The 72,089-nt window shown below is 39.0% G+C and overlaps 3 protein-coding genes across 3 annotated transcripts; 1 reads left to right on the top strand and 2 right to left on the bottom strand.

Moving 5' to 3' along the window:
* Nucleotides 1–18,392: 18,392 nt before the first annotated feature.
* On the bottom strand, nucleotides 18,393–22,475 carry LOC135154183 (uncharacterized protein K02A2.6-like). The gene is made up of 2 exons (XM_064099492.1): nucleotides 19,697–22,475; nucleotides 18,393–19,105 (listed from the first exon to the last, which is right to left on the bottom strand). Exons 1-2 carry the CDS (start codon nucleotides 22,473–22,475, stop codon nucleotides 18,393–18,395), a joined length of 3,492 nt encoding a protein of 1,163 aa, XP_063955562.1.
* Nucleotides 22,476–47,374: 24,899 nt separating this feature from the next.
* On the top strand, nucleotides 47,375–50,904 carry LOC135154182 (uncharacterized protein K02A2.6-like). The gene is made up of 2 exons (XM_064099491.1): nucleotides 47,375–48,281; nucleotides 48,653–50,904. Exons 1-2 carry the CDS (start codon nucleotides 47,375–47,377, stop codon nucleotides 50,902–50,904), a joined length of 3,159 nt encoding a protein of 1,052 aa, XP_063955561.1.
* Nucleotides 50,905–55,525: 4,621 nt separating this feature from the next.
* Nucleotides 55,526–56,950, bottom strand: LOC135154181 (uncharacterized protein K02A2.6-like). The gene has a single exon (XM_064099490.1). It carries the CDS (start codon nucleotides 56,948–56,950, stop codon nucleotides 55,526–55,528), a length of 1,425 nt encoding a protein of 474 aa, XP_063955560.1.
* Nucleotides 56,951–72,089: the final 15,139 nt, after the last annotated feature.

Genomic DNA, 72,089 nt, shown 5'->3' with positions numbered 1-72,089 from the left:
TTCGTTCCGAAGGGTGTTATAGCATGCAAATGGGTCAATATACGGGAAATTACGAAGATCCACCCCGAGCGGATATTAACCCTTACCCTAACCCTAACCCCAACCCCAACCCCAACCCCAAACCCCAACCCAAAACCCCAACCCCATCCCTAACCCCACCCCTAACCCCACCCCTAACCCTACCCCTAACCCACCCCGACCGGATATTAGGCTCTTTCGCAACCTCGCCGAGAAAAAAAGGAATTTACCAAATTGAGCCCGAAAACCCCCCAAACCAGCCCTCTTCTTTCAGAGGGGTGTATTGGCATCCAAATGGGTCAATATACGGGAAGTAAAGAAGATCATCCCCGAGCGGATATTAGGCTCTTCGCGACCTGGCCTAAATGGCCAAAATTGAGCAAAATAGGAATTTACCAAATTGAGCCATAAAACCCCCCAAAGCAGCCCTCTTCGCTCCGAGGGGTGTTCTAGCATCCAAATACGGGAAGTAAAGAAGATCCTCCACGAACGGATATTAGACCTGGCCTAATTGGCCAAAATAGGAATTTACCAAATTGAGCCATAAAACCCCCAAAACCAGCCCTCTCAGCCCCAAATGGGTCAATATATGGGAAATAAAGAAGATCCTCCCCGAGTGGATATTAGGCTCTTCGCGACCTGGCCTAATTGGCCAAAATTTAGCAAAAAAGGAATTCACCAAATTGAGCCATAAAACTTCCCAAACCAGCCCTCTTCGCTCCGAGGGGTGTTCTAGCATCCAAATGGGTCAATATACGGGAAATTACGAAGATCCACCCCGAGCGGATATTAACCCTAACCCTAACCCTAACCCTAACCCTAACCTAACCCTAACCCTAACCCTAACCCTAACCCTAACCCTAACCCTAACCCTAACCCTAACCCTAACCCTTTACCCTAACCCCAACCCCAACCCCAACCCCAACCCCAAACCCCAACCCCATCCCTAAACCCCACCCCTAACCCTACCCCTAACCCTACCCCTAACCCATCCCGAACGGATATTAGGCTCTTCTGCGACCTGGCCGAGCAAAAAAAGGAATTTACCAAATTGAGCCTGAAAACCCCCCAAACCAGCCCTCTTCGTTCCGAGAGGTGTTCTGGCATGCAAATGGGTCAATACACGGGAAATAATGAAGATCCTCCCCGAGCGGATATTAGGCTCTTAGCGACCTGGCCGAATTGGCCAAAATTAAGCAAAAAAGGAATTTACCAAATTGAGCCCGAAAACCGCCCAAACCAGCCCTCTTCGCTCCGAGTGGTGTTCTAGCATCCAAATGGGTCAATATACGGGAAATAAAGAAGATCCTTCCCGAGTGGATATTAGGCTCTTCGCGGCCTGGCCGGATTGGCCAAAATTGGAATTTAATAAATTGAGCCCGAAAACCCCTCAAACCATCCCTCTTCGTTCCGAAGGGTGTTATAGCATGCAAATGGGTCAATATACGGGAAATTACGAAGATCCACCCCGAGCGGATATTAACCCTTACCCTAACCCTAACCCCAACCCCAACCCCATACCCCAACCCAAAACCCCAACCCCATCCCTAACCCCACCCCTAACCCTACCCCTAACCCTACCCCTAACCCACCCCGACCGGATATTAGGCTCTTTCGCAACCTCGCCGAGAAAAAAAGGAATTTACCAAATTGAGCCCGAAAACCCCCCAAACCAGCCCTCTTCTTTCAGAGGGGTGTATTGGCATCCAAATGGGTCAATATACGGGAAATAAAGAAGATCATCCCCGAGCGGATATTAGGCTCTTCGCGACCTGGCCTAAATGGCCAAAATTGAGCAAAATAGGAATTTACCAAATTGAGCCATAAAACCCCCAAAACCAGCCCTCTTCGCTCCAAGGGGTGTTCTAGCATCCAAATGGGTCAATATACGGGAAATAAAGAAGATCCTCCCCGAACGGATATTAGGCTCTTCGCGACCTGGCCTAATTGGCCAAACTTTAGCAAACTAGGAATTTTCCAAATTGAGCCCGAAAACCCCCAAAACGAACCCTCTTTGCTCCCAGGGGTGTTCTAGCATCCAAATGGGTCAATATACGGGAAATAAAGAAGATCCTCCCCGAGTGTATATTTGGCTCTTCGCGACCTGGCCTAATTGGCCAAAATTTAGCAAAAAAGGAATTCACCAAATTGAGCCATAAAACTTCCCAAACCAGCCCTCTTCGCTCCGAGGGGTGTTCTAGCATCCAAATGGGTCAATATACGGGAAATTACGAAGATCCACCCCGAGCGGATATTAACCCTAACCCTAACCCTAACTCTTTACCCTAACCCCAACCCCAACCCCAACCCCAAACCCCAACCCCAACCCCATCCCTAACCCCACCCCTAACCCTACCCCTAACCCTACCCCTAACCCATCCCGAACGGATATTAGGCTCTTCTGCGACCTGGCCGAGCAAAAAAGGAATTTACCAAATTGAGCCCGAAAATACCCCCAAACCAGCCCTCTTCGTTCCGAGGGGTGTTCTGACATGCAAATGGGTCAATACACGGGAAATAATGAAGATCCTCCCCGAGCGGATATTAGGCTCTTCGCGACCTGGCCTAATTGGCCAAAATTAAGCAAAAAAGGAATTTACCAAATTGAGCCCGAAAACCGCCCAAACCAGCCCTCTTCGCTCCGAGTGGTGTTCTAGCATCCAAATGGGTCAATATACGGGAAATAAAGAAGATCCTTCCCGAGTGGATATTAGGCTCTTCGCGGCCTGGCCGGATTGGCCAAAATTGGAATTTAATAAATTGAGCCCGAAAACCCCTCAAACCATCCCTCTTCGTTCCGAAGGGTGTTATAGCATGCAAATGGGTCAATATACGGGAAATTACGAAGATCCACCCCGAGCGGATATTAACCCTTACCCTAACCCTAACCCCAACCCCAACCCCATACCCCAACCCAAAACCCCAACCCCATCCCTAACCCCACCCCTAACCCTACCCCTAACCCTACCCCTAACCCACCCCGACCGGATATTAGGCTCTTTCGCAACCTCGCCGAGAAAAAAAGGAATTTACCAAATTGAGCCCGAAAACCCCCCAAACCAGCCCTCTTCTTTCAGAGGGGTGTATTGGCATCCAAATGGGTCAATATACGGGAAATAAAGAAGATCATCCCCGAGCGGATATTAGGCTCTTCGCGACCTGGCCTAAATGGCCAAAATTGAGCAAAATAGGAATTTACCAAATTGAGCCATAAAACCCCCAAAACCAGCCCTCTTCGCTCCAAGGGGTGTTCTAGCATCCAAATGGGTCAATATACGGGAAATAAAGAAGATCCTCCCCGAGTGGATATTAGGCTCTTCGCGACCTGGCCTAATTGGCCAAAATTTAGCAAAAAAGGAATTCACCAAATTGAGCCATAAAACTTCCCAAACCAGCCCTCTTCGCTCCGAGGGGTGTTCTAGCATCCAAATGGGTCAATATACGGGAAATTACGAAGATCCACCCCGAGCGGATATTAACCCTAACCCTAACCCTTTACCCTAACCCCAACCCCAACCCCAAACCCCAACCCCAACCCCATCCCTAACCCCACCCCTAACCCTACCCCTAACCCTACCCCTAACCCATCCCGAACGGATATTAGGCTCTTCTGCGACCTGGCCGAGCAAAAAAGGAATTTACCAAATTGAGCCCGAAAATACCCCCAAACCAGCCCTCTTCGTTCCGAGGGGTGTTCTGACATGCAAATGGGTCAATACACGGGAAATAATGAAGATCCTCCCCGAGCGGATATTAGGCTCTTCGCGACCTGGCCTAATTGGCCAAAATTTAGCAAAATCGGAATTTACCAAATTGAGCCATAAAACCCCCCAAACCAGCCCTCTTCGCTTCGAGGGGTGTTGTAGCATCCAAATGGGTCAATATACGGGAAATAAAGAAGATCCTCCCCGAACGTATATTAGGCTCTTCGCGACCTGGCCTAATTGGCCAAAATTGAGCAAAATAGGAATTTACCAAATTGAGCCCGAAAACCGCCCAAACCAGCCCTCTTCGCTCCTAGTGGTGTTCTAGCATCCAAATACGGGAAGTAAAGAAGATCCTCCACGAACGGATATTAGACCTGGCCTAATTTTCCAAAATCTAGCAAACTAGGAATTTACCAAATTGAGCCCGAAAACCCCCAAAACGAACCCTCTTTGCTCCCAGGGGTGTTGTAGCATCCAAATGGGTAAATATACGGGAAATAAAGAAGATCCACCACGAACGGATATTAGGCTCTTCGCGACCTGGCCTAATTGGCCAAAATTGAGCAAAAAAGGAATTTACCAAATTGAGCCCGAAATACCCCCAAACCAGCCCTTTTCGTTCAGAGGCGTGTTCTGGCATGCAAATGGGTCAATTCACGGGAAATAAAGAAGATCCTCCCCGAGCGGATATTAGGCTCTTCGCGACCTGGCCTAATTGGCCAAAATTTAGCAAACTAGGAATTTACCGAATTGAGCCCGAAAACCCCCAAAACGAACCCTCTTTGCTCCCAGGGGTGTTCTAGCATCCAAATGGGTCAATATACGGGAAATAAAGAAGATCCTCCCCGAGTGGATATTAGGCTCTTCGCGACCTGGCCTAATTGGCCAAAATTTAGCAAAATAGGAATTTACCAAATTGAGCCATAAAACCCCCCAAACCAGCCCTCTTCTCTCCGAGGGGTGTTCTAGCATCCAAATGGGTCAATATACAGGAAATTACGAAGATCCACCCCGAGCGGATATTAACCCTAACCCTAACCCTAACCCTTTACCCTAACCCCAACCCCAACCCCAACCCCAAACCCCAACCCCAACCCCATCCCTAACCCCACCCCTAACCCTACCCCTAACCCTACCCCTAACCCATCCCGAACGGATATTAGGCTCTTCGCGACCTGGCCGAATTGGCCAAAATTGAGCAAAAAAGGAATTTACCAAATTGAGCCCGAAAACCGCCCAAACCAGCCCTCTTCGCTCCTAGTGGTGTTCTAGCATCCAAATGGGTCAATATACGGGAAAAAAAGAAGATCCACCCGAGCAGATATTAGGCTCTTTGTTGACCTGGCCGAATTGGCCAAAATTGAGTAAAATAAGAACTTACCATATTGAACCCGAAAACCCCAAAAAAGAACTCTCTTTGCTCCCAGGGGTGTTCTAGCATCCAAATGGGTCAATATACGGGAAATAAAGAAGATCCACCCCAAGCAGATATTACGCTCTTCGCGACCTGGCCTAAATGGCAAAAATTGAGCGAAAACGGAATTTACCAAATTGAGCCATAAAACCCCCTAAACCAGCCCTCTTCGCTCCGAGTGGTGTTCTAGCATCCAAATGGGTCAATATACGGGAAATAAAGAAGATCCTTCCCGAGTGGATATTAGGCTCTTCGCGGCTTGGCCGGATTGGCCAAAATTGAGCAAAATAGGAATTTAATAAATTGAGCCCGAAAACCCCTCAAACCATCCCTCTTCGTTCCGAAGGGTGTTCTAGCATGCAAATGGGTCAATATACGGGAAATTACGAAGATCCACCCCGAGCGGATATTAACCCTAACCCTAACCCTAACCCTTTACCCTTACCCCAACCCCAACCCCAAACCCCAACCCAACCCCATCCCTAACCCCACCCCTAACCCTACCCCTAACCCTACCCCTAACCCACCCCGACCGGATATTAGGCTCTTCAGCGACCTGGCCGAGAAAAAAAGGAATTTACCAAATTGAGCCCGAAAACCCCCCAAACCAGCCCTCTTCTTTCAGAGGGGTGTATTGGCATCCAAATGGGTCAATATACGGGAAATAAAGAAGATCATCCCCGAGCGGATATTAGGCTCTTCGCGACCTGGCCTAAATGGCCAAAATTGAGCAAAATAGGAATTTACCAAATTGAGCCATAAAACCCCCCAAACCAGCCCTCTTCGCTCCGAGGGGTGTTCTAGCATCCAAATACGGGAAGTAAAGAAGATCCTCCACGAACGGATATTAGACCTGGCCTAATTGGCCAAAATAGGAATTTACCAAATTGAGCCATAAAACCCCCAAAACCAGCCCTCTTCGCTCCAAGGGGTGTTCTAGCATCCAAATGGGTCAATATACGGGAAATAAAGAAGATCCTCCCCGAACGGATATTAGGCTCTTCGCGACCTGGCCTAATTGGCCAAACTTTAGCAAACTAGGAATTTACCAAATTGAGCCCAAAAACCCCCAAAACGAACCCTCTTTGCTCCCAGGGGTGTTCTAGCATCCAAATGGGTCAATATACGGGAAATAAAGAAGATCCTCCCCGAGTGGATATTAGGCTTTTCGCGACCTGGCCTAATTGGCCAAAATTTAGCAAAAAAGGAATTCACCAAATTGAGCCATAAAACTTCCCAAACCAGCCCTCTTCGCTCCGAGGGGTGTTCTAGCATCCAAATGGGTCAATATACGGGAAATTACGAAGATCCACCCCGGAGCGGATATTAACCCTAACCCTAACCCTAACCCTAACCCTAACCCTAACCCTTACCCTAACCCCAACCCCAACCCCAAACCCCAACCCTAACCCTACCCCTAACCCACCCCGACCGGATATTAGGCTCTTTCGCGACCTGGCCGAGCAAAAAAGGAATTTACCAAATTGAGCCCGAAAACCCCCCAAACCAGCCCTCTTCGTTCAGAGGGGTGTTCTAGCATGCAAATGGGTCAATATACAGGAAATAACAAAGATCCATCCCGAGCGGATATTAACCCTAACCCTAACCCCAACCCCAACCCCAAACCCCAACCCCAACCCCGAACCCCAACCCTACCCCTAACCCCACCCCTAACCCTACCCTACCCCTAACCCACCCCGACCGGATATTAGGCTCTTTCGCGACCTGGCCGAGCAAAAAAGGAATTTAACAAATTGAGCCCGAAAACCCCCCAAACCAGCCCTCTTCGCTCCGAGTGGTGTTCTTGCATCCAAATGGGTCAATATACGGGAAATAAAGAAGATCCACCCCGAGTGGATATTAGGCTTTTTGTTGTCCTGGCCGAATTGGCCAAAATTGAGTAAAATAAGAATTTACCATATTGAGCCCGAAAACCCCCAAAACGAACCCTCTTTGCTCCCAGGGGTGTTCTAGCATCCAAATGGGTCAATATACGGGAAATAAAGAAGATCCTCCCCGAGCAGATATTAGGCTCTTCGCGACCTGGCCGAATTGGCCAAAATTGAGCAAAAAAGGAATTTACCAAATTGAGCCATAAAACCCCCCAAACCAGCCCTCTTCGCTCTGAGGGGTGTTCTAGCATCCAAATGGGTCAATATACGGGAAATAAAGAAGATCCTCCCCAAACGGATATTAGGCTCTTCGCGAAATGGCCTAATTGGCCAAAATTTAGCAAAATGGGAATTTACCAAATTGAGCCATAAAACCACCCAAACCAGCCCTCTTCGCTTCAAGGGGTGTTCTAGCATCCAAATGGGTCAATATACGGGAAATGAAGAAGATCCTCCCCGAGCGGATATTAGGCTCTTCGCGACCTGGCCTAATTGGCCAAAATTTAGCAAAATAGGAATTTACCAAATTGAGCCATAAAACCCCCAAAACCAGCCCTCTTCGCTCCGAGGGGTGTTCTAGCATCCAAATGGGTCAATATACGGGAAATAAAGAAGATCCTCCCAGAGCGGATATTAGGCTCTTCGCGACCTGGCCTAATTGGCCAAAATTTAGCAAAATAGAAATTTACCAAATTGAGCCATAAAACCCCCGAAACCAGCCCTCTTCGCTCCAAGTGGTGTTCTTGCATCCAAATGGGTCAATATACGGGAAATAAAGAAGATCCTCCCCGAGCGGATATTAGGCTCTTCGCGACCTGGCCGGATTGGCCAAAATTGAGCAAAATAGGAATTTAATAAATTGAGCCCGAAAACCCCTCAAACCATCCCTCTTCGTTCCGAGGGCTGTTCTAGCATGCAAAAGGGTCAATATACGGGAAATTACGAAGATCCACCCCGAGCGGATATTAACCCTAACCCTTTTTGTTGATTACCACATTAAGCCCCTTGTCTCGCGTGCACCCTCTTACATCCACGACACTCCAGATTTTCTCAGGAAACTAAATGACATCAAGGACCAGATACCCGAGACTGCGATCATCGGCACTTTCGATGTTTCTTCACTGTACACCAGCATTCCCCACGACGAAGGTATCCAAGCATCATGTGAAGCCTTGGCCGCCAGTGGCCATTCCAGTCCCCCCATATCCGATATCAAATCTCCGATGTCTCATGTACTAACAAAAAAAAACTTCACATTCATGGGCAAGCACTACCTACAGATATTCGGTACAGCAATGGGCACCCGGATGGCTCCTTCATTCGCCTGTCTCTTCATGACCAAGCTGGAACAGCAGATGTTAGATTCAGCCCCCCGTCGCCCATGGATTTGGTGGCGTTACATAGACGACATTTTCTTCATCTGGACCAGGGATGAAGATAGCCTCCATACATTCATTGACCACATCAATTCCTTCCACAGGACCATCAAATTCACTTCTGATTTCTCCCAACAGGAAACCCACTTCCTTGATGTCACAGTCCAGAAAAAGTCTAACGGTATCACCACTACCCTATACTCTAAACCCACAGATACCCACCAGTACCTCCACTCATCCAGCTGCCACCCCCGTCACTGCCTCAGACTTCGCCGTATCTGCTCCGAGGACCCAGATTTTTCCTTCCATGCCAGGAATTTGCAGAAACATCTCTGTGCCAGGGGCCAGGGCAGTCCAACTGGCAATTAACAAAGTTCGTTCTCTCCCCAGATCTGAAGTTCTCAAACCAAAAAGTGACAAGGAGACTACCGACAGAATACCGCTTGTGACCACCTTCCATCCCAATCTACCCCCTCTCCGCAAAATCCTGTGTGATAACCATCACATTTTATACACTTCTGATCGTCTCCAACAGGCCGTTCCCGATACTCCCCTTCTAGCATACCGACGCCCACCGAATCTCAGGGACCTCATTGTTCGTGCTGAAGTGCCCTCCCTCACTAACCATTCTTCTCCCATACGGCATGGCACCTTCACATGCACCAGCAACAGGTGCATCATATGTGAAATACACTTTCACGAGGGCGACACTTTCACCAACAACTCTACCAGCCTGTCTCACCAAATCAAGGGCAACATAACATGCACTACCACTAATGTTGTATATCTCATCACTTGCAGAGTTTGTAGGGTACAATACATAGGGGAAACCAAGACCACACTCAAGAGACGATTCTATGGGCACAGATCCACCGTCAACACAGCAAAGCTGGACACTCCAGTTGGCCGCCATTTTAACCTCCCCAACCACTCCATCACTGACACAGGGCATCGAATCTTTAGGTACCCGTCCTGACTCAGTCCGTACTAGCAGAGAGAAGCTCTGGATGAGACGACTTCGCACCACCCAACCTCATGGCCTGAACATCCAAGAGGGGAACGACTGATTATTCTTTCCTATCCACTTTCAATTTATATATACATATCATTTTTCCCCTCAGCTCTTTTGAATAGTTACATTATAGTTTCTTCCTCTACTTTCCTCCCATGTCTCATACAAGCTCAGCTCCAATTTGTCCTTCCTTATTCCGGCGATATAATAATTATTATATATATATTTTTTTTTTCTCCACTCACCTCTTTTAGATTTACCACATTTGCTTATTTACATGTATACTATGGTTTCTTCATAATACACCCCCTCTCTTCTATATTTGCTTTTACCTTTTTAGGCAATTTGCTTCCTCTTTTTCACATATACAGGTTTTTTTTTTCCTACTGTATAGTCCTATGTTTTTTTCCCGTCACACCTAGCGGATTACAATATCAGTTACACCATATGTGTATTTGTATTTTTTCATATACATTTCTTTTTTGGATATATTTATATACATATCACTTATAGATACATATTTACACTTACCTTCTTCTCTTAGTTTGTTTAATGCTTTATCATATATACTTATATGACTTTTGCACATTATCAGTTGTTCCCCATTCTTTCCCCCCCCCACTCTTATGCACCAGTTTATTATGCCCTTCTTTGTAACCTGTTTGACCCACCTCTCACTAATTCTCTAGTTATTCATCCCTCTATCACTGTTTTGTTCCAGATCCTGTTTGATGTTGCCTGCCTCATTATCTTAATCCCTCTTGGCCTTACTTACACTAACTTCCCTTTGTGTCTGCCTAATCCTTTTCTTTCATCCCCTTCACTAACCTGATTGGTCTTCTCTACTCACTAATGCCCCTTTTGTCTCCTTGTTTCTAGTGTTGCTGTAGCTTGTTTGTGGTCTATATTATGGTTGTTCCACTTTATATGTTTGTCATTTTGCCTCCGACGAAGACTCTGCTAGGATCGAAAGCTTAGGCCCCTTTTTGACTTTCTAATTTACTCCATTGGCTCTCTTTTATTAGATAAGCAGTTTTCAGCAGCTTCTTTTTGCCAAAAATTCTAACACAAAGTTAACTGAAGAACGAAGAGGACTTTTATTCCTGCCTTCACAAAATTTTGTCCATTTTGTCCAATATACTTTGTACTGACGTTGAGTAGACTTCCTCAATGATGCTGTCAACATGTCGGTGATCCCCTCAGCTAAGCCTATGTTCTCGAATGGTCCCCTGTTACCCTGCAACACAAAAGATCAAGGCGATCATAAAGTGGGTGAGATAAATTTGTTACAGGTTGTCTAAGGAGGTTAATGTCTCTCCTAAGGAGTAACGGTTCCTCCACAAGGATGCTATCATGGACCTGGCCACAGAGGATTAACTATTGTTACTGGGGGTGCTGTAACAATGCTCAGCACCCCCAGTAACAATAGACTAATCCTCCGTGGATAGGTCCCTGGATGCTATTAAAGCATGGGAACCATGATTGTGTTTGCCAGTTTGGAACGACCAAAATGCCTGATGCCCTATCAGATTTGATCTTGATGCCCTATCAGATTTGATCTTTTGAATGCATTTAGCCAATAAGCAGAAAGGAGGGAAGGCATACAAATCTAGCTTTCCCCAGTCTAGTGTGAATGCATCAACTGATTCTGCATTCGGATCTGGCAACCATGAAACATATCTTTGTGTTTGTGCATTCAACATGGAGGCAAAAATATCAATTTTTGGGCTGCTAAATCTTTGGATGACTTTTCTGTATGCTCTTTTGCTGAGCATCCATTCAGTTCTATCATTGAAATTGCGCGATTCATAATCTGCTTCAATATTCTGGCTGCCTGGAAGGTGTGCAGCACTAAGCCAGATATTTCGTTCCATGCACCATTTCCAAATTTTTATGGAAAGCTTGTTACAACTTGGTGATTTAATGCCTCCCATGTTATTCACATAGCACACTGCTGTTGTGTTATCAGATCTAATTAAGATATGGGCATCGGATGTACTACTATGAAAAGATCTCAGCCCTAGATCGATGGCCAAGATTTCTAGATAATTAATTTCATTATTTTGTGCATTTTCATATTCAGACTGATTCCACCTTCCCCCTGTATGAACTTGCATATTTGTGGCACCCCATCCATAGCCACTAGCATCTGTGCGTATTTCAAATTTAGGGTTTTCCCTTTTGATAGGAGCAAATGAACTATCTACATGACTTATCCACCATTCTAGTTCCTGCTTCGACTCACATGATAGCTCCATAATCCTGTCATAATGCCCTTTATTCTTTTTCAAGGCTTCTATTTTTTCTTTCTCCATATTCCTATAAAACAATGGTTCATGCTGCACATCAGGGAATGTGGAGATTATCTTTCCGATAACATGTGCGACATGTCGAATTGTGGGTTTTGGTTGCGTGAGTAACTTTTCACATTCTTCCTTGACATTCTGAGCTCTCTCTACTTGGAGTTTAATGGTCATGTCTACTGTATTAAGGGTAAAGCCCAAGAACTCCTGCACTGGTTTTAGTACTGATTTTCCTGGGTGAACTTTAAACCTGAAAATACTTGCAAAGTGGCATTAATTGCAGACTCAACTTTTTCTTTTGTTTCCCCAATAAGGATTGTATCATCAAGATAACCAAGTACAATATGACCTTTTTCACGTAGTGAAGAGAATACTGGTTTTAACATATTAGTGAATAACCTGGGTGCAGAGGTTAACCCATTTGGCAGTGCCTTATATTGCCACTGTTGTCCTTGCCAATTAAATTGCAAGTATTTCCGGAATTCAGAATAAATTGGAATGGAGTAGTATGCATCTTGGAGGTCTACTGAAGCCATATAACAATTTTCTGCCAAGAGACAAATCACAGAATGGATATTATCCATCTTAAAGTGTTGTTTAACCACAAATTCATTTAGGTCTGAAAGATCCAAGATCAATCTTAGACTGCCATTTTTCTTTGGCCTTGTAAATATGTTGGAAAAATAACCACCCTTGATAAAGGGTGAGCTTCTTTCTATCACATTCTTTCCTTCAAGGTTTCTCAGTTCAGCTGATATCTCATCTGCTTCTGATCTGTTACGTTTAAATTGATGACAAATCAATCTTTCTGGATGTGGTAAACTTGTATCAAATTCTATCTTAAAACCCCTTACAGCTTCCAGTATTGTAAGATCGGATGTGATTTTCTTCCAATTATTATAATATTGTTTCAGTCGACCTCCAACAGGGGATGCTTGGTCAGAATTATTTGTGCATGCAATTACATGATCATTTGTACAAAACAAAGAATTATTGCTACCTACCTCTTGGGGTAGAATGGTAGCTACTTCCGCTGGGGATTCTCTCGATATCTGCCCTGAGATGCTGGCGGTTTTTTCACCACGGGGGCTTGTGGCTGTCTGCGGCCCCTGATAGGGGCCTTTCTGTCCAAAAAAGGCCTGTAGGCCTAAGGAGCACCTGATTGTGGTCGATAGTTAGTAGACCACCCTGCAGCTCTGTAACCTTGGCGGGAGTAATCTCCAGCTCTGTAAGGGTGGTGATTGGCGTGAGCTCGATAACGGCCACGGCCTGGTTCTGAAGTTCTTACAACTCGTCCAGTAGCTTTCTGCTCTTCGGTCATGTCCTTAACTCACTTTCCCAAATCGTCCCCAAAAAGGAACTTTGTGACAGGAATAGTTGGTTTGCAAAGGTGGCTGTATACATATACAGCATTCATGTCAGGCTTTATTTGTTCCTTGCGTAGAGCATTCATTTCATAATTTGCATTAAACAGCAAGGCCAGTGCATCTTGTTGAGATGGAGAAAGGTTGCCCTACGAGATTGAGCGAGTGAAGGCTGTCAAGACCCTAGTGAGGGACTTCTGTACCCTAGCTAGCTTGAGGTCTCTGCTTCTTGTTGAAGGAGACAGATTCTCCCAGATTACAGGATTTACTTTAGGTACGTCCAAGTAGGGGCAGTTGCTTGGTGGCAAATATTTTATTCCAGTCTCTTCGAGGACTTTCTCCTCCAATTTATTGTTCATCATGAACATTGTTGAGCTAGCTATTTCTTCTTCAAGAGGAGGCCCCTCATCAGATTGGGCAGCAAACTTAGCTGCGAATGTGGGAATCATTTTCGGAAATGTCGATTCCTCTTGGGAAGTACATGTGATGTCATCGTAATCAACATCAACTGGTTGCGTGTACGGCCTTTGGCATGATTGGTACGGATTAATGTCATCATGATCATCAGCTGAGTCCTCATTATGAGCATGTTCAGCGTAATGTTGGTCATAATCTTCCTCCGGTGGCAATGGGAGAGCACCAATGACACGGTTAAGCATGGATTCCAGTTTTGTTAAACGACTGTCAACATCAGTTTTTATTTTCATCCCGTGAATGGGACGACTGCTCCTTTTTTGAAGTTGAAACTGAAGCTGGAGATCCGTTATTGCCGTCTTTAACATTGCTTTGCTTCTTCTTATCTTTCTCTGGTTTCTTAATACCCCTTTTCCACTATGGCCAGGACAGCGTCAGGACAAGGCGCGGAATGTAATAATTGCAATCCGTGACCCTTCCGCAACCTGTCCGGACATTCCTGGGAGTATCCGCACGCTGTCCTAAACCCTTCCTGGTGTTCGGGAAATCAAAATTTGTCCGCATCCAATTTTACCCCTTTTCCACTATGGCCAGGACAGCGTCAGGACAAGGCGCAGAATGTAAAAATTGTAATCCGCGACCCTTCTGCAACCTGTCCGGACATTCCTCGGGGTGTCCGCACATTGTCCTAAACCCTTCCTGGTGTTCGGGAAATAAAAATTTCTCAGCATCCAAATTTTGGTCGAGACCAAAGTTTGGACGCGGATTTTGAATTCCTGACACCTTCGGGACTTTGTCCTGATGATGTCCAGACCTTCCTAAACCCTTCCGCGTGTTCCGGAAACCATCCGCGATCAGGTCAGCTTCACGAAGCAAAGAATGATGACATGCGGAATGTGTCAGGAACATGCGGACTAGAATAAGAAGGCAAGAGGAATGTGTTAGGAATGCGCGGACAGGAGTAAGAAGGCAAATGGAATGTTTCAGGAATGTGCGGATATGCAGTGAGCGAGTTGACGAAAACAGCCAGCAGTGGTCATTGTAAAAAGAAAAGAAAAAGAAAGAGGCAGCGTATCAAAATTTAAGACGACAAAAGGGCAAAAGGGAAGAAGAAGAAATGGGCACTTCTTGGTTAGATAGGGGACTTAATCGTGATTTTTTTTCACACCATAAACTTTGAAGAGGGTGCTCGCTACGGTTGATAGTTTGATATTATGATGTTTAAACAAGTAAACAAATTCAGCAAGTAATGGCCAAATGCTGATATTATTATGGCACCTTTTGAAATGTCAACGCTGGTACATTTTTAATAACATTTTTTTTTTTTTTTTTTTCATTCGATGGACTATATTAAAATCATGAACAATACGGTAGATGCATTATCCTGCTAATTAGATGATATGATAAGATGACATATGTGATACATCATGGGGCGCGTTTCCATATAAGAATATAACACTGTTCTGACATGTCAGGCGAAAAGATATATTTTCCCTCGTATGATTTATGCATTCGTATGAAGGCATAAAATATGGACATGATGGATGAATTTCGATTTGAAAAAAAAGGAAATATTGTAGCCTATGTAATAGGAATAACTACTTTGAAAATTGTATTTTGATGACGAAACACTTTTATATTCTCGCCAGCTCTCGAATGGGTCAAAATCAAGGTTGTTTTGGAAACAAGTGCTTTCTCATTTAATAACTTGACGATAACTTCTTTGTATATCGGGGGGTTGTCCGTATATTATTCTGATTATCCGAGTCCTTGATTTTACCTCTCGGGACGTTGTCCTAAGTTTGTCCGGCTTTGTTCTAATATGATCTGCATGCTGTCCGCGCCAAACGCCGAAAAAAATATTCAGACATTGCTGTCCTAAAACACTCCAAAGACAGGAATGTCCTAGGACAAAACGCAGACAGTCCTGGTTATGTCCTCGGACAAGTTCATTTGCATAATCTTTTTCGGGATTTGGTGCGGACAGCATGCCGAAATTACAAAAGTTGCTTCCGCAAGCCTTCCTGGTCTTGTCCGCGCCCTAGTGGAAAACCGCCTTAACAGACCGTTTATCGATCTTCTTCCCGCTCACGGAGCTCTTGACTTATGAGGCTTTTGGAGGTGGATGTGCTCGCGGGGTGCTTAGACCCATGGTGGAGCATCGCCGCCGGAGTTTCGGGGGCCGAGGAGGCTCTCGGTCCGGTCGCAGACGGACTGAAATCCGCCGACTCCTGATCACGAGCGTTGCTCGAACTCATGATAGAAAACGTAAAAATACGATTCCAAAGTGCAAGATATTATCACCTTGCCTTGAATAACTTCTGAAAATAGGTATGAATAGTCCTTTGAGTAAAAATATGTCGTATTTCCGAAGAAAAATCCTTTTTTCTGTAAGAGTGCGGCAGGTGTTTGAACCTGCTATTTTGCGATAATGAGTGCGCACGTGCGAGGTGTGTGTGTGTGTATTTGAGTTTTGTCAGACGTGTATCAATCAGATATGATTATTTACGTCTGGGACCGACCTTTAACGTCACCATCCGAAAGACGTGACCAGGGCTCGAACCTCTGCATCAATTTGTAACTTCCCCACATAGCTTGGATTACAGGTGCACGCCACAACGCCCAGTTGTGGCGGGATCTCTCAATTAGTCTCCTCTCGAGACGAACGAAATAAAATTTCAGTCGAATAAAATGTCGCTTTGAATAATATTTTTTCGAATTAAATTTTGTCAAATATATAATTATCAAATGAAACATTGTCGAAAAAAATATTGTCGAATGTGTTGAATTAATTTTTTTTTGTGGAATGAAATTTTAACGAATATATTTTTGACATCGCACGTATGGTACGCCAAATGTGTAGGTCAAATGAAATTGTGTCGAATGAGTTTTTGTCAAATGAAATTGTGTTTTCAAATAAAATTGTGTCGAATATAATTTTTTCAAATATTTTTTGTCAAATATATGTTTTGTCGAATATATGTTTTGTCGAATATATTTTGTGTCAAATATATTTTTTATCAAATATATGTTTTGTTGAATATATGTTTTGTCGAATATACGTTTTGTCGAATATATTTTTGTCAAATATATTTTTTGTCGAACATATTTTTGTCAAATTTACTTTGTGTCAAATATATATATATATATATATTTTTTTCAATTTGTTTCCCCTCCACAGGGATTTTATTATTATTCAAACATAACAAGATATCTTTTCAATGACAAATCAAATTAATAACAACGAAATACAGTACAACAGTAATTGCAACAAATATATAAATTGAACTGTCAGGTTCACATAATAGTAAACAATTTAAGGAACAAGCAAGGAGTAAATGAACAATAATATTCATATGTATCATTGTACATGGAAAGGGAACTGAACAGATCACTTCATGTAAACATGGCACGTAATTGAAACCATTTCTCTGTAAACTTTACCATTTTACAATTTGACTCTGCGATATATTTTTCATTCTTGAAATAATTCTGAAGTGCAAATTTGATATTATCAAAAATATATATTTTTGTCAAATATATTTTTTATCAAATATATTTTGTGTCGAATATATTTTTGTCAAATATATTTTTTATCGAATATATTTTTTTTCAAATACATTTTTTGTCAAATATATTTTGTGTCAAATAGAATTTTGCCGCGTCAAATAGTTTTTTGGTTGGTGTCGAATATAAATATTTGATTCCCTTTTGGCGTTCCATAGGCGAAGAAGTAGAACCAAAAACAGAGTGAGAAGATATATAAGATTAATGACTACTGTGGTGATAACTGATAAAGGTCTGCAAGCATACTATGTTATTACACGTCAGAATGAGTCATGGCTGCCACCAAGATGGTCGCCGTGATGTTGTCGCAGCTAACCCAATAAACCTGTAAAGTGTTATCAAACTGTATCTAACTGGTCTGTTATTTGCCTCCAAACTTACTATTGAAATAACTAAACAAAATATTCATAACAAAATTACATGATCTAATGGCTTTCTAACTTTTGGATTCCCCAAACTGCATAACTATTGCTTATTTTCCATCAAGTTCAAGTATTGTCCGTAACGGTGCATAACAATGATTTAAAAGAGGCATAAACATGTTTACCAGATACGTATCCACACAATTATCGTTTTGTTCCTTTCTTACCGGTGTAATGCTTAATGCGCAATGCGACTTCGCTAACGCTACACAGTAAATTCAATCATGCGGACACCTGTTGGTGCTATGTCGGTAACCATGACAATCACATACCTTACACTGCTTCCCCTTTTAACAAGTGGATTCCCTGGCACTGTATAAATTCGCAATGTTTTGAAAATAACATAATATACCAGCAAGTAATCTCAACAGTAAATTTCACAATTCAATATCATGTTTCCTTTTTTGTTAAGTAGGCTATGCATCTTATAGCTATTTGTTTTAGAAAATGTTTAACATGAAAAGCAATAGTTTCGTTTGGTTATTGAGGGTAATATGACTCAAAAGTAGCAAATACGATTCGTCTGATAAAGTAGTTTTACAGATCCAAAAGGGTTTTTCAATTTCTCTATTATTTTAAAGTCTATAATATCCGCAATCTGACATTTCTTTATTAATGCTCATGAGTATCAAATAAATCATAATTTCATGTATAAATGCAATGTACTTCACGGTTAATTCTTTATTGTAATAATATACTGAATAAAACTTTTAACTTTTCAAACTCTCTATCCTTCCTTCTAATAGATCAATACATTTTAACAGAGATATAAGTCTGTGTATGTATTAGAAAATAATCATACTGTTGTATATGCTTGAAATTAAATATTCCACATATGATTATCTCACCTTGCTTGCATGTCGTGTTATAAATTACACGTGTTAACACTTGTTAACTCATGCTTTATTTTGAATAAATTAACCTGTCAATTGGTTTACGGAGTCTATGTGATCTTCGAGGTGGATGTGGTGAAAGTTTTTGAGTAGCCCCGGGTGTAGCCCCTGGCTGTACATCTGTACTTGGGCCGCTTGTACTTTTGACTGGGGATTTTTCTATTCCCACTTCAGAATTTAACTGCCGAGACTGTGCGGAGTCTGGCAATGAAATTAAATCAAAACTATCATCCAAATCTGCATGATCACTAGACTCTGGCAAACACTCTTGGTTATCACTTGCCTTTAACATGTGATCTACATGAACACTTCGAACTCTACCACTTATATCAACTAGATACCTTCTACTTCCACAAACAGTAACAACTTCTCCCAACTCCCATTTACCTTCTTTGTGTGGGGGAGCAAGGATACGAACGTTCTCACCAACATCAAATGAACGATACCTACGACTACCCTTGAAATATCTCTTTTGACTAGATTGTTTGTTTTCTACTTTTTGAGATAGATCTGGTAAAATCAAACTTAGTCTTGTTCTAAGCCTTCTCTTCATCAAAAGCTCAGCTGGTGTAAAACCAGTAGTTGATTGAGGAGTAGTACGATACTTCAACAGAAAATTGGCTAGTCTTCGCTTCATACTAAACTTAGAACTTCCATCAAACACTTGCTTTTTCAAAGCTTCTTTCACGACTCTTACTGTTCTTTCTGCAGCTCCGTTAGATGCTGGATGGTAAGTGGGAACTAAAATATGCCTAATTCCATTTTGTTTCATGAAAGTTTGAAATGCTGCAGAACGAAATTGAGGCCCATTGTCTGAAACTAACTGTTCGGGTAAACCATGACAAGCAAAAATGGACCTGAGTTCATTCATTGTTTTCTCAGTTGTTGTATTAGTACCCATATGAATTACTTCTATCCACTTAGAGTGACTATCTATGAGAACAAGAAAATGCTCACTATCAAACTCACAAAAATCTACATGGACTCTCTGAAATGGTCTAGCTGGCCAACGCCATGTTTCTAACGGTACTCTTGGTGGTTTGCTTCTGACATTTTGACAAACAGAACATCTACTAGAAATTTGCTCAATTTCTTTGACAATACCAGGCCAAAACATAAATCCTCTAGCAACAGCTTTCATCGCTACAACACCTGAGTGCTGAGAATGAAGTTCATCAAGTAACTTATGTCTCAATGACTTGGGTATTATCACTCTATGTCTCCATTTGACACAACCCTGATCACATGACAACTCAAACCTTCTACTGTGATATGGTTTCAACTCATCATTCATTGGTTCTGTTTCTGACCAACCATATAAAGTTTGTTCATACACTTGTTTCAAAACAGAGTCTTTCTGAGTTTCTGCAGCAATCTCTGTTGCTGTTACTGGAAAGTTACTGTCTACAATATCAGTAACATAGATACTACCTTCTGTACCATCTTCAGAATCTTCGTGAGGCAAACGAGATAACGCATCTGCGACAGCGTTCTCCTTAGAACTGAGATACTCTATGTTGTAGTCATACTGCGAAAGAAGTATTGCCCACCGCTGCATTCTTGATGCTGCCATTGTCGGAATCGATGACTTAGGACCCAACAAATGAAGTAGCGGCTTGTGATCAGTGATGAGCGTAAAGTTTCTACCTAGCAGATACTGATGAAACTTCTTGATACCGAAAATGATACCTAACGCTTCTTTCTCAATCTGAGCGTAATTACGCTCACTCTTCGTCAAGGTGCGTGATGCAAATGCGATTGGCTTTGTTTCTCCATTATCCATTACATGACTTATCACTGCTCCGACACCATAGCTAGATGCATCACAAGACATCTTCAATTCACGCCTGTTATCATAGTGAACGAGAAGTGCATCACTGGTTAACATTCGCTTGCATTTCTCATATGCTTCCTGTTGGGCTTTCGACCATTCCCATTTCTGTTCCTTCTGTAGTAACTTATGGAGCGGTGCTAACACTGACGCAAGATCCGGTAGAAATCGCGAATAGAACTGAACCATCCCCCAAAATGATCTTAGCTCGGTCACATTCTTTGGCTTAGGAGCATTGATGATTGGCTCAATTTTCTCTTTGACTGGTTGAAGCCCCTGTAAGCTTAGTTTCAACCCTAGGTACACCACTTCACTTTCCACAAAGGCACATTTGCTCCTTTTTAGCTTCACATTATGATCATTCAAACGCTTCAACACTTGCGCGAGCACATCAAGATTTTCATCCACTGTGGTTGTAGCTATCAATACATCATCTTGATTACACAAGCAATTGGGGATACCTTGAAGAATCTTATCCATTGTCGCTTGGAAGATCTTCGGTGAGGACTTAATTCCATATGGTAGTTTTGTGTAGGAATACAATCCCATATGCGTGTTGATAGTAAGATACTGCTGACTTTGCTGATCCAAGTTGAGTTGTGCATACGCGTGAGAAAGATCCAACTTCGAGAAAACTTTGGTACCTCCCAACTCTGCATACAAATCCTGCGATGTGGGAAGAGGATAACACTCGTCATCAACTGCTCGATTGACTGTGGTCTTATAATCTCCGCAAAGACGAACACTTCCATCGGCTTTCGGCACCACTACGATCGGAGTTGCCCAGTCGCTGTAGTCTGTCTTTACGATGACTTTGTTTTTCTCAAGGTTTCTTAACTCTTTCTCAACTTCTTCTTTCAGTGCGTACGGTACTGGTCGCGGTCTACAGTAGACTGGAGTTGAATTCTCCTTGATTCTTACGTGCGCTTCCACACCAGAAATCCCTTCATAGCTGTCTTCAAACATTCCGCTATACTGTCGGAGTAGACTCTGCAATTTTGAAGACTCAACATGGAACACGTTATTCCAATCTAACTTCAACTTAGTCAGCCAGTTCTTACCCATCAGTGTAGGACGATTCGTGTAGCTTGTTACCATCATGGGCAACAACAATGTATTCCCTTCATAGGTGACTTCACATTCATATTCACCACACAAGTCCAACTGCTGACCAGAATATGTTCTGAGTTCTAATGAATTTGGTCTCAAAGGTACATCACTAAAGTTTCTCTCATATGTGTCCTTACTCATAATAGAACAATCTGCCTGGGTATCAATCCTCATAGTCAAGGATTTATTGTTGATTACAACTTCTGTTTCAAACTTATTGATCGAATCTGTAGCATACACACAATACAAATTCAAATTATGTTGCATAGATTTCTCTAGATCATCAGTTTCATCCAACGCATGAACTTCAACATTACCGCCAGTTCGACGCGATTTACCTTTACTCGGTACACTAGTCTTTCCTCTATTTGACTTACAAGCTTTAGCTATATGTCCCTTCATCTCGCACTTGAAACATTGTGAACCTTTAAATGGACATTCTTGAGGTGGATGATTTCTGGAATTACAGCGATAACAGTTTCCATGCTTTTTACTTTCAGCATTAGAGGGTTTGGGTTTACCTCCACGACTAGTTGGTTTAGCTTTACGGGTGTAACTTTTCTGACTATTCACACTTCCAGCATTATGAACAGAACGAAGTTCACGAGCATTTATTGATGCCATCTCCATCAACAACGCAATTTGGCAGGCTTTATCAAAATCTAAATCTTGAGTATTCAACAGTTTGTTCTGAATTCGTTCATCAGCCAACCCGCAAACAAATCTGTCTCGCAAAGCTCTATTCAAGAAAGATCCATAATTACAATGTAAGGATAAATTCTTTAAGGCAATGATGAACTCACCAACTGTTTCACCTTGTTTCTGATTTCTTGTTCCAAACTTGTAACTTTCAGCTATCTCTAACGGCTTAGGATCGAAATGATTCTTCAACTTATCGATGATGTCGTCAAATGTTGCATCTTTCGGCTTGCTGGGCGCTAACAAATTTGCGAGAGTTACGTAGATTTCTGTTCCAATTTCAGTTAGTAAAATTGCCTTTTTCCGTTCCTTCACGAATTCAGCATTCTGGGAAGTTTCAACGATGTTATTGGCCATGAAAAACAGTTCCATACGTTCGACATATGAAGTAAAAGGTTCGCGAGCCTTCTCAAAGCTCCCTAACCGTCCGATATAGCCACTGGGCGTCGCCATGTTGTATCACGCATTGACTGAATACACGTGCGAATACCATGTGCGAATACACGAAGACTTCCTTCCTAGTTCCATCAACAATACGACGGTAACTTTAACCAGAAAATGTCCCTTTATGACCTCAAAATTAGGATCAAACTTTCGTCTCACAGATTAGCAGTCCCTTAACCAGCAAAATTAAGACTTAAAGGCTTTCGTAGACTCTTTTCTGAGCATCCTCGTCGCCAATTTGTAACATACTCAGAAGAACACGTCATGACACAAGCTCTGCCAGTTCAAGTGTGTTTAATGCGCAATGCGACTTCGCTAAAGAATGTGACCGAGCCAAGATCATTTTTGGGGATGGTTCAGTTTTATTCACGATTTCTACCGGATCTTGCGTCAGTGTTAAGTTACTACAGAAGGAACAGAAATGGGAAACAGAAATACCGGTGTGTTGGCTCAGTTGGTAGAGCGTCCGTCTCACAACCGGGAGGTCGGGGGTTCAAACCCCGACCGCGTCAGACCAAAAGACGTTAAAAGATGGGAGTTGCTGCTACCCTGTTTGGCGTTCAACGATTAAAGGGATAGAGCCTCGTCGATCTGGCGCTGCACAGTGGCTGCCGGGCCCACGATCAATTGGGCAAAGCAAATTTTCGGAGTATTTCATTTCATGTCTATTTCGAACAATAAATTATGGATTTATCATTTTATTTATCATTTATCATTCTTCATGTTATTCTGATAAAACCCTGCCATTTGACGTACCATTATAAGCTACAAGGTCCCCAACTTATTTTTCTGCAAATGTGCATGCAATGACGTAATGATGAGTATGATATAGTTTTTATCATCATCTATTATCGATATATAGGCCTAATTATAAGAATTATATTTGATTAGAATAATTCATTTGATGAGCAACTATCTCGTCATCGATAGTCCGTCACGGTGAAGTTTTGCGCCCAGCAGCCCTACCCCAGCTCTACCCCTCCGGATCCTGGCGACATGTATTAACTAATCCATGGTATTTATCCATTACGTACCATATTTGTTAATTCTAGATCAAATAAATAATAATGAATTATGTTATATTAGAATAAAGGGACATTAGACCAAGTGTGAATTAGACCAAATGAAAATTAGACCAAGTGCCGATTAGCCCAACTGAGCATTAGACCAATTGGCGATTAGACCGAGTGGTCATTAGACCATTTGGCTATTAGACCAAGTGGTCATTAGACGAATTGGATATTAGACCAAGTGAGAATTAGCCCAAATGGAAATTAGACGAATTGGATATTAGACCAAGTGGGAATTAGACGAATTGGATATTAGCCAAACTGGTGGTAGACGAAATGAGTTTAGACTATGTGAAGTTGGACAAACTGATAAGTAGACCAAGTGGTATTAGACCATCCGATGCATATGGTAGTTAACTTAAATATTAATAAAAGACAGAACCCCGTCCCCAAAAAGGTCTGCATTATAATTATCATTATTTGTTTTGGCGTCACTGTGCATTGGAGGTGAAAAGCGAACTGAATCACTATGACCCGGGGTTTCCTTCTACTCTTATAGTATACGAATAGTGCAGTGGGTTCTTAACGTGCAAAGGACGAACTGATAATATTTAAGTAAACTGATAATATTTAAGTTAACTGATAATATTTAAGTTAACTGATAATATTTAAGTTAACTACCATATGCATAGGCGGATCGGTGAACTATCGGATGGTCTAATACCACTTGGTCTACTTATCAGTTCGTCCTATACACGGGGCCTCCATTTTACATCCTATCCAAGGGACAGGGTGATTTAAAAAAAAAAAATTTGTTACAAAAGTCTCACCATCAAAACTGATAGAACTGTACTTATTGACGAGAAAGTCCACTTCAATAAAGAGTTACTGGTAATTGTAAGAAACAGTTTTATTTAAATGAACTGTCTGGGCGGGTAGACTTCCCCTTCATGTGCCTAAGGGTGTACACGAAGTATGGAATAAACAGGTAGAGAATGTGACATCAAAATTTGTAAAGAGTTTATATGTCCAAGATTCAGATGAGCAAAACTACCACATTTTGTAAAGTCATACTTCTTTGACTAAATTGTGCTTCAGTATCACAAAATATCACATTAAAAATTGATTGTACACATTTACAAACCATACAAAACAGGTAAAATATTGTAAATATTGACAAAACAGAATTAATTGGGCAAAACGAGGAGTGTGAAAAAAAATGAACTGAATTTCCTACTAACTTTCAGTTATTTCAACTTGCAATATTCAAATACTGCGCTGATTTCAGTTTAAATAAGTTTGTATGACCAAAATTTATTTACTTTAATATTTAAATAGGACATAACTATTCAGAGTAACTGAATGAAATTGAACTTGAATGAGTCAAATTATTATAATGCCACTTTTTTCACAAACGTTTAATTAAAATCAATTGTATTCAGATTCATTCCAGATTGATATATACAATAGGTCAACCTCAAAACTATTAGGCCCGTATTCTGATAGCGTGGTTTAACTTAACCCTGGTCTAAGTGTGGTAATAAACTGCCATATTTAAACCTAGGTTTAAGTTTCGTATTCCGATAGCAAGGTTTAAGTTAACCCTGGTCTAAGTGTGGTAATAAATCCTCAAAAAGTTAAACTCGCGCAGGGGGTAGTTTAAGCCTGGTTTAAATCCAACAAATCATGGCCAACAATTTTTTAGAATTTATGCCTATATTGCATTACAAGCTACTTTCTCAGTTTTTAACCGATTTTCATGAAATTTGGAACACACATTGTTCTCAAGGTAAGGAGGTGTAAGAAGTTTTTTTCTTTCCTTTTTTGGAGATTGTGTTGCCATGGTAACAGTATATTATGGCCAAATTTTTGCCGTTTAAAATACTTTCATCAGTTTTCTACCAATTCTCAAGAAAGTTGGCTCACACATTGATTTTGAGGTGAAGATGTGCAAGACACATTTTTTAATGTGTCGGAAATTGTGTTGCCATGGTAACAGTATATTATGGCAAAAGTTATGTATAAATCTTGCTGTTCCAACTTCTTCCCCAGTTTTAACCAATTCTCATGAAATTTGACACATACATTAGTCTTATTGTGAAGATGTGCAAAACGTATTCTATGCCTAAAGTATATAATTGCGTTGCCATGGTAACAACATATTAAATATCGAAAATTAGGTGAAAAACTTGTGGTTTTTAATTCTTTAGAATTTTTAAACCATTTCTCATGATATTTGGCACAGACTTTACTGCATATGTCATAAATTGTGTTGCCATGGTAACGGTATATTATGGCAAAACTTATGTAAAAATCTTGCAATTCCAACTTCTTCCCCAGTTTTAACCAATTCTCATGAAATGTGGCACAAACATTAATTAGTCTTGATGTGAAGATGTGCAAAATATATTTATGACTTTATAAAAAAATCATGTTGCCATGGTAACAAATCAAATATCAAAGTTAGATGAAAATTTAGTGATATGACCTATTTTATCAGTTTCCAAGTGGTCAATTCTATAAAAAAATTTGGCACATACATTTACGTTGAGGTGAAGATGTCTAAGATATATTTTTGTCTGTATCAGAAATCGTGTTGCCATGGTAACAACATATTAGATAACAAAAATAAGGTGAAAATTTGGTAGTTCGAACTCCTTCATCTTTTTTTAACCAATGCTCATAAAATTTGGCACACTAATTAGTCTTGAGTTGAAGATGTGCAAGACATATTTTTGTATGTATCAGAAATCGTGTTGCCATGGTAACAACATATTACATAATGAATTAGGTGAAAATCTGAACTCCTTCATTAGTTTTCAACCAGTTCTTATAAAAGTTGGCTCACACATTGGTTTTGAGGTTTAGTTCTGCAAGACATATATTTGTATACATGTGTTGGAAACTGTGTTGCCATGGTGACAGCATATTAAATCAATAAATGTGTAAGCACATCTAATGGATTGAACCACTTCTTCATTTTATGACATAGGCCTATGCTCATGAAATTTAGAACACTAGGTTTTGACTTGAGGTAAAATAATCTGCAAGGCACATTTTCTCATTCATCAAAATATGTGTTTGTATGGTAACTACACACACCAAAATAAGATTAAGACAATGCTAACTGTTGTTTGGCTACAAAGAGAACTGCATAGTACATGTAGCTGTAGGCTTAGTACTAGTTTTAAGGGGGTGCTAGACCTCTAGATCTCGAACTACAGTCCATAGCTTTAGATCTAGGCCTAGATCTAGATCCTTTAGATCTAGTAATATAAATAATCCAACAGATCTGTAGCCTACTTCCTTTAAAGGCCTAAAGTTAGATGAGTAGATCTACTGTAGACTAGCCTACATTTCCTTTTTTTTTTAGAATCTACATTGAGCATGTTGAGAGTCTACAAACCTCTAGATCTAGACCTATTACATGTAGACCTAGATTGATATAGATCTAGTTCTAGGTCTAGATAGGGTCTAACTTTTAGTCTAAGTTATTTAGTCTACTAGATGTAGGCCAGCGTTAGACATTCTAGATCATACAGTAGACTAGATCAGCCAGTCCTAATGTTAGGGCTACCGGCTAGGCTAGAAATAGAATCTAGAAAGAATAGATAGCACAGACAAACGTTAGGCCAAGATCTAAATTTTTACATAAATCTAGGCCAGGCCTAGTCTAGTCAAGAATGAGCTGTTGGTCTAGGTTTAGGCCTGTTTTCTAGTCCTGGATCTGGAAACCTAAACGAGTCCCAAAAAATGTTTAAAATTAAATAAAAAACTCTTCAAAGAAACAGATATGGACCTAAAACCGGAGTAGGCCCTAGAGAGATGTCTAGGACTAATTCTAAATTTAGCCAGGCCTAGTTACTTGGCAAGCAATGCAGCGATAGTTGGATCTAACACTTAAGTTAGTGTAGACAGGAATAACCGTTGTTTCTGGGGATTTATTTTTAAAATTCTGACATTTTACTGTCGTATCACATTGCCTTGGTGAGAGAGGCCAACATAGACTGTCATAGTTCAGCGAGCAACCAATACAGAGACTGTTCAAAGCTTTTTGGGTTAGGTTAGAATAATCTATAGGCCTACCTAGTATGATCCCTGTCCCAGACCCGGTCCCAGAGACTGTTCAAAGCTTTTTGTCTAAGACAAATCAGATCTATTCGTATTCCACTAACTTTGTTAGATCTAAGCCTAGGTTAGAATAATAATCTATATCTATCCCTGTCCCTAAGCTAAGCCAGCCTAAGTCCTGAATGTTGTTCTAGGCCTAGAGGCTAGACCAATATGTATCTTCAGTCTCGGTTGCTCCACTAACTCACTAGACTACGTATCGTAGACACGTTTTGCTTTGAACAGGAAAGTAAAAGTAAAAAAGACTCAAAACAATGTTCAATTCTCCTCCAAACAATTGGGCCTAGCCCTAGGCTAGATCTTAACTATAGGCCTAATGTTAGACCCAAGACTACTCTCAAAAGTTAAAAAAATTCCCTTCCTTAAAGCTAGAATAAAGACGTCGACCTCTTAACTTATTGTTTTAGATCTAGGACTAGTAGAGTCTAGACTCTAGTCTAGAGTATGGTTGAGGGGAATCTATTCAATTTAGATGTTGACAGACATGAAAAGCAATGAATGGGACTGATACACAAAAAAACTGTGCAAGTCACTCGGTTTGGGGTTGAAATGTTTTAGTAATTAACAAAAATAAAGAAAAACTTCATGAAAATTTCTTACCATATATGGGTGATGAATGCTTTTCTTTCACTACAATAGTTGTAATTAGTTTCCATAAAATCAAAATTTTTAAGAAAAAACAACTTTAGTAACATTTTTTCAACTTTGTTGCAATCATCCCTGCAGCAGTAATTTACCAAAAAGGTGCTAGTCTTGGTTAAAAGAGGGTTATTATTTCCAAAAATAATTTTAAACCCGGGTTTAACCCAGGTTTAGTTAAACCCGGCTATCAGAATACCAAAATAATTAAACTACACTTAGACCAGAGGTGAGGTTTAGAGGAGGTTTAGTTAAACCAGGGTTAACTTTAGACTAGGGTTAAATTAAACCTGCTATCAGAATACGGGCCTTAATCTTCAGCAGTATTAAAGATTAAGTCTAGTCAATGTTTGGTAATAGATTAAGATTAATGTCTATTGATTACGAACATGCCGACAGAAGTTTTGTGCAGTCGACAGCAAGTATTCAGTAAATCCTTTACATAGCAATTATGTAATACAAGTTGTCAAAAGCTCAAGAACTAAGCAAAAACATCTCAATGCCTCTCAATATTTCATCTAAATGTAGCAATAACAAAATGCAACAAAATAATCTTGATAGAAAATCCAGCTAAGAAATGTTGGATTATCTAATGACAAGGAAATGTCAGTCGGTTATACAAAAAATAACCCACTATTGAATAAACAAATATAATTACAAAAGGGAAAGGAAAATTATATTTACAAATATCAAAACTGTTTTGCTAAAATAAACCTAAAATTCCAAAATAACGAAACAATACAAGATCACACAGCAATATCTAAAATCATGAAATTTACAATGTTACTCAAGAATCACAGTATCTATGTAATATCAAACTCTATAAACCAACTCAGGCAAGCACAACGAATATAGATTGAAAATGATCAATAAAGTAACATATATGCAGTAGAAAATCTATTCAGACAGAGTTTAATGTAAGGCACGACTGAGTGGAGTAAATTCAGCATTTCACTTGCAAATAAAAGAAAAACCCTGATAAAGTGAGGTATTGTTGCGCGGCTGGCAGAAGGGTGTTAATGCGCACGAGCCCTGAAAAGAAGTTTTTGAATAAATCGTCCGGCAGCAAGTATTTGTGCCCTTTTACGTGTGATTACATCATTACTGTAGGCAATTACAGTTATACCAAATGAACGAGCTATCAAAACTGAAAAAAAAAAAAAAAATTGGTAGATAATGAAGCTAACGCCCTTCTGCCAGCCGTGCAATGATTTATTCTTATTTCTCTGCTGTTTGATTTGAAGTGAGATTTTATATGGGATGTAATCAAATAGATTTTGTACTTTTTACACAAATAACTTTAGTGAAAGTCATGTAAAAGACCTTTAAAAAACAAGGGGAGCTTTTTACCTGTTTAGGATGGAAGGAAGATAGAAAGAAAAAATAAGTGGAACGCCTCTGGCAGTCTCACCTGCATTACATGTACGCAATTCAATATAGCAGCATCGCTGAATTTGAAAAGATGACTAGTATTGAATAATTATTCGCAAAAAAGAAACACCATTCATGATAATAAAAATAAAACACTATATTCATTTACCCTAAATGACCTTAGACTTTGATCATGTGACCAAAGTCTCATGCAAAACAATAAGTGATATTTGATTACCCTTTATGATCCTTTTTTCATGAACTAGATCCATGAACGTTCAAAGTTACGATGGCTATTCATTAATACCCCCAACATGTCACAGCTCATTGACCTTAAATGACATTTGACCTTGGTAATGTGAACGGAAACTCACACAGGATGCTTAATATACTTATGATACTCTTATGTCCAAGTTTTATTAAAGGGATGGTCCGGGCTGAAAATATTTATATCTTAATACATAGAGTAGAATTCACTGAGCAAAATGCCGAAAATTTCATCAAAATCGGATAACAAATATTAAAGTTATTGAAGTTTAAAGTTTAGCAATATTTTGTGAAAACAGCCATCATGAATATTCATTAGGTGGGCTGATGATGTCACATCTCCACTTTCCGTTTTCTTATGTTATTACATAAAATCATAATTTTTTCATTATTTTATACTTGTGTGAATAATATGTCTCCCTTATAATGAAATAAGTTGCAGCAATAAATATCTAATGCACTATATCAGTTGTCAATCCAATTTGTCTAGTTCTTGGAGAAAAAATTTGAATAAACTTAATTTCATATAATAAAAAAAAAAAGAACAAGTGGGGGTGTGACATCATCAGCCTACCTAATGAATATTCATGACAACTGTTTTTACAAAATATTGTTAAACTTTAAAATTCAATAACTTTGTAATTTGTTATCCGATTTTGATGAAATTTTCGGCATTTTGCTCAGTGAATTCTACTCTATTTATTAAGCTATAAATACTTTCGGCCTGGACCATCCCTTTAACTAGATCCATGAAGTTTCAAGGTTATAATAGCAATTTGTTGACCCTATAATATAGGGTCAACAAACTTTGGCCATGTTGGGAATATATATATATATATATAATGACTATACGAAACTGCAGTTACTGAAAAGTGCTCAACTACATGTACATATAGGAGCTTCATGTAGTATAGTAATAGGGTGGAGCGAGTTGCTTAGATTTTAGTTGTACAGACTTGTTTCCCCCTGAGGGTTCATCAGCAACTAAATCAAATTTAATGTTGAACTAAAGTACAGTTAAAGAGAACAATAACTCTAGTGCAGTCAAGCAAACAAACAAAAGACACAATGTAAGGGGGATAAATGACTACAGTGAACAGGTAATAGCTAATGATGTGAGCCCGAGACATTCAACAAGTGGCAGTAAAGAAACCCAACGTCAAAGAAAACGAAACATAACATGGTACAACCCACCCTACAGCAAGCATGTTAGGACGAACATCGGCAGAAAGTTCCTAGCCCTTGTGGAACAGCACTTCCCAAAAGAACATCAGCTCCACAAGGTCTGCAACAGAAACACGCTGAAAGTCAGCTATAGCTGCATGGACAACATGGCCACAGCAATAAAAGCTCACAACAACAAGATTACAGACACTAGCAAAGACAAAGCCAAGGACTCCTGCAACTGCAGAAAGAAAGAAGACTGTCCGATCCCTGGAAAATGCATGGCCACCAATGTCATCTATGAAGCCGAGGTAGTGACATCTAGGGACAGGAAAGTGTACATCGGGCTCACATCAACTCCATTCAAGACAAGGTACGCTAACCACAAAGCAAGCATCACCAATCGGGGGAAATGGCACCAAACTAAGCTCAGCGAGTACATATGGAGACTGAAGGATGAAGGAACGCCCTACTCAGTCAAATGGAGAATCGTGAGACATGCGCAGCCCTACTCACCCAAAACAAAGAGATGCAACCTGTGTCTGTGGGAGAAGTACCGCATAATCACGGCCAAGAAAGCAGCAATGATAAACTCAAGAACAGAATTCATTTCAACTTGTAAACACAAGAAGAAATTTTTACTTTCAGGTTATGGTTAACCATAGAACACCCCCCCCCCTTATGTGTCAAACCCACTCCACCCCAACATTACCCCAATTCTCCTTACTCAGTTTAAAGAATAGCTATTACCTGTTCACTGTAGTCATTTATCTCCCTTACATTGTGTCTTTTGTTTGTTTGCTTGACTGCACTAGAGTTATTGTTCTCTTTAACTGTACTTTAGTTCAACATTAAATTTGATTTAGTTGCTGATGAACCCTCAGGGGGAAACAGTCTGTACAACTAAAATCTAAGCAACTCGCTCCACCCTATTACTATACTATATATATATATATATAGTATGTGATAGTATGTGACCTTTGACCTTGGTCATGTGACCTGAAATTGCACAGGATTTTTAGTGATACTTGATTACCCTTTCATCCTTGTTTCATAAACTTGATCCATAAACGTTTAAAGAGATGATGACAAATCAACAATAGCCCCAACATGTTCAAGTTCATCAACTAGGGACAGTGATTTTCTGTTTTACAGGTAAATAAAACGAAAATTCCATTTGGTTCTTGTACTTTTCATGTAAAAATTCATGAAATTCACATTTGCAAAACAGAAATTAGGTCTTTGCTGTGTACATTTTCAGTGACAAAACGGAATTTCCATTTTTAGAACAAGTTGCAAAGGAATTACAGGTTTTCAGAAACAGAAAATACCATTTTTAGAAACGGAAAATCACTGTCTCTAGACCTTAAATGACATTTGACCTTGGTCATGTGAACAGAAACTCACAATTATACTAAATTACTCTTATGTCCAAGTTTTAAACTAGGATTTTCCAAGTTTGAACTAGATCCATAAACTTTCAAAGTTATGGCAATTCAACAATTCAAAGTTTGCTGACCCTGAACAACCTTTGACCTAAGGCATTTGACCCGGTAGGTTATTTGGTGATACACCATTACCCTTATGTCCAAATTTCATGAACTAGATCCATAAACTTTTGAAAGTTTATGATGAAATTTAAAAAACTTAACCTTGGTTAAGATTTTGATGTTGATTCCCCCAACATGGTCTGAGTCCATTGACCCCAAATGACATTTGACCTTAATAATGTGACCTGAAACTCAGGTAGGATGTTAAGTTATACTTGATTACCCTTATGTCAGTTTCATGAACCAGATCCATAAAATTTCAAAGTTATGATGAAATTTCAAAAACTTAACCTTGGTTAAGATTTTGATGTATGTCCATTGACCCCACATGAGCTTTGACCTGGGTTATGTGACCTGAAACTCAGGCAGGATGTAAAGTACCATAATACTTGATTACCCTAAGTCCAAGTTTCATGGACTAGGTCCAAACAATTTCTAATTGATGATGACATTTCAAAAACTTAACCTTGGTTAAGATTTCATGTTGACACCACAGCTGCTGTCAGAAAAACGGTACCTATCGTCTCGCTCTGCTATGCAGGCAAGACAAAAATTTAATAGACAAGATAGAGATACACAAACAACCATCTGGCAAACTAGTACATTAATCTCAATAAAAAATGATCCAACATGACACAACTAAAGACGATGGAATGATATAAATTTACACAAGATTTAAAAAAAGCTTTTCTCCAACTATTATTGATTTTCCCTGAACATTTGCCTCTCGCAGAAGTCCTGTTAAATCATAATTGAAGACTATCAAATCCTTCCTGAAAAATTGATCAATCACCATCTGCTCAGTCTCTCTCTGTGATTTCAATCATACAGTTTGTTCTTTTAATAGGACTTTTGAAACTGCATTTGTTGCAGGGAGTATTTAGAATTTTCTAAAATTTCAATCCCTATGGCCTATACAATGTCAATAGAAGGCTTAATGCCAAGAAACAATCTTCTACTCACAAAAAATTTGGAAATAATTGTAACAACTTGAATTAGTGTAGAATTCTAAGTAGAAATATGAATACCTTGCTGTGAATGAAATTAATTAAATGAAAAAATTCAAAGTAAATATGTGGGACTATCAAGAGAAACTGAAATCAATAAATGCCAGAATGGAATTACAACTTTCTCTGAAATCGTTGATCACGAAGAGATGCGTCTCTCTGTTCTAGTTGATTGTCAATGTTTTCTGCAAGTTGAGGCTTTGTAAACCAATCTGCAGCAAAGTCTTGGATGTTTTCTGGTCTCCTACTCAACACATCTCTAGAGGAGAAAGAGAGAGAGAGAGAGAGAGAGAAATGTCAGTAGGTAGTTGAAACACCACTGATGGACTATAATACCTCAGTCATACTTCCCCCACCGCGGCCGTACGATGAGTCGAAATCAGCCGTTTTATTCATTTTTATTCAAACCACATATACAGCACGTCTAAAAAAAGTTCCTCTGACATAGGGCTGAATAAATTCCAAGTATTCTCAATCAAATGTACAAGAGTAGAAAGTTTATTTCATAATCTAACTTTTATGAAAATTTCATTGGTCTTGCTTCAGTAACCTATTATCAGTAGTGCATTTCAGCCCATTCCAAGTTTGCAGCACACTGTATTTCCGCATTGTCTTTAGCATGTTGACCCCTACCTTACCATCCAGGATCTGAGCAGGGATTTTTCCACTAGCGTAAATCCGCTACAGGCATGGGGGGGGGGGGATGAAAGCAATATATTGACCTGAAATTAAAAGTTTGGGGGACTCTCCCACACATATAGGTATATGTAACAGTGTACATAATCTTTCAGTTAAAGGCCTTTTATTCAATGGCTATACAGTGCGTATAAAAATAAAACGGGACAGTTTTGTGACCTCTGACTGCAGCATAACATGCAGGTACCCCCAGTCCATCTACCATCCAATTTTGGTTGAAAAGTGACTTATGGTTGTGGAGTTATGTGTCATAATGTTTGTGACGGACGGACGGCATTTGGATCCCTAAGTCTCACCTTCACCTCTGGTGGGCGAGACAAAAAGTTAATTAACAAATTGTTAAGTATGGGAAAACATGTTACGTATGGGACATTTACACACAATGTCAATGTGGAGGTGTGTGTACAAAGTGATTTGTTATATATACTGATTAATGAAAACAGTTGAAGCAAACAAATTTTGAAAATTGAAAAATATGAAAAAATTGTTGAAATGGCTAATTTCCTTTTCAGTCATATTAATTGTCTCAATAGAACACTTTAAATGAAAAAAAAAACTCATTGTTATTTCCATATTTTAAATCATTTTAATTTTTAAAATTATGGGGAAAATTGTTCTTTAAGGGGACAAAATGTCCCATACATAACTGTCCCATATGTAATAAGTCATTAATTTGTTTGATTAGAATAGAGTCTGTAATTTGAGGGTTTTGGCTTATGACATGAAACTTGCCTTGGAGTGTTGTGACTTTTATCACACTAAGTTACAAGTTGTCAAATGAAATACTTTCAGAGAATTCTCAACTTGAAAAAAAAAACGTTTTAAAAACTGTCTTTTTTCTGTGTCCCATATGCAACCGCACATCTTTTCTCTCTAAAATGTCATGGTCAAGGTCATATGTCACCATTTTTTTGCATGATTATTATTCTAGATAGCTATCATCATGAGGGTATTCAACCAAATCAGTCGTTTAACACTATTTTTCAGGTCATTAAAGCGTGTGAATTCTTGGACCTGCACTGTAATGAAATTATTGTGTTACAAACTACTGACCTACAGTTAATATCAAAATGCGAGCGAGTGAAGCGAGCAAATTTTCAGTAATTGGAAGACATGATTACCAAAATCATATTTAATGAGGTGTGGTTATTGGATAATGCAGCGAGTGAGCATAGCTAGCGAGAAACTTTTCAATAGATGAAAGAAAGAAATGTTGCCCAAAAACCTCTTTCAAGAGGTGTGTTATTATCGCAACACGGGCTATATGTACAGAGGTATATAACCGTGTACATTATCATCTTTAACTTGGACTATCACAATGTTTTCGATGGCTGTATTGTAATTAGTGCTGTAGCCGAACCGCCGAACCGAACGGTAGTTCGCCGAACATGGCACTTCCGAACCGAACCGAACACTAAGACTTGGTTCGGAAGTTCGGCAAAAAAAACCAACAAAACGGCTTTCAGCTAATAAATTTATAAGTTTACACCCTTTCTAATCATTATATTTGCGCATTCTCTATTTAATCTTCTTTGCAATTGTATGTTGGAAGTATGCGCTTATTTTGCGGTTACTAGATTTTGTTTTCATTTTCATGTTGACATTGTGGTTTTTACGGCCCTGATTAAGAAAGGAGATCCGATGAATGATGTTGCGCGAGCTTGCGCTATAATCATTTTACTGGCTTTCATCATCTCTCGCTCTGTGGCCGAATCGCCGAAGCATGGTAAAGAAAACCAAAACTGTATGAGTGTTCATTGGTTAAATCTAATTATCTAAAATATTGTTGTTTTTAGGTGGCGAACAAGATTCTTGTTTGAAAATCTTCAAAGTATTTTGAATGAACGAGCTCAATAAACTGAAAGTGAAAGATGAAGTACCATTAATATTACGAATTACGATACGATGTGATTAAGATCGTAACTCGTGTATTGTTGCGGCGGAGAATAAAGATCTGATTGAGGTGATTGACATTATTATTGAGGTGTCGGCTCGCTACTGTCTAGTTTTCATGATTTTAGAGAGAAGTAAAGAGTTTTGAAAACGAGAGATCCAGTGAAAGTGGGAAATAAAGTGAGTGACTGTTAGAGATGGAAAGGAGAGACGCAAAACAAATAATATAGAAATGAGATGAGGTGAAGATATCTTTTTTATTATTAACAATCAGATGAAAATAAAAATCAAACACTCATGAATGATTACGGTATAGCATATAGCAAGATCCCCTTCCCCTCGTTGACAAGTTGAATGTAGATAAAGCCATGCGGAAACATTCATCTCTTGGGGGAAAATGACCCCCAATCTTTACTTTTTTTCCCTTTCTTATCAACTTCTCAAATTAACCATAAACAATGCGATGATCACTCTACTCCCCCTGTCCCATTGCAGTCGTAAAACTGTGCATCCCATTTGGTCTGTATGTTCATGGTCGAATGAAATCTGACCAATGAAATCATAGAAATCTCGGGAATTGCTCTTCAATCAGTGAGCTGAGTTTCGCGAGCAGACAAAGCACGTGGCTGTATGTACCGATGCGACAATCAGCGACATGCGATTGGTGGTTTAGTTCACCCATCGAGCCAATTAGCGAAAGGCGCATTACATAAGCACGCTTTCTTCGACACGCCCCTGGCCCTACTATGCCTACAGTTCAGTGCACTGGCGCTGGCTGCCTCGTATGTGATGTAATTGCCAATCACGTTTGGCCGGACTGTATATATAAATATTCATGAGCTCTGAGTGCCGCTACAAGGGGACTGAGCTGCATGCGCTGGCGCTGGCCTAGCTGGTACGAGTGCGAGCGTAGTTAATTTGGCAAGTATCCAAAGTGTGGTCCAGGTATGGACGACTAGGAAGAGTCGCCATTTTAGAACTGTGAGTTACCCAATAAATCTGTCATCAGATAATCAAATTCGAGATAACAGTTGATTCGTTGAGCGCTATAACTTTCATAGTTTCATGTCAACAAGATAGAGACAAAATGGTTTGATGTGACAGAGGTACACGCGAGCACATGCAGTCAATCAAGTACAAATTGTCTACCGGTACCGTACGCTACGTATACCTGAATGAACTATAGCTTTATCAGTCTATCATTACCGAACCCCGAACCGAACCAATGTTCGGCAAATTTCTGCCGAACCTTGCCGAACCGAACCGAACCCGAACATGGCGCCTGACTTGCAGCACTAATTGTAATGGATTTGTTGTGACACAAACTACTGGATAACAGTTAGTATCCACTCACGCCCACGCAACTTCTCTGAATCACAGCGCCACCACTGACCGCCTGCCACCGACCCGACGGGCCATCGATTCCTCCGACGTCCGCATTCTCACCATAACTACCCTGCGCTTATTTAGCATCCTTCACTCCTGAAGATGGACAGTCAACCTGCCCGAAATGTCGAGTAACCTCTCTTCAATTCAACCTGCTACTACATTAACCATCGCTACTCAAGCCATATTCAGCTCATCTCATCTGGTTTACAGTCCTTTCCAGGACTTCACTCACTTTCAAGAAAAGAATACTTCTAATTTTCTCTGTTCACTCTATCTCGTCTTTCCATTTCAATCTTTCTGCCTGTATTTCCTTCCCTTCTTCATATTACACATGGTGAACCGTAAACCTTCTCCACATTCCAAACTCCACCATGCAAACCTACAAAGATCATCTGCAAAAAGTTATTCTTGCACATCTTTACCCCAAGATCAATGTGAACAAATGCAGCGCCTCTGGTAGTCTCGCCTGCATTACGCGATTCAATATAGCAGCAGTGCTGACTTAGAATACAACTATCAAATAATTATTAACAAATAAGTAGAATGCCTCTGGCAGTCTCGTCTGCCTTACGCAATTCGATATAGCAGCAGTGCTGCCTCTGAAAACAGCTAATGAATAATTATTCATAGAAGAAAACACTAATAATATGATAATAGAATAGGTCCATTCACCTAAAATGACCTTTGACCATGATCATGTGACCTAAGACATATGCAAAACATTCATACTTGATTACCCTTATATCGATGTTTCATGATCTAGATTCATAAACTTTCAAAGTTATGATGCCAATTCAACACATACTCCCAACACGGCCAGAGGTCATTAACCTTTAAATGACCTTTGATCTTGGCCATGTTCCTAAAACGTGCAAAAGGTATTCAGGGATACATTGCTGCTCTTAGGTCCAAGTTTCATGAACTAGATCCATAAACTAAAAAAGTTATGACAATTCCACAAATTCCCACAACATTACCAAGTTTTGTTGACCCTAAATGACCTTTGATCTTGGTCATATGACCTGAATCTCACACGGGATGTTCAAGGATACTTGATTGCTCTTATGTCCAAGTTTCATGAACAAAATCCATAAAATTTCAAAGTTATGACAATTCCTCAAATAACCCTCATATGGCTAAAGTTCTTGAACCTATAAAGTGACCTTTGACCTTGGTCATGTGACCTGAAACTCGCATATGATATTCAGAGATACATGGTTGCTCTTATGTCCAAGTTTCATGAACTAGATCCAAACTTAAAGTTATGATGACAATTCCTAAAAATAACCCAACATGGCCATAGTTCGTTGACCCTTAGTGACCTTTGACCTTAATCATGTGACCTGAAACTCAGGCAGGATCTTTAGTGATACACTATAACCCTTATGTCTAAGTTTTATGAACTAGGTCCATATACTTTAGAAGTTATGATAACATTTCAAAAACTTAACCTTGGTTAAGATTTCAATATTGATTCCCCCAACATGGTCTATGTTCATTGACCCTAAATGACATTTGACCTTGGTCATGTGACCTGAAACTCAGGCAGGATAACCTTGGTTAAGATTTCAATGTTGACGACGCCACCGCCGGAAAAGCGGCGCCTATAGTCTCGCTCTGCTATGCAGGCGAGACAAAAACACAATTCATATAATATACGTTCATTGACCCTACATGACATTTGACCTTGATCATGTGACCTAAGACTTGTGCAAGGTGATCAGTGATATCTGATTACCGGTAACCCTATGTCCACATTTTAATGAACTATATCGATAAACTTGGCAATTCAAAGATTACCCCTAACATGACCAAAGTTCAATGACCTTAAGAGTTTTGACCTTGGTTATGTGTTTTGAAACTCCCATGAGATGTTCAGTTTAGCGAGCTTGATCCATAAACTTTTGAAGTTTACAGAGCAATGTTATACATAGCAATGTTTTCCCGGCTTTTTGGTAATTCAACAAATACCCCCAACATGGCCAAAGTTCATTGACCCTAAAAGACCTTTGTCATGTGACCTGAAACTCGTACAGGATGTTCATGATGCTTCATTACCCTTATGTCCAAGTTTCATGAACTAGGTCCATATACTTTTTAAGTTATCATTACATTTCAAAAACTTAACCTTTGTTTCATGAACTAGGTCCATATACTTTTTAAGTTATTATTACATTTCAAAAACTTAACCTTTGTTTAAGATTTTGATGTTGATTCCTCTAACATGGTCTATGTTCATTGACCCTAAATGACCTTTGACCTGGGTCATGTGACCCGAAACTTGGGCAGGATGTTCAGTAATACTTCATTACCCTAATGTCCAAGTTTCATGAACTAGATCGACATACCTTCTAAGTTATCTTAACCTAAGATTAAGATTTGATATTGATGCTGCTGCGTCAAAAAAAGCGCCGCCTAGTCTCGCTCTGCTACGCAGGCAAGACAAAAATTGAAGAAGTAGTTGAAGTGCAACGAACGGACAGACCGATCGTACGCTGATATACAATAATGACTGCACGTGATGATGACTGTGAAAATTATCATTCTTGAGGTGCTTTTCATCCGTTCCGGTGTGAAAAGCACTGAGCGAATGATGATTTCCATTACCAGTCGAGTACAGAGTAGTTATATACATAACTCTAGACCCAAAGGCCCATATTCTGAAGTCAGGTTTAACTTAGACCATGGTCTAAGTCTGTGCTAAAATTATGGGAGCCAAAAATTCTAACATTGTTTATATTGTACATTTCTTATGTTGACTATTTTGTTTCCTTTTGCCTTCATAATGAAGAAAAATACTTTAAAATACTTCAGTTATCATTTCCAGAGAGTTTGGGTGTCATACATGTACATGTATGAGTTAAATTTGATGTGTACTGTTAGGGATTTGGGTCCCAATTGCCTCTCCATAGTTACACCACAACTTTAAACTAGGGTTTAATTTAAACCCGAGTTCTGAATACGGGCCAAAGATTCAACTTTAGGACCACTAGTGTAACCCTAATCTAATCGATCTGCTATCTCTGCTGGTTGCCTGGGCAACTGATCCACCAGGGCCAGTGCGCCATTGGTTGGGCATACATGACCGATCAGCAGCAGCACAACCAGTTAGCTAGATGCCCATAACTTTTGGCCCCACCCTCAAGGGTCATGAATACTATCAGAGGATTTGATAGAAGAAATTACAGAGTTTTCGTTTCTCTGCGACTGCAACATAGTCCTAGTTCACCGGAAGGGGTGATACCACTCGTTCAGTATCACCTTCGTACAATGATTTATTTTGTTTCAGAAAATTTCATCCTAGAACCCAGTACTCATTATGACTAATAAACTTGAAAAACAGGGAAAAAAACCTCGACATTTTCTGTGTCCACAGGACAGAGATGCCCCAGCTATAATGCAGTCAGTAAGCATTGTCATATTAAGTGTGTGGAAACCATTTTGCATGAGCTGTGACCTTTGACCTGCAGATTCCAACTTGAACTTGACTTGTATTTTCGTGGAATCTACCTACATACCATTTTTTTTTTATTCTGTTAAATATTTATGAAGTTATCACCCAATAACCATTTTGCATATATATAAGCTGTATATATGAGCTGTGACCTTTTACCTTATACCGACAGACTCCCAATTCGAGCTTGAAATTCAGTGTTATCTACCTACATACCAAAACATTTTTTTATTTTTTAAGAAAATTTCATGTATTTTGTCCTTAAAATTGAACATTCTAAGCAAAGTTTTTTATCCTGAACAAGATGCGTATGTAAATATAGGCCTATAACTACTGCGAGTGCGAAGCACTTTTCGTAATCAAGAACAGGATAGGTATATAAATAAATAATGCGAGCGGAAAAATTTAGACTTAACGGGACACTCTATTCATGTTTTGTGAAGCATGAAAAGGATGGGTAATTGGGTACATGTATCTTCCTATATTAATAATACAAGCTCATAGCGCGAGCAGAATTTTTTTAATATTCTGATCTGAAACTCTATAATTTAAGCATCTACCTTAATTACATCACATCCAAATATTGTTTGAGATTTAATGAAATATCACATGTTACATTAACTTGGTTAATCCTTATCTAGCTCTGTATTCTTTGGAATTGTCAATGACTTCGTCTCAAGTTATAAAGGTGGTTTCATTTTCATCATGGTCAATTTTAAATCAGAATTAAGAATCTGGTTAGAGTCAGTGTTTGTCAAATATTTTGGAATGTTGCTATTCCCAATGTCAAATCAAAAGGATAAAGATAATGTTATTATAACAAACTAATGAAACTGTGTACAATGAAAATACAATTATACACATGTAACAGACACTATAGCCTCTCGCACTCTCTCATTTGCCAGTGGAACAATAAAGAAAATGGTTTCACTTACCGATCTGATATGTCTAAAAAAAATGATTAGAATTGAGTATAATGAATAGCACAATTAAAGTAATGTCCAGTGTTCTTATATTCAGGGGAAGAGTCAAAGTCATTCATTCTATAGTCCAGGATTTATGTTGTTGTAGTGGTTATCTGCGTCTTTGGCGATGGTGTCTTGTCATGCTTCCGTTTAATGTCATTTTCATTGATGTCCTTGTTCCATTGTCCATCCGTCTGTATTAGTGCTGCCACCAAACGGATATCCGAACGGTTTCCGTCCGCGTGGACGGATAACGGTTTTCATTTTTCGGGTTCGGGTATCCGTGGACACTGATTCACCACTTTCCTGTCACAAAAACTCATTAAATTTAATAAGACTCACCAACAAAATTTATAAGTTTTAGTCGCCAATATAATCACCAATATCAATTAATCTTCTTCGGTAATATATTCTCGCCGAAAACCATCGTTTTTATATCAGTTTTGAAACATGACCTTATAATCAGTTTTGATGCATGACCGTCCATGAATGGAGTAAAGTTCCGTTCTGACAACGATGGCGATTTTACTATGGTGTCGCTTAAGATCATTTTTCTTTCCCGTCTTATGTTTTGATTATTTCAAATACGTAACTCATCGTATATTTTCTTACCTCGACTTTCAATGCGAGTGAAGAATGAAGATAATTTGAAACCATTTAAGAGTCAAATAAATGTTGACCGGGTTACTCGGGTGTGTCATGTTGTTTCTTGTAATTTATTCATCAAATGCAAAATGAATTCTACTTTTTCTCACAGCAACTTTGGTTACTAATGAAGATGATTATTTTTTAAACTATGTTTTAATGTGTACTGTCAATCACTATGATACTGATTTACTGGTGATTATGATAATGGCGGACTTTGTGATGATTGATAATGAGTGAAACTGAAATGAATGACAATGATGATGAGTGATGGCTAGTGAAAATGATTTTAAATGATTATCAAGATTGGTGAAGATGATAGCTAATGATGATAATTGTCAATTGAAAATCTCTTTCATGAATTAATATTTAATATATAAATTACAAAACACATTTTCCTTTATTTCAGTTTAAATGGCATATCCACTATAAATTTTGATATCCATCATCACGTAAACAACAATACTTAAAAGGCGGTATCGTGCCAGAAAGGTTTATGATGTCCGCCCGCCGAGTATGTGGTCGATTGTGCATCGACGTGTTTTGCAGTAAAACTTACTGGTGATGAATGTAAGTGATTAGTTACTGTTACTGTGATTAAATCTTGTCTTGAAACTTTGTTAGAAGTGTGATTATGTTTCAGAAGTTGAGAAATGAGAAGCTTGGCTATAATTTGGGGAATGGGGAGAAACCCGACATGAAAATGAAAATATTCCAAGTACGATCCCATTTGAAGGTGGAGCGAGTGTAATGTGACCAAATATATATCGGACGTTTCACTCCAGACACGTCCAGACAGGACAGCACGTGCGTGAGCTGAATGATGTAGGCCCGTCTGGTTTTAGACTTTTAGTAATATTTAGTAGACTCGCACTTACACTCGCCTCGGTCAAATTCATTGCATTTCATTTCATTCGATCGGAACTAAAAAATAAACACACATACTCTCGCAACCATTAAATGGGATCGTAACTAGGCCCGACTTGTATAACTCAAATAATAGTCATTTACTAATAGCTTACACAGTCATACGATCTACATTTGTAGCCGTAGCCCGAGTAGCCTCACGCTAACTCACATTAGTCAAATCCGATTGCAAAACAGATTCAACCCAAAATATTCAGCTTCTCGTAATTTCTTGGTTTTCAGAAATATTTTAATTAGCGCACGCTGACTCTCGCCGTCATCGGATAGGTTAAAAACTCAAATATAACTGAAAATCTTAAATATAACTCAAATAAGTGCAAATGGATATTATTTTTTATATTTCAGGATAAAATTTCGGATACCCGTCCGCCGTCCGGTTTTCAGTGTCGGGTATCCGAATATTGAAATATCCGTTTCAAGTCAGGCCTAGTCTGTATCTTCCGTCTGTTCATCTGTCTTTGTCTTCCGTCTGTGTGTTTCTGTAGTGCGGTAATTGTAGTCGTCGATTTTTGCCATCCAATGTAGCTCAGGTTCAAACAGTGATGTGTAGGTTGCTAATAACTGAAATCTCAATTGTCTTTTGACTCTAATCAGAGCAATTCTCAGCCTTTTCTCGAAGATCTCCATGATTTCAATCTGTCTCAATTATAGAGCCGGGTTCTCCACCATGTCGCGAAACAGGAAGATGAATGTAATAATTTAGAAGTATATGATTGCCCGGGTCTCTACCATGTCGTGTTGGGATCGGTAATTATAAGAAGGGAAGCGTAATGAGGAAACTTTGGAGAAAGTTATACAGTTCAAAATCAGAAAGTATTTAATAATCAATATTCAGCTACAGTTCGAAGTACATGAAGATTCAGATATAATAGGAGACAGTGAATATAAAATAATTTAGAAGTATCAGATTGAGATTCGGTGTGAAGTTAAAATAATATTCGATGGACGTCTAAGTCTTGAAGTCAGTCAGTCTCTATGGATGAGTGTTGGTCTAGTATTCTATCGTTGTATTCTATATCTCCAATAATCAAGAAGTCTTATTTATATCATTAGTTTTGGGGGTGTAACAATTTTAAGTTGGGATTGATCTAAACTTGATCTGATTGGTCTACAGGTAACTGTCTATCAAACTTTCTCTGGTATAAGGGGTGTGGTGATGCTCTGTGCAAGTGACTGGGGCTGGAAGTGTGAGTCATACTTCTTCCTTGAAGTTAGCTGACGTCACTGAGGGTTGGTCTTTTTATGGTCAAGGTTTAGGAGTTAAATGGTATTGGGGGTTTAGGAATTCTTAGATGATGGGGGAGTTTGTAAGGATAACAGGAAGTTAAATACATACTACATAACACTAGAAACGGGACAATTTAAGGATATTGTCATCATATGAAAAAGATGACTAAATATCTTCCTATTCCACTTCCTAAGCGTGAGATATAAGTTGTGTATATTTCTTTCTGCAAAAAGGGACAATTTGATTATTAAGTATTCATGAAAATGTTATTATCTTAATCTAACGGCTTATTACAATCACTCACGTCGCGTTCGAAATCACTCGGGTTTTTGATTTTTGGCGATTTTTATTTTATTTTGGTGCAATGTTTTTTCTAACGGTGTCTTCAATGGGACAAACACGCTAGGAAAATAAAATGAAATTGAAATTCGAGTTTCGTTTTAAGCCGGCAAGTGCCTTAAATAAAATGTACTCGACTACTGTTTTAACATAACAAACAAGCAAATCAGCCATGTGGCTTATCTAACTTAGAATAGATCTGGACTTCTACACTGTCTTATATACGAGGACTCCGAGTCGGAACTTGCCATATCTGCCACATCGATATTACATCGTCATTCACATATGCGGACATGCCTGCATGCAATGGCCCCAAGGCGGGACCCGGCCGCGGTCGGACACGACGTGCATCGGTAGCATGGAGCAAGGTAACGTGAGTCGAGCCGAGATAGATCCCACGTTACAGTGCCAGTCAGTTCGCAGCTCGTCCGAAAGTATTTTATTCAGCAGTATGCATAGCCAGCCATCCGTGGTTTAATGCATATATATATACGTAATTAGACCAAAAGCTTCAGTCTCTGTTATGTTCGTTGTTCCGCTGAACTCCGTTGGCTTCACTCACTAAATACAGAGACCGAAGTTCTAGCTCGATCTGTACAGGGACTCAATGACCATATGTTTATGTATTAAGTTCTACGAAAACAGGGAAGTGAAGTTGCGCGACAGCCGTAGTAATTAGTCACTGTTTTCCCCCCCTTTTAAATTTATTTTCCCCTGTTTTTGGTGCATTTTAGGACACAACGGAATGATAATCTTTATTTTGGTACAGTTCTTTTCATATATTTTTATGAAATAAAGACAAAAATCGATGAGCCCCGTCTGGGGGATTTTGTATTGTTAACCCCCTAATGGTGGCTACACGATAGCGAGCCGTCTGTGTACGAGGAGAAATAAAGATGTTAAAAAACTCCTCGAAACAACTAGACGGCTGCCAGCTGTCTAATACGTAATGAGCTGTGAGGACGATCTTCCCGATCGGCGTTTTAAAATTTTGCTCTTAATTATTGTCCATTTCTCATAAAATTGGTCTTATTTTATATAGATAAAAAGGCCATATCGTGTTTTAAGTAACTGGAGACCTAAAAAATTCCCTACCTAAATTCTCGAGACATTGCATGAGGTGATGTGCTTGATTGATCTTCTTTGTGCTCGCGTGCGAAACGTAAACGTTGAGCTGAACTCTTTCTCTCTCTCTGTCTCTCCTACCTTTCCGAAATTAAAATAGTCCCTCGATCGGAACATGGATCCTACTAGACGCAGGATAAATAATGCTCTGACAACCAAACTAACTTTCGTCAGCATCAGTAAAAATGTGAATGGGCTTTTAAAACTAATACTAAACCTGATCTAAAATTGATCTTAGATCGATTTTTAAATTGATTTTAAATCAATTTTAAATTCGTAATTGTACCTGTCCTAATTACCAGGGCCTAATTATTCCATCAACCCCTCTTTTCCCTCCTCTTCAAAACCACTCTGCCACTTTTAGACATTTATAATTTTAAAATTGATTTTAAAATCGTATTTTAAATCGATTTTAAAAGCTCAAACATATTTAAGACAGTTGGCTAGCCACGATATCGCCTTATCGATCCCTATTATTTACTCCTGCTCCTTTAGAGCTCTCCCTGTATTAAAAAACATTTAAATCCCATAGGGGCATTTTCACGGTAACTGACATTACACGGCACAATGTTTTCACACCTTTCATTGTGTGTATCTCTAAAACAACAAATGACGGGAGTTTGCTTTTGATAGAGTTAATAAAGTGAACCTTGCTGTATACTCTGATACTAGGTTTTCCTATGTAACCACATTTTTTTACGCATCAGCAAGCAAAAATGTGTTGGTAACTGACATTACGCAAAAGGACATGCAATTTCAGGGTGTTCATTAAAATTGAAATATCTCATGTCCCTGAGTAGATAGAGTAATGTTATGATTGGGAAATCATAGTAATACTAAAGTGAAAGGACTTTAGTTAATTTCTGTGAAACTTCTTTGTGTGAGACATCACAAGATGATGACTCAGGTAACCACACATTCCAATGAGATGAAGTACTCTGCACTACACTCTCTATCCATGCTAAAATGAAAGTTAATTGTACAAATGAATTTAGTTCCAATAAAGTAGTCAAACTATACACACGTGTCTCTCAAGCCTCCTAAATATTGTGTAACTGGAACTCTACATGGTGTCAGAAGTTAAAAAACTGACTGTTATCTAGTGAAAATGGATGGCATGCGACCACCAGAAGCCTTTTCTCTACAGGGCAACATCACAGATAACTGGAAGAGGTGGAAACAGCGTTTTGAGCTGTATTTAACAGCTAGTGGACTTGACAAAAAGGACTCAAAAGTACAAACAGCGACACTGCTTCACATTATTGGTGAAGAGGCGTTAGAAATTTACAACACATTTTCTTTTGAGCAGGTAATTTCATCGTCAGGACAACCTGTAGCACCGACATTAAAAGACTTGCTGGAGAAATTCACTGTACATTTTGAGCCACAGTCCAACGTGACTTTTGAGAGACATGTATTCAACACAAGATTTCAACATGAAAACGAGTCATTTGACCAGTTCGTCACAGACTTGAAGAAAAAAGCTAAATCATGTGAGTTTGAGCATCTTCGAGACAGTCTGATAAAAGACAGAATTGTTGTTGGAATACGTGATGATGGTACCAGAGCAAGACTACTCAGAGAAAAAGACTTGTCTTTGGAGAAAGCAATAGACATTTGCAAGGCAACTGAGATAACTTCGCAACACATTGCAGAGCTGAAGCCCAAACAGAACATTCATGCAATGCAGGCAACATCGATGACTAGGAAGACATGCCCTAAGTGTGGAAATAAGCATCCACCCAGAAAATGCCCTGCATATGGCAAAGAATGCCATACCTGCAAAAAGAAAACCCATTTCAGCTCCATGTGTAGAGATCGGGATCGGGATGACAGAGACCAAGGAAGGTTCCATTTGGAGGACAAACTCGCAACAAAAAGGGTCATCGCTTCAGCAAAAGAGGGATCCATGACATCCAACAGGACAGTGAATACAGTGATGCCGACAGTGAAGAGTTCCACGTCGACGCCATCAATGGAGTCCAGCAGAACGAGGAGAAATCGAAAAAAGAATGGTATGTCAATCTCACATTTCTTTCTGACAAAAACAGGCATAAAGAATAAGCAACAACCAAAAGTGCTCAATTCAAAATTGATACAGGTGCTCAATGCAATATACTGGCTGCTAAGGCTTATAAAAAGCTAGGGATGCCAAAAATTGGCAAGTCAAAAGCAAGATTGATGTCATATACAGAACACGTTGAAAAATCACATTTGGGAAAATGTACCCTAACATGTGTGAGGAAGAACAAATTCCATAACATTGAGTTTGAGGTGATTGATAGAGATGCCCAATCCATACTTGGACTTGAGTCATCTGAATTACTAGGTTTTGTAAAGAGGGCAGATTCAATCAAAGATGATAATTTGGCAAATCAATACACAGACGTGTTTGAAGGCCTTGGATGTATGGGGGAACCACAGCATTTAGATGTTGATAAATCAATCAGTCCAACAATCCATCCTCCAAGGAAAGTCCCAGTAGCAATAAAACAAGGTGTGAAAAATGAGCTCAATAGAATGGAAGAAATGGGTGTGATAGTAAAGCAAACAGAACCAACACAGTGGGTAAGTTCGATGGTCACAGTAGCAAAGAAAGGGAAAAATAAGGTAAGAATATGCCTAGACCCTAGGGACTTAAATAAAGCAATAAAAAGACCACACTACCCGATGAAGACAATTGATGACATTACTGATAATCTAGCCGGCGCACAGATCTTTAGTACATTAGATGCTAATTGCGGTTTCTGGCAGATTCCTCTTGATGACGAGAGTTCAAAACTTCTCACATTTAATACGCCCTACGGCAGATATAGATTTCTTAGATTACCATTTGGAATCAACTCTGCTAGTGAGATATTTCAGAGAATTATGACCGATATGTTTAGCGACATAGAAGGTCTAGAGGTTCTGGTAGATGACATTCTAATATATGGCCCCTCAGAAAGTGTCCATGATCAAAGGTTGAAGCAAGTACTAGAAAGGTGCAGAGAAAAATGCATCAAACTCAACCCAGACAAATGCCATATCAGGCAAACACAGGTCACATACATGGGACACATAGTATCTACAGAAGGACTAAAACCAGACCCAAAGAAAATAGAGGCAATCACAAAGATGCCTACCCCACAGAGTAAAAAGGGTGTTCAACAATTCCTAGGAATGGTAAACTACTTAGGCAAGTTTATCCCTAACTTGACAGAGAAATCAGCACCAATTAGACTACTACTAGAAAAAGATGTGGCATGGCACTGGGATGACAAAAAAGAAGCAAGTTTCAAAGCGCTTAAAGAAGCGGTAACAAATGCTCCAGTGTTAAAGTACTACGATGTAAGTAAACCAGTCAAGTTAAGCGTAGATGCATCGCAAGCAGGCACGGGCGCAGTCCTACTACAAAATGGACATCCAGTGGCATATGCGTCAAAAGCATTTACTGATGCTCAGACACGATATGCTCAAATTGAGAAGGAGCTAGCCGCGATTGTATTTGGTTGTAAGAAATTTCACCAATATATATTTGGACGCACAGTGGATGTAGAAACGGATCATAAACCACTTGAAACGATATTCAAGAAACCACTGCATGCTTCCCCACCGCGACTCCAAAAAATGCTCCTCAATCTGCAAAAATATGATCTGCGCGTAACATATGAAAAGGGCGTCAACCTTTTCATATCCGACTGCCTCAGTAGAAATTTCCTAGCCAATCAAAGTGATGATGTTGATGTGGAAGAGATACCCATATGCATCATTGACAAACTTCCCATCGCAGACAAACGAATGAAAGAAATAAAAGATGAAACTAAAAAGGATGAAACGCTACAAAAGCTCCGTAAAGCAATCCTAACTGGATGGCCAAATGAAAAAAGGGAAGTCAGTGAAGAAATTCGACAATACTGGGAGTATAGAGAACTACTAACAGTAGAAGATGAATTAATATGCAAAGATGCGCGAGTGATAGTACCAAAATCACTTAGAAAAAAGATGATCGGAAAAGTACATTGTCATGCACACCAAGGAATAGAAAAGACTAAGAAATTAGCGCGAGACATCATGTACTGGCCCGGCATGTCAGCACAAATTGCAGACATAGTTGCTTCATGTGAAATATGCAACACATATAAGCAAAACAATGCAAATGAACCAATGATTGGTCACACAAAACCAGACCAACCATGGCAAAAAGTAGGCTCAGATATCTTGGAATTAAATGGAAAGCACCATTTAATACTGGTAGACTATTACTCTAGTTTCTTTGAACTTTGCGAACTAAAAAACATGACAACATCAACAGTCATAAAGCACTGCAAAGAGCATTTTGCTAGATACGGGATACCGAACGAATTCGTATCAGATAATGGACCATGTTATGCTTCGAGCGAATTTAAGAAATTCAGCCAGGAGTATAAATTCAAACATGTAACTAGCTCCCCTGGATATCCCAAATCCAATGGGAAAGCTGAAAGCGCTGTCAAAATAGCAAAAAATTTGCTGCGCAAATCTAGCGATATACATCTAGCATTGCTGCAATATCGCAACACACCGTTGGAAGGTTTAGACGCTTCTCCTGCCCAACTACTAATGGGACGAAGGACGAGAACACCCCTACCAACAAACAAGAGGTTATTAAAACCTTAAACGCAACAGAACATCAACACAAAGCTCAAGAAACAACAAGAGAAACAGAAAATGTACTATGACAGAGCAACACATTCTCTCCCCAACCTGGTTATTGGAGATGTCGTTAGGATGCGAAGTACAAGAAATCCTAAAATTTGGCAAAAAGCAATCGTTGTGAGGATTTGTAAAGAGCCACGCTCATACATTGTACAAGCTGAAGGCGTAGACTACCGTCGAAATCGTAAAGATCTCATCAAAACAAAAGAAAGTCTGAATCCATTACATCAAAATGATGAATACAATAATCAGACTCAAACTCCTCATGACAACCTACCAAATACCCCTCAAAACACATCTCAATGCACAACCCAGCATAAGCAAGGTTACACTACCAAATATGGCAGACATATCAAACCACCAGAAAGATATGGGACATAAACTAAATAAAAAAAAAAAAAAAGGAAAAGAGAAGGGAAAGTAAAGTGATTAAAATCATTCAATGAAAGTTAAGTTCTGCCTGACCCAGCCAAGTTGAGCTTTGTTTACTTTGTAGTTATTGTTATTTTATGTATAATGTAGTATCAGACTATTATTATTTTATTTCTTATTTTGGAAATTATTTTGTAGTAAAAATAATGCCTAAAAATGTCTAGAAGGAAGTATGAGTATGACATATTATTATCTGAAAAGTTAAATGGACACTGAATTCAGCCATGAAGAACCCTATGGACGATATACAGAAGAAATTTGAACAATAAATATTAAGAAGAATAAATTGGACTCTGATTAACAAATTCTATCTCATGATAAATGTATGCATGTTTATGTTTTACCAATGATATGTTTATATAATTCTTTATTATTATATTGAAGAATAATCTTCTATGTATGCTCTTTTATGCATCCTGAGTGTACAATCATATACAAATCAAATTTGTTCAATGTTGAAATGAAATGAAATTTTAATAATCACAGCATCAAATTTCTTTGAAGAGGATTTAACAAATTGTTTATAAAAACCATATTGATAATTCTGAATTTTTTAGTTGTGAAAATTCATAGCTGAAAAGGGGGATGTTATGATTGGGAAATCATAGTAATACTAAAGTGAAAGGACTTTAGTTAATTTCTGTGAAACTTCTTTGTGTGAGACATCACAAGATGATGACTCAGGTAACCACACATTCCAATGAGATGAAGTACTCTGTACTACACTCTCTATCCATGCTAAAATGAAAGTTAATTGTACAAATGAATTTAGTTCCAATAAAGTAGTCAAACTATACACACGTGTCTCTCAAGCCTCCTAAATATTGTGTAACTGGAACTCTACAAGTAATAATTTGAATATGTAAATATACCTCCGTTACTAGGTTAAGATGTGTCAAAATATTAAACAATTCGTTTTTGTCTTTTGGGGGCTATGATAATTTTTCCACAACCATGCTGGTAACTGACATTACGGTAACTGACATTACACTTAATTTGCCATAGAGATAACACATGGAAGTCAAATGTGTGGAATCATTGCATTGTATCTTCTGTGCATGAAAGTGAGCTTGATGTGGAAGTATACCAGAGTTTCTAGGAACATTTCAATGAAAAAACTTCTTCTTTTTCTTAATTCCTTTATTTGATTTGAACATTTTTATCATTACTTGTCGGTAACTGACAATACACATTAACATTTACCAGTGCTATATGATTTTCAAAGGCATAATTGGTTAGAACTTATGTTGAATATAAAATAAAGTCCAGTAGGCAGTTCTTTGAAATGTATTTACAACAGACATTTATTAGGTGAGCTGCATCACTACTCCGTCATCTTAGTAGCAGCCATAGCTTTCTCAGTACAAGTGGTCACGTGTAATAACATAGTATAGTCTACGCTTGCAGACCTTTATCAGTTATCACCACACCTCCCTTTCTTTAAAGAGGTTTATATACACATATATAATACTTCTTAAACTACAGAGTGACAGGGTGGACTACCTGTACACTTACAACAGTACTAAGGGATTATTCTGCCCCTTAAAGCTGGAGTACTGTCGCTGTCAAATATTTCAACAAATAACATTACAGTTCATATATATTTTGTTTTTGCTGTTCATGATGCGACAATTCGTTGACCGGTAGAGACATCTGTAAAGTTGAGTTTTGTGATAGCGATCAATTCAATCCCGTATTGCTGATTAACTTTAACATGCAAATTTATATCATGCACATGCAATCATGCAGTTATCATGGGGTTGTATTAGAGTTCAAACCATTTACAGTTTTAAAGTTATCTTTGAACTCATATGGCTCTTTACAAAATGAAACGCGAAAGTTTTTCTGTTTAGTTCGCTTTCCTCTATTTACAAGTTTAAACGATCTGGTGGTTTAACGACTCGTCCGCTTCTGGTTGTTCGGGATGATGATGAAGATGCGCGAACATCAGATGCTGGTTCCGCTTCTGTGCTGTCATCTAGCTCGAAGTCATCCTGTGTTGGTAGTGGAATAGACTCGGCTTGGTGTCTTGGATCTGGCCTTAGGTGACGTCTGTTTCTGCGACGTATCTCGCCTGTAGCTGTTTCAATTTGGTATGATCTGTTATGATTATTGACAGACTTTATGATACCACGTTGTGACCAGGTATTAGTTTTCATGTCACATGATCTCCAGGTTTTAGCTTTGGCAAGTCTCGAGCATGTTTATCAAATCACTCTTTTTGCTTCATCTTCTGCTCATCCTTTCTTCCCCTCACAGATTTAGTATCAATCTGTTGGTTATTGAGCAATGTGTCAAGCATGGGAAGGTTTGACCTAATCTGACGATTGTACAGAAGTTCTGCTGGAGATTTTCCGCATGCTATTGGTGAACTTCGATAGACTTGTAAAGCTCTCTGGATATCTTGTCCACTGTATGGTGAAAATCCCATTCCTTTGCAAAGCTTTTGAATTCTTGGCTTGCAAATTGAGGACCATTATCCGACATCAGTTCACATGGTGTACCATGACGAGCAAATATTGCTTTCATGTGATTAATCATGGCCTTGCTTGTAGTTGAAGTCATAGTACATACTTAAATGTATTGTGAGTAGTAGTCGACGACGACCATATATTCTCTTTTGTTCAAAGTGAATAGATCTACGGCAACTTTTTCCCAAGGACGATCGGGCACGGCATGAGGATTTAGGCTTTCAGCCTGTTGTTTTGGTTTGAACATTAGGCATGAAGTACAATTTTGGACCATTTCAGTTATGTCTGCATTGATTCTTGGCCAATAGATTACTTCCCTTGCACGTTTCTTACATTTCTCAATGCCTAAGTGACCTTCGTGTACTTGGTTTAGTATGTATCGTCTCATGGAATTTGGAACTACTATTTTAGAACCTTTGAATATGATTCCATCTGCTTCAGAGAGTTCACTTCTAATGTTCCAGTACTGTTTTATTCTTGCTGGACATTGTTGCTTACTTTCTGGCCAACCATTTCTGATGGTGGCTAGCAACTCTTGAAGCTCTACATCTTTTTTGGTCTCTTCAACAATTTCTTGTCTTTTGTTTGATGTTACTGGCATTGCTTGTACTATCATATCTACATAGACTCTGATATCTTCTTCAGTTTCAACATTCAATTCTGCTTTTGGATCTACTGCTCGTGACAGTGTATCAGCAGTGAACATGTATTTTCCAGGTGTATATGACACTTTGAGATCATATCTCTGTACTCTGATTAGTAATCTTTGAATGCGTAGAGGACAATCTGCCAATGACTTAACAAACAATGGAATAAGTGGCTTGTGATCTGTTTCAACTTCTATCTTTTGACCATAGATATATTGATGAAATTTTTCACATCCGTACGTGATAGCTAAGAGTTCTTTTTCTATCTGAGCGTAACGTGTTTCTGCATCAGTCATAGCTCTTGATGCGTAAGCTACGGGATGCTAATTTTGCTCATGTTGCTGTAGGAGAACTGCTCCTAGTCCATTTTTTGAAGCGTCAGCTGATATCTTTGTGGGTTTTGTGCAATCATAGAAATGAAGCACTGGTTGACTCATTAGTCTTAGAGCTTCTTTCAGCTCGCACCACGCTTTTTCTTGTTCATTTTCCCACATCCACTCTACTTTCTTGTCAAGCAATATGCGTAGAGGTGCTGACCTTGTTGATAGGTTTGGAATGAATTTTGCTTGGTAGTTTATCATCCCCAAGAACCTTTGTATGTCCTGTTTACAGGTTGGTCTTGCCGTGTTTCTTATGGCAGCCACCTTTTTAGGATCTGGTCTTACTCCATCTTGGCTGATCAAGTCACCAATGAAAGTCATCTGGTTCACATTGAACTCACACTTGTTTCAGGTTTGATTTTTGTGCGATGTCTAGAACTTTTCTCAGACGATCGTCATGTTCTTCTTGTGTGCTTCCCCATACCACTATGTCATCCATCAAGGTATTGACACCAGGTACATCTACGAACAAGTTATATATTATCTTGTGAAAAACTTCAGGAGCACTACAGATACCAAAAGGTAGTCTCAAGAATCTATATCTTCCGTATGGAGTGATAAATGTACAAAGCTTGGAACGATCTTCATCAAGTTGGATTTGCCAAAAACCACTTGATGCATCTAATTTACTGAAATACTTGGCTCCAGCAAACTAAGAGGTTATTTCAGCTCTAGAAGGCAATTTATAGTGTTCTCTTTTGATTGCTCGATTTAGATCACGTGGATCTAGACAGACTCTGAGTTGACCATTCTTTTTCTTGACTACAACAAGAGAAGACACCCGATCTGTCGGTTCATCAACCTGTTTGATTACATCCATGTTTTCCATCTTATCTAGCTCCTCTTTTAGTTTCTTTTGAAGTGGAAATGGAACTTTGCGACATGCATGTTGAACTGATTGTGCACTGTCTTTCAATGTGATGTGGTGTTTGCCTGGAAGACATCCTAATCCTACAAATACATTGTCATAATCTTGCACTACAGTTTTGCCTGTTTTTATCTCTGTTTGTTTATCAACATGATAGACGCGTTTTACTAGATACAACTTTTCACTAGTCCTGAGACCTAGCAATGGTTGAAGATTTCCAGGAATGATTAAACATTGAACACTGTGTTTTATTCCTTTGTACTCCATTTGGACATAACAACGACCTTTTACTGGAATGTTTGTCTCATAGTAACCTGTTAACTTCACTTTGGCTTTTTGTAGTTTTGGTTTCGGTTTCAATTTGTGATAGATTGTTTCAGGGAGAATATTAGCCTGAGCTCCAGTATCTATCTTGAACTCAACTGGCTCACTATTGACTCTCAAATTGACTTTCCACTCTTCCTTTGATTCATGTTCCTGTGAATCAACTGAACAAATCATGAAACCGTCTGAATCTACCTTTAAGTATTGCAATTCATTGACTTTTGCTACCGGGGTACAACAACACTTAGCAAAATGATTTTGCTTACCGCACTTTTCACATGTTTTACCTTGTGCAGGACATTTTTCTTTGGTATGTCTATTACCACATCTTGTACATGTTTTATTGTTAGTACGATCTTGAGGTTTTGTTTGTCTTGTTTGGTTTGACTTTTTACCAGGAGATTTCTTATTCTTGCCGAGAGAATCAACCGGAATTGAGGCATTTTCTCCGGTGGAACTCAACGCTTGGGCCTGCGTTCGAGTTTGTTCAGCCACCCGACACACTTGCAACGTTTTATCCAATGTGAGATCGTCTAGCCTCAACAAAAACTCTCTTAGACCATCGTCTAAGATACCACAGATAATTCTGTCCCGTATAAGACTCTCTTTCAACGAAGAAAACTCACATGACTGTGCACGACTTCGCAATTCAGTTGCATACTGATCAACACTCTCATGCTCTAATTGACATCTTGTGAAAAATCCATGTCTCTCATACGTTAGATTACGTTTTGGCATGTAATATTCCTCAAATTTGTCCAACACTTTCTCAAGCTTCATGCTCTCATCCTTGGCAAATACAAATGTATTATACAATTCCAAGGCAGCATCACCAATTACGTGTAGAAGCATTGATGTTTGTGACTTGTCATCTTTTTCTGACATTCCTGAGGCAACATTGTATAGAGTGAATTTTTGTTTGAATCTTTTCCAATTCTCGGAAATATTTCCCTTTAAGTCAAGTGGAGGAGGTTGACTTATATTTGTCATTTTGTCTGTTGTTGTTTTGTATCGTTAATGTTAGTAACTTTGTCTTACTTTAGTAACTTTAACAAACCATATCACATGTGCATATACTCATGAACAGTATAAGGCCAAGTAAAAAAAGATAGTAGTTGATCGTCCGGGTTTTCTGAGAGCAGTGATGAGGGAGGTCCTTACTATTTGCTATCTTGCTATTTTTTTTAAAAACAAGGAGGCATTTTCTCGGCCCATTTTTTGACATCAGTGATGAGGGAGGTCCTTACTATTTACTATTTTTTTTTGCTATTTTTTATTCAAATGATTGTCAGGCCATGTCAAGCTCGAATTATGTGATCGATGCATGCTCAATATTAATAATAAATGAGTAGAAATATATATATATATATATACATGTATGCAATTGATTGGAAATCTATATGGAAAATGTATTATGCGATAAAAATCTACTGAAGTATTACTGATGTATACCGCTACTTGTTGTAAAACAAAATGTTCAAGTGAATGATTTAAACATTATTCTATATTAATATATATGTAAGGGTAAAACATGCATTTGGGGGAGGGGGTCATTTTTATTACCATGGAGCCATGTTCAGTTTTCCAGAGCCAATCTCTTTTTTAGCTCTGGGCATGGTTTCGCATCGCAGTTTCCAGCTGCTTGTATATTCGTTTACATAATGTTAAATACTGTTCAATTTTTATTCATTTTTTTAATTGATATCAAATGTTAAATGATTATTGAATTAATTGTTAATTGTTCACATAATGTTTATTATTTCAATATTTGTAACTGTTTATAGTGTTAGGCCCTAGATCTATTTACTAATTTTTACAATTGTCCATCAAATTGAATAGCTCGAGGAAGAATGAAGTTTATCAAATTTGAACAGAATTGGCACTTATTGGAATCCCATTAAATGATTTTCAATATTAATAATGAATAACCCACTTCAAATTATTTTTTGAATATTCAATGCATTGCCTGCTGACGTAAGAAAACTTGCCAGAAAATTCAATTCATTTCACAAATTCACATGTCGCGCCAGCACAGTCAATCACATCATCCCAGCACACATGCATTTACCCAACAGAGTCACAAGCACAGCTCATTCACCGTAACACACATAGAAGTACTGGCGCTATCACTCACCAAAATACCCCGCTAAAATACAAATTACATCATTAAAATTGATTTATCTGCGCCATATTTCCAAAGCACGCGACGGATTAGTTCAGATGTAGGAAGCGGGGTCCCCGAAAATGCACTAAAAATAAAGAAATCCGTGATCTTTTCCGAGTTTGCAAACTTTATTTTCTCGCTAATTTATGATGGTATCTTAAAAATTCCAATAAAAAACCAAATCAGAATTTTTTTCCTTCTTGCAGTTACGGCGATATCGGACTTAGCAATTGTTTTTGAAGTTGCGAGAGAGATCCCAGAGCACATGAGAGCAAATCACTCGCCAATCTTGTGAATTTTTTTCGCTATTCAGCAGCCATAAAAATAGTAGATATCAAGAAAAATGATGCTGCAATAAAAAAGGAAAGCAGGCACGGAGGAGAAACATCACCATTTTTTTTTTTTTTTTTTTTTTTTTTTTTAGCCAATTTTTGAAAATAGTAAATAGTAAAAATTTTCATGCGGCGGCCAAAATAGATGCGCGCGAGGACGATCAACTACTTTCTTTTTTTACTTGGCCTAATAATTAGCATATTTGTATCTTTTCAACAATTATGTTCGCTCAATTATTACTACTCTCACTGAGATAGAATGTTCACGTCCCATAAACGTCACGCTAACTGCCCGTCATACTGGAGTTTGGCAAGGCACATTCATGCACTCCAAATCCATACAATGACAGAGCCAAAAAAGGACATAACATACACTGCAATGGTCATTCACTGATACACAATACAATAAACTCTTTGTCTTTCACCATCTCTCTCCTCACGGGGGTTAGGGAGAAAATGGAATGAACTGGCCTGATTTCAATGATTCCTCCATCTCAAGGCTCGGTGGGTTAGTCAGCATAATAATGCAGGATCTGACACCATGGTTAGAACTTATGTTGAATATAAAACAAAGTCCAGTAGGCAGTGCTTTGTAACGTATTTACAACAGACATTTATTAGGTGAGCTGCATCACTACTCCGTCATCTTGGTAGCAGCCATAGCTTTCTCAGTACAAGTGGTCACGTGTAATAACTTTTATAGTCTACGCTTGCAGACCTTTATCAGTTATCACCACAATAATTTTCTTGGTACTTAAATGTAAGGCTTTTAAAATCATAAAAGTTTCATAATACTTCACATTTTTAATTATCAAAAGATAAGAAATGTATGTTTTACTTACTCGGGGGGGGGGGGGGGGGGGTGGGTCATAGCAGCAACATGTTTTCCTATAGTAATCTAATATTGCATTGACTGTACACATGGATTTTTCTGACTATACACCAGTGGCGTACCTAGGATTTTCCACAGGGGGGGGCAAAAGGTCTTCAAGCTCGTCTGGGGGGGGGGGGGCATTGAAGGTCTTAAAGCTCGTCAGGGGGGGCAAAAAAGGTTTTTCAAGCCCGTCAGGGGGGGGGGGCAAAGATACGTTTTTGCATGGGTTTTGACTCGTCAGGGGGGGCAGAGTGCCCCCCCTGCCCCCCCCCCCCGTAGGTACGCTAGTGCTATACACCCATAATATATTCATCAGTTTTATATTGACTTTTTAAACCTTTTCCTTCTCCAACCTCCCCCTCCCCTCAAAAAAGGCAAAATGAATAAGGGTCTCCTCCCCTAGGCTACACGTACCCCTCCCCCGAATCTCATGCAGCCATGTAGTTTTATTGATTTCTATTCTGGTCAGTGCAAGCAATGCTTGTTCATATCTGTCCGATTTCAATTCTCTTCATAATTTGTTTAATCATTTTCTTTGCTAATTTCTTTTTTTAGCTGTCAACAAAAAATAAACTCCAGCTTCTAAACTGAAACTGAACTATTTGTAAATTAGAAAAAAAAAACAGTTTTAGTAGATCCATGCAACATTGATCAGAACTGTCAAATTTCACTTTTCATCTATACTTGTAAACCAAAAACAAAATTGTATCACACATCCACACTACTAACAGGTATAAAAACCAGGAATTTACTTTTAGCGAGGCAATGCTCAAAAGAATCCTAGAAACTAAAAAAGGGACCCTGGAAATCCCCTTCATCACAATGTTAAGCTTAAAAATGTTGCAGATTTAGGCAATAGGTTGGGAAAAGTACCCCCCCCCCCCCCGAAAACCAAACAAAAAATTGTCTGATACAAACAATTAAGTACTTGGTAAGTGCATGTACAAAACAATTTCATAGTAATTTTTTTTTGCACGATGGGAATGCAACTTCCTTCATAATTTTATATAGTATTCCTTGTGAACTATAGGCCTACCTTTTAAAAGTCAATAGCAAGCTCCTTCTGGTGTGACTTTTAAAGTGAAAGACTTAAATAACAAGTGTACAATATTTCTTCACCATAAAATTGACCACATATTTGCATTTCAATATTGGTAACCAACGTTTTATCATGGTAACTGACATTACATCTCGGTAACTGACATTACATTCTCCACTTGGTAACTGACATTACATATATTTAATGGTACCCTATGGCTTCATTGTTAATTGGTAATCTTTAATTTTGCTGTAGAAGGGAGGGGTGTTACCTAGAGAGGAAATCTACCAAGTTTCATATAATATATCCTCTTTTCCAGGAAATGAAAAAAAAAAGTTCATGTTTTCGGTAACTGACATTACATACCATATCACATACTTCATCAATGTTTTTTTATCAGATGAATGAATTACTGGTGTTTCTTTCTGTGGGATTTTAAAAAGTGTTATAATAGCAAGATAAATCACAGGCGAAAACATCATGATCAAACCTGTTCTTTAAAAATCTGTCAAAACAAAATATGTATCAATATGCTATTTTCAACACTAATTTGTATCCATACTTTGGCAGCCATTTTGAAATAAAAAATGGCTGCCAGAGTCGGAAAAATTTGTGTCTCAGAAACTTCAGGTCTTGTTTTATTAAAAAACATAAAGCATTTGACATGAATATCAACTTGATCTGTGGTGAAAATGCCCATAGACGGAGCCCTAAAGGAGGACTAAATAATGATTGACAAGGCAATATCGTGGCTAGCCAACTTTCTGAAAGTGGCAGAGTGGTTTTGAAGAGGGGTTGATGGAATAATTTGGTTGATTATGAATTTAAAATTGATTATAAAATCAATTTTGAAATCAATTTTACAATCAATTGTAAAATCGTATTTCAAATTGATTTTAAAATCGATTGAAGTTCAATTTTAGATCAGTTTTAGTATTAGTTTTAAAAGCCCATTCACATTTTTACTGATGCTGATGAGAAGTTAGTTTGGTTGTCAGAGCATTATTTGTCCTGCGTCTAAACTGTACCCGTCCGAGGGACTGTTTTAACTTCGGAAGGTAGGAGAGACAGAGAGAAAGAATTTTAGGTGGGGAATATTTTAGGTCTCCAGTTACTTAAAACACGATATGGCCCTTTCATCTATAAAATAAGACCAATTTTATGAGAAATGGACAATTCTAAGAGCAACAAAACGCCGATCGGAAAGATCGTCTTCACAGCTCATGACGTATATGCATTAAACCACGAATGGCTATGCATACCGCTGAATAAAATACTTTCGGACGGGCTGCGGACTGACTGGCACTTTATAACGTACGTTGGATCTACCTCGGCTCGACTCACATTAGCTTGCTCCATGCTACCGATGCACGTCGTGTCAGACCGTGGCCGGGTCCCGCCTTGGGGCCATTGCATGCAGGCATGTCCGCATATGGGAATGATACGATTTAATATCGATGTGGCAGATATGGCAAGTTTCGACTCGGAGTCCTCGTATAGGACACAGTAGTTCTAAGTCCAGATCTATTCTAAGTTAGTTGAGCCACATGGCTAATTTGCTTGTTTGTTATGTTAAAACAGTAGTCGAGTACATTTATTTAAGGCACTTGCCGGCTTAAAATGAAACTCGAATTTTAATTTAATTTTATTTTCCCAGCGTGTTTGTCCCATTGAAGACACCGTTAGAAAAACAAGTGGAACGCCTCGGGCAGCCTCGCCTGCATTACGCGATTTAATATAGCAGCAGGGCTAACTTTGAAAACTACTATAAAATAATCATTCACAAAAACACCATTCATATAATGACACAATACCACGTTCATTGACCATAAATGACATTTGAACGGTGACTTAAGACTTGTCAACTACACCCATGTCCACATTTCATTCACTCTATCCATAAACTTTCAAAGTTATGATGGCAATTCAACAATTACCCCAACATGGCCTAAGTTTATTGACCTTTACTGACCAGTGTTGTAGTCAAGGCACAAACCTCCAAGGCCAAGGCCAAGGCCAAGGCTTTACTACCCAAGGCCAAGGCTTCAATACCCAAGGCCGAGGCCAAGGCATGCAAACCCAAGGCCAAGGCCAAGGCCTGAAAACCTCAAGGCCAAGGCCAAGGCCAAGGCATTTCAAACTTTCAATACATGTATATGGAACAATGAGAAAACAATGCTTAGGCGGCAGACATGACACACAGGGCAAAATGAATTAAAGGTGTGAGCAAGCGAAAATTTTGACCCTTATACATGTAAAACAAAAATAATTTCATAATAGATTTAGACATTATTAAAATAATAATATAGTTACCTTTGTACATTTAATACATTATTTTTCTAGGCGATTTACATTGCAATAATTATCATTACCATGGTCATCTGATCCTAGCATGCCCATTATCAACGTATGTCTTTCTCCACTCCCTGGGACAGGGGAGGCAAAACTTTTTTTTTTGGGGGGGTGTCAAAGCCTAAAAATACACTTATAAGTCAAAATGAAAGCCTTTTTAAAGTGATTTCTAATTGATAAGACAGATATTTTTATTTAGGCTTTACTTTTCTGCCAGAAAGCGTAGCGAGCGAGCGAGCGGTTTTGAAAAAAAATCAATCCTGAAGTTGTAAAACTCGATTTTCGGTCAATTATGGCACTAATCACTGTTAAAAGGGCATCCTTGCGAGATGTTGCCAGCACGAACCACGAGCTCAAACTTCTGGACATTTCGTGTAATGAGAAATGAAAATTAAATATTCCGAGCTGTTTTTGTAATCATGAAAAGATGTGCATCTTACTAACGCGAACACGAAGCGCGAGCTGAAATTTTACTGACCAGAAAAGAAAGCTGTTCTGGACTGCATTTAGTGACTCATTAATAGGATACATTAAACTCACCAATCAAATAATGCGAGCGCAAAGCGCGAGCTCAAAAATTTGTGATAATCTAACCTGAAAACTGGACATTCTACGCATTTTTTTTTTGTAAATGGGAACAGAATGAGTACCTTACTTAACAATAATTTATGCGAGCGCGATCAAAATTTGGTGATTTTTTAATCTAAAATGTATTATGTTTTACTATAAAAAAGGTATTTCTTTTTTAAAAAGGGCATATTTGATTTGGAAAAAAGGGCATTTTCGATTTCGAAAAATTGGCATTTTTTCCTACAGGGAATTTTTCAGGGGGGGGGGGGGGGCAAGAGAGCACAAAGCGCAAGTTGAAATTTTCAAATGCTGACCTGAAAATGAGTCATTTTTAGGACTCTTGTCAGTATTCATGTTTTTTTTCTGCTTACAACCAATATCAAATTTCAATTCTCTTTTCTTGTATCTTCTATTAATTTACCTCAAAAACCGGAATAAAGAATACTAAAAAATAAAGTTATATTCAAAAGGATATAAAATAAACGGGGCACACCCCACACCATTAGTTGGGGGAGGTTAAATCTTAATTATTTCTTAAAACAATAAAATAGAGTTTTCTATGAAACCACACTGACACAAAAACAAATATTTTGTTTGTTTCCTTGAAACTGTAGTGAAATGAAATTCGCTGTCAAACCATATGATTAAAAATAAGTAACCCTTTTTTTTCTCCGTTTTTTAAATTTTATTATTAGATGTACTGCCTATCAACATATTAACTGATTTAGCAGTATATTCTGCCAAACCAGCCTCCCCCTTCTCCTCTCTATCTCTCTTCCCATTCCTCTGTCTTGCCTGTTGTGTTCAAGTTTACCAAATCTTTTCAGAATATCATTAGGACTTAAAACATTCTTGTTGGTCAAAGATAATACAAGGAAAATCCTAATGGAATAGAAATCAACCTTGTTATCATTCTTTAGAGTTACATGTAGCTATTCTTAAATTATGAAAATTGTTGTCAAAATTGCAGTCAGATCTGTCAGAATTATTCCTGTCATAAAATCATTATAATCTTCATCATTTTTATTATTATTGATTTTGCCATTATCATCATTTTTAAACAACATATTACCAATAAATAATGTTATTTTTCATCACTTCTGTTTTCTTTGTTACTTAATTATGTGATGATAATTCTTGATAATTAAAATTGATGGCACTGCTAAGTACACTTACTACTGCTGCTGCTACTGCTGACTGGTAGTATTGACCATTAGTGTCATATATACAGAACAATTTAAACATTTGTAACTACTTATATAAAAACAAAATGAAAGTACAAAATATAGAATGCCTTGAAAAAGCCTTGAAAATGCCTTGAAAATGCCTTTAAATTTCAAGGCTCAAAATCCTCAAGGCCAAGGCCAAGGCCCTCTCAAGGCCAAGGCTTGAATATTCAAGGCCAAGGCTTTGAAAAAGTAGGCCTTAAGGCGCCTTAAGGCCAAGGCCAAGCATCAAGGCACTACAACACTGTTACTGACCTTTGACCTTAGTTTTGTGACCTGAAACTCACAGGGGATGTTCAGTGATACTTGATTACTCTTATATCCCAAGTTTAATGAACTAGATCCATAAACTGTCAGAGTTAGGATGGTAATTCAACAAATACCCCTAACACGGCCAAAGTTCATTGACCTATAATGACCTTTGACCATGGTCATGTGACCTGAAACCCGGGGGGGGGGGGGGCACTCAGTATATAATGCATAGTGGGTATGTGCCGCGGAGGGGACCCCCATTTTCACACTCAAATTTCCGTTCCAAGGCATAGCATTTTTGTCTTATTGAGAAAAAGAACAAAGAAAGCCGCTCCAAGGCATAGCACTTTCTTCTTATCGAGAAAAAAAGAAGAAAGAAATCCGCTCCGAAGCTTCGCATAGTTTTCGTTACGCCGTTCCGGTCGCATTGATCTGCTGCAATTTTGGTGAAAAGCGGCCGCAGAGCGCTGTCCGACCAACGCCTCTGCCCGAGCGCACCCGGCGGAGGCGGCGATAGCTGCATCATGCACGCATGCCCGTTCCATAGGGATGCATACGCACTCACACGTACGCTGGCGATCCGTTCCAAGGACCCCCGTTTTCTCAAACATTTGTAGTTCCGAAGCCCGTTCCGAGGACCCTCCTTTTTACAATCAGCCCGCTCCAAGGCCCCCGTTTTTTGTCTTGCCCGCGGCACACCCCTACCACTTTTTTGGTCGAGTGCCCACCCTGGGCCTGAAACTCGTACAGCATGCTTAGTGATACTTCATTACTCTTATGTCCAAGTTTCATGAACTAGATCCATAAATTTTTAAAGTTATGATAGTAATTCAACAAATACCCCCAACTTGACCAAAGTTCATTGACCCTAAATGACCTTTGACCTTAGTCACGTGGCCTGAAACTCAAGCAGGATGTTCAGTAATACTTGATTAACCTTATGCCCAAGTTTCATGAACTGGGTCCTTATACTTTCTAAGTTATGATGTCATTTCAAAAACTTAACCTTCGGTTAAGATTTTGAAAATAATTCTCCCAACATGGTCTAAGTTCATTGACCCTAAATGACCTTTGACCTTGGTCATGTGACCTGAAACTCAGGCAGGATATTCAGTAATACTTGATTAAGCTTATGTCCAAGTTTCATGAACTAGGTCTATATACTTTCTAAGTTATGATGTAATTTCAAAAACTTAACCTTAGGTTAACCCTTTCGTGACCATTGTCGCCAAATTGCGACAAGCGGCAACCCCGCGCCATTTACCAATGTCGCATTTTTGCCACGAGAATCAGTCCCTCCGTAAAAAAAGAATATTTCACGAACCAAACACCCCTACAAGTCGAGTTTGGTATCATCCGAAAGCTCATTGTCCAGCCTCTCGTTCAGTGACTGTTGCTACACACACTTCTATTGAAAGTTTTTACGCAATCCTTCATCAAAGTTTGAGAAACTATCGAAGAATTTCACTTTTTAGCGTTGAGAAGGTCCACGATAGCGGAGCAACGCAGAGAGTATTTCGCGGACACGATGTCAGAATCAAGTTCGGATCATTCTGACAACGCATTAGTTCGAATTCATGGTGATTCCGAGTTTGAAAGGATGGAAACTTCTTCGGAGGATGAACTTCTTGTGGGCCATTCCCCGACGAAGAGACTCCATGCACGTCGGCGGAGAGCTGCTGAAAAGCCTGAATACGAGCGAACTCAGGATTCTTCGGATGATGGATTAGGCACTCTGCCTGGTCTGAGCAGGCAACGTACACATACAATACACGTAGCCCACGCTATGAGTGACGTCATCGGACACGTCTCGAGTCTTCACTCCGTTTTCAAGCACCATCTTTTCTGTGTGCCAGGTCGCATCGAGTCGCTCGCACAGATTTTCGTAATGTACACAAATCCCATAGACGCGTTGATATCTCGTTTCGCGAGGTAAAACGATGTTTATTTTCCTTCCCCTGACCTAAATAATTGGAAATACATTTTGTTCAAGGTAAGACATAGAAGTTTATGATATACTAAATATATATTATGTTGACTACATGTGCCAAAACTGCTGTTCTGACCACTCTATCCATCATGGAAATCATGGAGTTGTTTTGCACATGTGACACTGAATGTGACTCGGTAAGCCAGGGCGAAGCATCCGCTGAGCAGCCGGTCACGACAGGGTTAAGATTTGATGTTGACGCCGCCGCCGTTGGAAAAGCGGCGCCTATAGTCTCGCTCTGCTATGCAGGCGAGACAAAAATCACATCGAAATAAAATAAAAAATCGCCAAAAATCCAAAACCCAAGTGATTTCGAACGCGAACGCGACCCGAGTGATTATAACAAGCCAATCTAACAACCTAAAATGAGAGCGTGAAATCTGTTGATATTAAGGCCTGAAAACTGGACATCTTAAGCACTTTTGTAATTATGAATAGGGTGCATGGGTTAATCAGGGATGCCACTAGGAGTCCTCCAAAAATACTGAAACTTATCGCGGGCAGGGACAGTGTCCAAGAACAGTGAATTGGGCCATTGGCGGCGGAAGCCAAAAAATTTTGAGGGGACCACCTTAAATTTTGGGATTGGACACCCTTGGACACAGGTAAACAAGTGGAACGCCTCTGGCAGTCTCGCCTGCATTACGCGATCTAATATAGCAGCAGTGCTAACTTTGAAAACTACTGTAAGATAATCATTCACAAAAACACCATTCATATGACATACCACGTTCATTGACCATAGATGACATTTGAATGACTTAAGACTTGTCAACTACACCCATGTCCACATTTCATTCACTCTATCCATAAACTTTCAAAGTTATGATGGCAATTCAACAATTACCCCAACATGGCCTAAGTTTATTGACCTTAACTGACCTTTGACCTTGGTTTTGTGACCTGAAACTCACAGGGGATGTTCAGTGATACTTGATTACTCTTATATCCCAAGTTTTATGAAATAGATCCATAAACTTGAGAGTTAGAATGGTAATTCAACAAACACCCCAAACACGGCCAAAGTTCATTGACCTTAAATGACCATTGACCATGGTCATGTGACCTGAAACTCGTACAGGATGTTCAGTGATACTCGATTAACCTAATGTCCAAGTTTCATGAACTAGATCCATAAATTTTCAAAGTTATGAAGGTAATTCAACAAATACCCCCAACTTGGCCAAAGTTCATTGACCCTAAATGACCATTGACCTTGGTCATGTGACCTGAAACTCAGAAAGGATGTTCACTAATACTTGATTAACCTTATGTCCAAGTTTCATGAACTAGATCCATAAATTTTCAAAGATTTGATAGTAATTCAACAAATACCCCCAACTTGACCAAAGTTCATTGACCCTGGTCATGTGACCTGAAACTCGAGCAGGATGTTCACTAATACTTGATTAACCTTATGCCCAAGTTTCATGAACTAGGTCCTTATACTTTCTAAGTTATGATGTCATTTCAAAAACTTAACCTTCTGTTAAGATTTTGAAAATAATTCTCCCAACATGGTCTAAACTGTTCATTGACCCTAAATGACCTTTGACCTTAGTCATGTGACCTGAAACTCAGGCAGGATATTCAGTAATACTTGATTAACCTTATGTCCAAGTTTCATGAACTAGGTCCATATACTTTATAAGTTATGATGTAATTTCAAAAACTTAACCTTAGGTTAACATTTGATTTTGACGCCGCCGCCGTCGGAAAAGCGGCGCCTATAGTCTCGCTCTGCTATGCAGGCGAGACAAAAATTGGACATGCAAAAAAAAAAAAAAAGTTGGAAATTTTAGGGGTGGTCCATCCCCCACATCAAACTTAGGGGGGGGGAGGACCAAGTGGCTTCTTACCTTGTTGTGATCAATGACTTTGAAGTCAATGTTTTAAAAACTGACGGTAGTTAGTTGTGTGTTGCTTAAAACGCTAGACCAAAAGCTTCAGTCTCTGTATTTTGGTTGTTCCGCTGAACCGCGTTGGCTCCACTCACCAATACATAGACTGAAGAGTTGTTGGCCCGTACGTAAAGACAACGTATCAGCTAACCCAAGGAGCTCCAGCCCGCAAAGCAGCCCGGAGCTCCCTGGGTTATGTATCAGCATGCAGCAGTAACTTTAGATCTAACAATCAGCGGAAACCCGATTTTCGGATCGTTTTTTGTACATAAAATGTCACATTATAAAAAAATAATTACATCCAAATTTACGAGAAAATATATAAAATTCAGAAACATCGAACCTTAGACCGCATTTACCGCTAATTCCTTTCAAATGATGATCAAAACAGTCATCCTTGATCCTTTCGTTGGTCATCGTAAGTTGCCATCTTGGATGACGTCATCATACTTACAGACGTATTTACCAGTCGCTATTATATCGCGATTCGTGCCGCTGCTTTGCGCTTGTCTATGTGCGTGCGTTTGGAACTTGTCGTTTGCATTGATTGGCCAGGATTTATTCTAATCGGAAAGCCTCGATAAAAGCATAACGCAATGAACGTAGTGGGAAGTGCGCGCGTTTATAAATTATGTACTGTATAATAGCAAATATCTCTGGGAAATATCTCTCACTCGGTCGATCGACATGCATGAGAGAGAGGGGGAAAAAAGGAGGACTTTCCGGTTTTTTAATACACAGAAAACAGGAAAAGTCGGAAATAAGACAGATAGCAGGGAAAAAGCCGGAATTCCATATAAAGACGGAAAAGTTGCATCCCTGGTTAATATATTTTTAACAATTAATGGAGCGCAAATCGCGAGCCGAAACTTTTTATAAAACGTCATGAACATGGGATTTTAAGAAGTTGGTTATAGAAATACAATTGCGGTATAGGCCTACATTACTCACCAATCAAAATGCGAGCGCGCAGAGCTAGCTCATTGGCTTTGACAATCAACTCTGAAAAGGGATATTTTGAGAACATTACGGAACACAGTATGAAGAGAATAGGTACTTGACAAATCAAATAATGTGAGCGTGCAGCGCGGCTGAAAATATTCATACTTAGACAATAAAACAGAAATTTTACAGAGCACTTTTTGAAAATCAATTTGTAAATCAAACAAAATACTGAAAGTTCGATGTCCGAACTGAAATATGTTTTGTATATTGACCGCAATCCTTGATATTTTAAGCTCCACATCAGCCTATTGGGCAAGATATGTATCTCATCGAACATGCAATGCAAGCGAAGTCCGTGGAAATTTTTTTGTAGTGACATGAACAATTTTCCCCCCCAAGTCTTCCCCTCACCTTATTTTATTCACTCGTCTTTCTCCTCTTTTTTTTTCCTCCTCTCTTTTCCTTTTTTGCTGAAATCCTACGAGGGCCACACACCCTTACCCCCCCCCCCCCTCCTAGATCCACGCCTGATATACCCCTTTTAAACTTTGTTTCTCAGGGGTATAATCAAGACTTGCATTCAGAGCAACAAAGGCTATAAGAATGTAATTTTAAAATAATTCTGTTTAGTTTGTCCCTTTTAAATGCTTTACTGTTAAATAATCTATTTGACATGCCTCCCAATAATGATGCAAATATTGAAGAAAAAAAAAAGATTGCAATGTTCAATGATTAATAGTTTCCAGGGAATGACACAGACAGGTGTTTCAATATCTATTTTTCTTCTTTTGCTCCTGCTATGTACATACTGTCCATTTTGTTAAAAGGTAAAGTCCCAACTTTTTGTTGGGGTGGACTTGTCCTTTAAATGATTTTGTAAGTGAGGAGAGCCTTTTAAACAGATATAATAATTGTAGGCAATTGCTTTCCTGAAAACTTGTTAAGTTGTTATGTCATCATACATTGTTTGAAAATTTTCCTGGAAAAGTGGAATTTAAAACAATAAAGTCATATAAACATATAGACACACTGTACCTTACAGACCTCACCTTTTTAGACTTGCCCTCTTTAGCAAATTAGTAAGAATTAGCAAGAACTTTATTTGAAAGACATGTACGTGTAATGGCAGTGATAACTCACAACCTAACTGTAATAAAAAAAAAAAAAAAAGATAAATGAAAAAAAAAATTGTAACTAGATTATTTGTCGAGGACGAATTAGGTGGTCTGTTGTCTCAGTTTTCTTGAGCAACGTATGTGAAATGATTTTGGAGACCTGATGATTTTCATAGTAATTATGTGAATAAATCATGACAATAATGGTCATTGAGATAAGGATGGTCTTGATAACAACTACGATGATGATAATGAAGGTGGTGATGAAGATGGTGATTATGATAATGATGATGTTCATGATTATGATGATATAAATAGTGATCATGATGATGACCATGATGAGGATAAAAATTGATTATGATAGTAATAATAAGTAATTATGATGATGATCGTGATAATGGTGATGATTATGATGAATGAAATGATAAATTTGATGATTACGATGATAGTAGGTAATATCAATTGATAACGATAGCAAACATGATGGTTATGATATAGACTACATATATATACAGTCCGACCTCTCTTATCCGGACACGTTGGGACCAATCCGGATAAGGGATTTATCCGGATCTGGGAGACCCAATATTAAATACACGCAGCTGCTGCCTCCCCAACATGCAAGCTAAAATGCGCACTGCTCTTGCAGATGAAAAAAAAACATTAAAACATGTGTATATCTTCACCCTGGTTTGAACAAAATGATTGAAAAAAAAAACAAGTTACCTGAAATTACATTGATCTAATAACCATATTTGTGCACGTTTTATGAAATAGAGACATATAGAGATTATTTTTCTCAATAAATTACGATTTAGTAAAAAAAAAAAAAAAACGTATTTTTCAAAGAAAAAACGTACTGCCGTATTTTGGTAGCAAAAACGTACTAAATACGGCTAAAACGTACAGGTTGGCAGGTCTGGATCGATGGCGAAAAGCGTTGGATAATTTACCTTGCTAAAATGATTGAGGTATACATCTAGCATACCTCGAAAGAAAGAGAATGACTCAATGAAATTAAGTTTTAAGATTAGATCATCGCGGCGGGTATCGCAGCTTCGCAATGTCAGCCATTGTTGTACTGACTGTAGGCTCAAACATGATTGATGGCGCTGTCTGTATTGAGGCCTAGTGTTAGCTAGCGTGACATGCATTGTTTTTCCCGGGCAACAAAAAGACAACGTGATGAAATGTTTGCGCTGCGCCCTGATTTACTGGAAAATTATCCTGCCTAAGTTCTTTCAGTGATTTTCATGAAAATCTT

The sequence above is a fragment of the Lytechinus pictus genome, chromosome 5, assembly GCF_037042905.1.
Source record: "Lytechinus pictus isolate F3 Inbred chromosome 5, Lp3.0, whole genome shotgun sequence".
NCBI lineage: Eukaryota > Metazoa > Echinodermata > Echinoidea > Temnopleuroida > Toxopneustidae > Lytechinus > Lytechinus pictus.
Note: the sequence above shows the minus strand (reverse complement) of the source record. Positions and strands in the feature narration are given on the sequence as shown.

What these genes read in the sequence shown, in the direction of transcription:
- LOC135154181 (XM_064099490.1), bottom strand. Translation starts at nt 56,950, where the DNA reads ATGTCAGAAAAAGATGACAAGTCACAAACATCAATGCTTCTACACGTA.
- LOC135154183 (XM_064099492.1), bottom strand. Translation starts at nt 22,475, where the DNA reads ATGGCGACGCCCAGTGGCTATATCGGACGGTTAGGGAGCTTTGAGAAG. An exon ending in GTATGAACAAACTTTATATG is followed by an intron (nt 19,106 to 19,696) that starts GTTGGTCAGAAA and finishes CTTACCATCCAG; the next exon opens with CATCTAACGGAGCTGCAGAA.
- LOC135154182 (XM_064099491.1), top strand. Translation starts at nt 47,375, where the DNA reads ATGGATGGCATGCGACCACCAGAAGCCTTTTCTCTACAGGGCAACATC. An exon ending in GAGAAATCGAAAAAAGAATG is followed by an intron (nt 48,282 to 48,652) that starts GTATGTCAATCT and finishes ATCAATACACAG; the next exon opens with ACGTGTTTGAAGGCCTTGGA.